We start from the raw sequence: 72,089 nt of genomic DNA, 5'->3' as shown, positions 1-72,089 counted from the left end.
TTATAGTTTAAAATCAGTCTAAAACCTGTAATCAGAGGTAAATATTTTAATGAATATTTCATTGATTGAAAAAATTCCGCTGGACTAAAACTCTGCTTTATTTCGTCATGATGCAACATGGATTCCTTGAAAGATTAACGATGTCTAACTTCAAAAGGAGTAAATCTTCTTAGGAGAACCGTGACATACCTTTTTATAGTTAACATCAATGGGCTTTGAACTGAACGTTAAGGGAATGTATAGCTGACATAAATGTTAACTGTTAGAAAGGGCATTTTTCCCAATCTGAAGTGTTGTCAGTCAGTCTTTTTGACCACTCCAGCACAGTCATAGTCATTCATCACTCTGACACTGTCATCACAGTCATTTACCATTCTGACACACTTAACAGTTAGGCTTAAACTTGTTTCTTTAACAACGATTGTTATTACAACATTATAATTATTAATTACGCGACTGGGTGGTCTTGTGTTGAAATGGAAAATGGAGTACATGGAGGAAATGTACTTGTCCTGGCTTGGTGACCACTGAACAAACTAACAGTCACATTCATAACACTCATACACAACCACATCCATTCACCATTCACTAACACAGTTATGTTGATGTTCAAAGCAGTAGTTCACAGGTCGCGATTGCAGTGATATTCTAATCAGACGGCTTGTCCAATTACATGATAATAATTGGGCCAACGAGCCTTAAATTGGAGGGATGTTGGTCGTCATCTGCAAATGACACATTTGCAGGGGTCTAGGCCCCAATCAATTTGAACACAAAAAACTTTTCTGATCAATATAATAGATAGAATGCATGGAACTATGTTTCTCAAACTTGGCATGCTGGTCACTCGATGACAGTTATGGTTATCAATTTTTTTTAAGAATAAACGTACAATAATAAATAGCTGAAACATTTATTAGTTGCAAGAATTGACCATTGTGGTATTTTTATCAACCTTTTTGTAACCACTTATAAGTACCTTTAGGCAGCTATCTACATATCTTTATAAATTGTATTGCTCATGTTCAAATCTTAATATTATCTAGTTAAATAAATCTCTGCTAAGTTTAACTGGAAACTATTTCTCATCAAATGCTAAAGCAACATAAATAACAGTTCAATTACTATTCCTACTATCTATTCCTACAAAATTTGAAGATATATTACCTCAAACTTCCCCACATATATGCAATACGAAATACTTACTGGCTGCTATTAGAAGGGCTTATATGTTTCACAAATAACCTTTGTTCAATATCAATTTCGTGAAACGTAGATTATCTTAAGATATCACAGTATGATCACATAATCTGTATTACGTGTTATTGTATATTTCTTTGTAGATGACCTAGTTTGTAAATTATGAGGCAATAAAACATAATTTTAAATATTATTTATAACTGAAATGTTTATGGCATTTGGCCATAAATTAGAAGAAACTATTAAAAATGACCTATATAATACCATTTAGAGTAGATTTTGGTTACTACTTTATCAAATGTGCCGCCGACGAGGTCGCCTTAGAATGGCCTCAGATCACCAGTTCTCAAGCTGGGTTCTGAGAATGGTTCATTAGGGAGATTAAGCAGGACGTGATAAATTTATCTTTTTCTTGGTTCTTCGACGGAAAAGCTACGACATCTTTATTTTTTTTTTATTTTTTTTTTTTAAATAAATAAAACACATAGTTGATGTTTCAACATTGTTTTTAACATTTTGATTGTTTTATCTACTCTCGATTATGAATTGCAGCGCTAAATGGACATGCTATATCATATAGATAATATCTGCTTTAAAATTAAATCCTGCGTTGTTGTCCTTTATAACAGGATGGCTCATGTGACGGCAGTTCTGATCTTTTGACATTGGACCAATTGTAGTCTATTTGCTTAGCTCTCAACACCAGTAATGTACATTTACTTACTCTGTTGCATGCAAAGCAGCGTATAAATGATCGCAAAGTAATACGAACAAAAAATGCCTTGTGAAGCCACGATTAAACATGTACTAATGAGGATAGGTGCTCGGTACGACGAGTTTATTCGTTTTATTATGTCGATAAGATTGTATTTATAAATATAAATAATCACGCTTATAATTATGCAGCTTTGGTCTCCTACCTAAATCGAAACTAGACTGTAAGTTATGAGTGTATGCATTGTAAATTTAACTTTAAGTATTGAAGTATAAACCTACATTAGATAAGAAAAATCTTGGCAGCTTGCCATAACTAAGTTAAATACTGATACGCATCGTCTGAAGTGCAAATAATTGGGTCATATATTTTGTTGAAATGGAGTGATCATATTAGTAAAACAAATTGGATTAGGAAAGACAGTAGGTAATATTTTGTTTTTCTTCATTGCTCATTCAAAAAACATAATCTAAAATTAAAACAAAAAAATCAAATATTATGTAAATATAATTGATTAAGAGGAGAACAAAAGAAGTTAACGCTAAAAACATATTTCAATCTCACAACATCTCTCATGTTGAAACAATGTCCATGAATGTCCATGAATGTCAAAATTAGCATACACTCAAATAAAACATGCACGTACTAATATAACATACTGTTGACTTAACAAATAAAAACAAATCATCAAACGTGAAGTTATGCTTTCAGACCCGAAAAACCTATCATGCTTTTTATAATAATAATAATTAAATAACCATTGTTCAACATTTGTATATTATGCGGTAAAGTACAACATTTTTACTGAACTCCCAAACAAAGGATACAGAGCTCATTTGGATTACTCACAAAATGAACATGATTACAAGAATAAAGAACTGGATGGTAATATTCGGTTGACTATTCCGGGGTGTATTTCAGAGACGGTCGTTAAGGCGATTAACTGATTTAGGTAGTACGACCAAAATCTCCGATAGGCACCGTTTCAGAGACCCAACGTGCACCTGCTTTATGGTACATTCTGATCGTTAACCTTCCACGGGTAAGGGGCAATCGTTACTTTAACAATGAAGATGGCCGCCATTGACCTTTTTTTATTTCCACCGAAGAAGAAATCCAGTATTTAAATTATTTCGAGACAGATTTACCTTATGTAGCCTAAGAATGTTGATATTGTGAGAAGGTATCGTTTCGATCGACACGAGCGTTTTTTTTGTTGAGACTGATATAAGGTGACGACGAAGAAGACCGAAAAAGGCAGAAGCATCGATACCAAAACACAGGTGAATAAATGTTTATAGTCTAAACCAGACCTTATTTGTAAAACCATACATACCTCTAACAATTATTTATGAATGCAAAGGAATGACAATATTGATATTCGAAAATTCGATAATTTTTTCGAACGAATATTTGATTACAAAATTACATCTTTCATAAGTTGTAGTAAACTATTATTAGTACTGGTCAAATAGCGTATTCCATCAATGGAGGGTCTATCGTAGTAAGAGCAGCCTCGTGCTGAGATTGACCTCTATAAAATATAACTTTGTAAAGACCTTACCAACTCGGGAACTAGTAAAATAATAAAACCAAAACATATGTGGAATTTGACTCTTCTTTTGTACATCAATAGAGAAAATATATCTTAAAACTTCCATGGTATGTAGTTATATTTTGAAACTCAAACACTATATCGAAACATGGAAAACAGTTTAAAGTGCATTCATGTAACAACATTTTGTAGCATATGTCATTCATATCATCACGGCGATTTGAGCAATAATGCACAGCTTAATTTGCAGCCAAGGCAACACATTGGTGTGAAGGCCTATCCTTAAGACCTTTATTGGGAAAGGCATTTAAAGTTACCGTTTTAAGCCATTTGTCTAATAGCCAGATATTATAAAATTACGGGGACTTATTATAGTACCCAGCGATATGTCCCTAAATGACACAGGGCGCGCGTTAAGTGTATTGTCATCACATTCACACATCCTTGTAAATACATGACGAACGAACTATTTACACAACAACAGAGCTGTTGGTAAAAGGTTTTGAATTCTATTTATTCAACTTTTCTGTCTTATATTCGAATAACGATTTTTACATTCGAATAGGAAATGTTTGATCGAATATTCGTTTGAATCCCGATTTTTGCGTTCATCTTTTAACGGTGTATTTATTGTTGATACTGTTATCTCATTATGTAGGTATTAGTAACACTTCCATACCTAGCAAAATGAGATTTCTACTCAGAGACTGGCGATCTCTATGGGGGTCTCCCGAAATAGTATGTGTAAAATCATTCACAATGTTGAGACAAGCATAAACATAAACCGGTTACACAATATAAGGTAAAATATTATTCACTTGATTATCTTGTGTTTTCAACCTTGTGATGGATGCACTTTACCTATTAATTCCAAAAGAATTGCGATATAAATACATGACTAATGAAAGTTCATTGTTCGGATAACTATCCTTTCAGATTGTTTTAAAGCGTGATTATTGTGTTCTAAATTAAAGCTCAATTTAGTGCAAGATTTCAAAATGTGTCGCTTTAAAAGCTTTCTAACGAGACTTTATATCCACTTCTCCATTTCAGTATTCTAACGCTGTGTATTTTGGTGAATTATATGCATACATGGTATACCATAATGTAAAAATTGTTTTCTTTCTCTATTTAAGGGAGGGGGGGTCGTGGTGCGTTTTCAAGTTGTTACGCACTTCAATGTATATCGTGTTCCTGATAACGAGAACTGCTTAATTATCATAAAACTATCATAACTATATTAATATCGAAACACCCTTTATTAATCAATGAAGTTTTCTACTATTTTTCAGATTTTAAGAACCAATGAGTAACTCCTTCGTACAAAGGTGATGTTTCTGCCCAGCTGCATATTGCCCTTCTGCCTTTAGGTAGTTAGTTCTATGTCAGTCATCGCCCCAAAACGAAACAAAGAGGCTTTTGTTACTAGGAAGGGTCATCATACGTTTAATATCCAAGTTGTTGCACATGTTCATAAGCGGTTTGAAAATTTGTTGTTATTACATTAAATAAAAGGCAAAGCATGTATGTAGTATTATACTAATGTAAGTTTTAATTTGTACATATATTCAATGTGTCACTACCAAATGACTATGATTCAATTCGGTTAAATGATTCACCCCCAGAACACGCCTCTTAGTCTTTCTTTGCTATCTCAGCATTATGTGGAGTGTAATAGGGCATGTGTGTATCCCAAACACTCATGTTTATTTGTTTTATATTGATTTAAAATAGTTTGTTAAAATATTCAAATAGTGTATTTCATAAACTTGTTATATACTTTTTGTTAAAAAGCATGAGTCAGCCCTTTCACTGAAACAACGTGTTCCGTCAGAAACCTAGGGTCGAACCGCCTTAGGGTTTTAAGTTAAAACATCGACAAATCGAACAATCCAGAATATTGGTCCTTCACACGAAAGGCAGATTATTATCATTTTTCTTAATTACACTTAAATTTGTAAAACTTGCAACAAATACTTTTTTTATTTATCAGTCTTATGCTGCTATGTTTATTACAGGTGGTAGTGTTGGACTGGACATGTGTTATGAAAAATTACATAATGTTTTCCATGTCTCCTTGATTTTCACTTTGGCATTATTTTGTCTGTGTTAAAGGAGCATTTTAAAGAAATAGACATCGGCCGCCTATTGGGAGACAGTATATATCCTTCAAGACATTTCATGAAAAGGGACGGAGTAATGGTTGACCGCACATTTGTTGTACTAGGATAGATTTCGGCGATTTTATCCCGGTATTGTTTATGAATTATGAAGTTTTCAAAACATTCAAATTGTTTTGGCTGTAGAAAAATTGTCAGGTTTGGTGACCAACTCCCATACTGATGTACACGCTAGCCAGGAATCAAAATCATTATGTCTTGATGATATATGATTGTGCTTACCATTGTAAAAACAAGACAGCATAACTAACTCTTGTTTGGGTGTAACAATTGGACATAATACCTAAATTTCAAAGTCTTTTTTGCTTCTTTTACATTGATTGTTTTATTGTTATGTCAAATAATACGTGCTCGCCACAGATAACATGTCCTTATGAATACAGTTCCAGGTAAAAACCTCTAACCTATGCTATTTCAGTTGCCACAGCAAGAGCAGTGAATGTCTACCATTTTACCAGAGAAATATGCAAATGTGATATTCTGCTGCTTCAACATTCACCATTTGTGCTTGGAAAGAGAGCATCCTTTTGCAGACACATCACTGGATGATGACGACGGTCGGACTGCTGCTGTAGAGGAACAGGCAGTAGAAAGAGGAGGAACCCAAAGGCGGACTGAAATCACTTAATTTTTTGTGTGTTTTTCAACATGTCTTTCACAATTGCGTATAACTAATAGCTGTTATTTTTCTTGATTTGTCTTGAAAAAGCAATATCTCTCACATATCTCAGTGTATGCTTATTTTCTATGTTGTTGCACATACTTTAATGACATAAGTACTGTACGGCTTAATATTTGTGTCCACGTTTTTGAACATTTTTTTAACTTGAACAAGTAATTTGTTTAAAAAATACTGCTTATTACAAGTGTGCACAACAAGAGCTGTCGCAGGACAGCGCCCTCGACTATACGCCGCTTTGTCTTAGAAATATAAACAATAATGATGTAATATGTGCGTTTCAAAAGCAATAAAATGTCAAAGGGATGTGCGATAATATCGATAAACCGATTTATTGCTATACGAAGTTAGGGCGATACGCCGAGCCGAAATATAGATATTTTAATAGAAATCCACACAAAAAAAAAAAACGTTTTGCTTTGTTCATTGTTATCGTCAAAAATGAATCGGGAAACGCAGAACTTTGAAACAAAATGACTAATAAACAGTGAGCCATCATTCTACGGTTACACCACACTATGACGGGGGCTTTTGACTATTGATCTATCGAAGCATAAATATAAATGTTGAAATCTGTTTGCAAAAACATGCAATGGAAACTAACTCGACGATACAATAAATAATTTGTATTTGCAATTACTAGTTTAGTATTTCTATCAAACCGGTATAACACAAGACGTTTTAATTAATTCTAATCGATAAAAAAATATACATTACCTCACTCAACTAAGTAACTAAATTGTTGTTATTTTTTAATGTTAAGTATGAACTTTGTTAATGTTTTATCTTTAATTCGTATGAGAGTCAAATAATCTTAGTAACAGTGATCTTAACCTTAACCCAAGGGACCCCTATCTCAATCCCAAGAAAGGTCTCCATCAACTCTTCCTAAATACGAAAATTAGTCAGGATATGTCAACCCTAACTAAATTTACTCAGTTTCGACATGTTTTCCTATTTTAAGTACCACTGACCTTGATGTAAATACCAGGGGCGCAAAACGCAATTTCATGAAAGGTATCTTTAATCTCTTCCATTGATAAAGTTTAGTTAAAATATATCAATCCTAAACCAAGTTACTAAGTTTCAAAGGCAAGCTTGACGCCGCCCACCTGACCGGCCGTCCGCACAACTAATAACGTCATTTTAATGACCAAGTTTTACTATGTCAGACCCTCGTTAAAGCAAACGAAATAAAACAAAAATAAAACAAAATAAAAAAGTCCTTTAAGGACCATACATGTATTTTCGGTTAAAATGGAATTATATAATCTTATTGTAAGATGGTCGTCCATAATAGTGTGATGTATTTATCCAATTGAATAAAGAGAATAAAAGTTAGTAATACAGCTCCTAACTTTAAATTACCTTACAACTTTAACCTAAGTATCTAAGTCAATCCGCGGCCATAACTTGTATTTAACAAACAAACGCTGAATGAACGACCAAAAGAATGTCAAACAAACACATTTTAGGTTACGCCCATTTGATTTAAATGCGTGTTTGTGAATTAAACTAATACATTTTAATCACAAATATATACTTATAACACAACAACGTTCTATTACACTTTAACACGCACATATTCGGAAGACATCTTGCTATGTTTATCAAACTTCATGTAAACAAGTGCGCGTACCATCCATCACGTAGTTAAAACAGACTGTCACAATCGGATTCAGGGTGGACGAAAAAACCGGGAGGTTTACGAGACGTTTCTGAAACATTTGATTTTCGTTAATTTGGTCGTTATCATGATCGTACATTTACAATATCGGCAGATCGTAAAATATATCTGAAACGCACCCCTGGTTTGTAACCACTGATTATAAGGGTATATCTGAAACGCATCACCGGTTTGTAACCACTGATTATAAGAGTATCTTAAACGTTTAAATACTCGACTACTTGTGACATTCTGCCTTTAAGATACATTTTGTATTAGTTTAATTATTATTTTTATAATTATAGGTGATTTAACATTGTTTCGTACAATACGAAGATATATTCGGACGCGTGCACAGTTGGGAAAACCATATTTGACGAGCCTTTAGGCTAGTAAGGTTAGTAACATCTGATACTTTAATTAAAATTGACACTTTGAATGCTTTTTGTTGAACTTTAGTGTATATAGAAATTAAATAAGATATGTTTGTTAAACACTTTGCCCCCTGAGTGCCGCTTTGTCAGACACATGAAGCAGTTTTGATAAAATAATGCATTATCAATCATTTGACCTGATTACCCGAAAGATATATGGTTCACAAAACATAGGGATCATCTACTACTACATGTATGGTGTACGTTCATGATTGCGGGCTACTTAATACTAACAAGACTATAGTAAGACAATAGACTTAATAAACATTATAAAGGAGAAGTTATTTTTATTCGTGGAGATTTGGATAAAATACTTTAATGTCCTTATAAGGAAGTTTAGCTATACAATACCTTGTTTGGATAACAAACGCGTACATCAAACTTCCGCATGCAATAAAATTAGTCATCGTCGGTATTTCCCGACGTATATAAACTGGGTGAAAATGACTAAATTAACTAAAGTTCTAACTTTAAACAAAGTTAACACTTCTTTCTGTTTGTTTTTATCATTTGGAAGTAGACCCTTGTCATAGGGAAAACATTGGTTCTGTGAGTGTACATAGTAGTATAATATGCAATTTCAAATAAGGAATATTAAAGTGAGCAAGTAATAATATCAGATAATTAGATACTAAATTCTGAATATTATTATAAGAAGGACTAGATACAAACACTACGTAAGAATGTGAAAAACTTTAATTATCCAATCTTATTCGGGATTTGTTCTTATGGAGAGTGTGTAAACAATAGTAAAGGTCAGTGCTTATTATATATTAGAGCTTACTTTTTTGTTAATGCAAATACTCATCACCATGTCTATCTTGTTTAAATAAATGATCATATTTAAAATACTCAGCCTCATTGTCAGTACAGAAACTGACATATAAAACGTGTCAGTCATTATAGACTTTCGACAGGATTAGATTGACTACAACGTCCCAATGTTTTGACATATTAGCCATCAATTGATAACATCACGTGATGATGTCAATCAACCAATTACGAATTCGCTTGAATATGAAAATTGTGGTGTTAAAAAACTATATTTGAGCAAATACCAACATTTGCTGAAGGGTTCTAGCTATTGGTATATTCGTTTTAAAACTCCTAATGATTTAGCACTACTTTGATATTAGTTTTTAAATTAAAAGCTAAGTTGCCACAACTTTTCCAGTAAAATAGCGCCTAAATATCGCTAATTATGTCTGAATCTGTACACAAATCCTTTGCTTTTGTTTTTTACTCTGCGCACCGGGCGCCCCGCCCCCTCTAAAATCGTTTAAATTAAAATTTTATTTGAAACAATAAATGAAAAAAAGTAAAATATACACCCAAACTTCATCTTAACGGTCTAGAAAGTGTTAAAGTTTTCTTCAGGGAGAATCCCTAAAAACCCCTGCCAACACTTTATACCAAATATATTTCGGTTCTGATGGAGGGCGCAAGACAAAAGGTAACGCCCCTTTGTTACGCTCTCTCTAAAGTCATATCCTGGACCCGCCCCTGACATTCAATGCGCGCCTATAAATCTCCTTCAAATTGTTGCGTATAGGCCGTTAAAGATAAATAAATAGAGCCGAACTAAATGTTCGCCTTAAATTTAGGTTTCTAATATGAATGCGTCAACCGAAACCGAAATATATCCGCAATACTATAAATGAATACACTATCAAATATACCGTGTCACGCTTTCACTATATGAACTATGTTGACGTAGGATAATTAAAGGAGAAAATTAACCAGTAACAATTGCTTATGTACAAGGGTTAATGTAATCCTTAAGTTTTTTAGTTTTGTTATGATGTTTGGTTTTGATATACAACTTTCCAAAATAAAGGTTTACATATTTAAGATTGACTGGATTATTTGACACTACAAGTAAGAACTTTCTTTTTAAATTTGTTTCATTGTTAATACTCTACAAACAGTCTTTAATTAATTTGCGTTTATGCTTCTTTTATCTGTTTAAATTTAAAATTATGATGGAAGAATACTTTTGTTTCTTATACAGTACTATACATGTAAAAAAACACCAGAAAAACACAAGTCTATACACTGATAAATAAATAGTATCAGAAAATTGTATCGTATTAAGGGCAAGAAAAAATCTTTGTTTCCACTAACATTTGAAAAACAGTGTAGGTAAACAGGCACAACTATTTTCTATTTTTTGAGATATATCACTTTTGTAGCAAATTCTAAATATAAGAATGTCAATTTTAATATGTTCACACAAATGTACGAGAATTAATCCACACTACGACGAAACAGTCTGGAGGGAAATTTAGGGTTGTTCGGGTTAGTGGAAACAAACATTTCTGCTACGTCTTCTCATTAAACAAATCAATACAAACATGTATACTTCCTAACGGAGTATAATCCATGAGTTAAGGCACTCCACAAAACAATTTTAACGGACCGTTTATCTTGTTCATGTATAATTTTATAGCGATTGTTTTTATGTAACATTTTAGGGAACGGAAAATTGAAATACGCATCACTTATGCTAGTATCAGAAGATTAGGATATTGCCTTTCAAAATGATACCTTTAATTGGGCCTCCCCTTTTATGCTCATTCCATATATTTTTCATCAATTAAAATCGAATTGTTGATAGCTAATGGTTTAAAAAATGCATCTATATTTTGTTGTGTGTAGAATAAGAACATCAACATATTGTCGTCTGTACTACGCCATCATGTTGTATTCGTTGACTGCTTGTACTGTAAATTGTATGCAAATCATGAGTAATTCCCGGCGACTAAAAAAACATATTAATTACGGTTGAATGTCGGCATATTATTGTAAGCTTTGTAAAGAAAGCAACATTTTGATAAACTTGGTTTCTTCCAATTAAATGCAGGTTAATCTTACAAAATTCAAGCAATTTCAGTTGTCACCAAGTCTGTTTAAGAAATAAAACAATTCAAAATACTAATTCACACTATTGTTTGTGAAGAGCAAGATGAACTCTCAGGCGGCGAGGTAGATAGTTTATTAAATTTTGATGCAACGATTTCTAAATTGTGTAAAAAGCAGCTAAGAAACTGAATGTCCTTCAAAGACTACGCAAGAGTTTGACAACCAGTACCGAGCTTACTACTTTATTTCATATAATATTTTTCATATGTTTCATTTTGTTCAGAACGTAATGCTAGTATGCTTATTTGGATATTTTATTGCACGAAGTGGCTTACTAAAAGACTTTGTTGATTTTATTAAGGTAATTTAAGAGAATTTGGAGTTAAATTATTTAAATGAGTTGAATCAAAATAATTCGGAAACAGCGGGGTGGGGGTCCAAAAGTGGCGATCTGCATATTGTTACAATACATTTGTTTTTCTGACTCATAAATCATCGTCAGATTGCCGTTGTAGTCGCATAGACAGACACGGAAGGTTTGAATGTCTTTAGCTTTTTGATTAACATGAAGATCCGATATATCTTAAAAAGCAAGTTTCATTTGTCACTGTCATCTACGTAACCATTATGCAGTTGCTTGAATAACATTCTACTAAGTTAAACTCGTCTGTTGAAAGAATGTTTGTATTCTGCCATGAAATGTCTGTTACAGCAACATATAAATGAAAATTGTAGCTATCTTGTTTTCTGGAATGAACTCTTGAATTTTTCGGTCTACTGAAATGTCAATACGGTTCCAAATTAAAGCCGTTAAAATCTATTTAAAGAGTTGAATTGGTACAACAACATCGAATTATAAAGCAGCAACTTCCTGTTAAGGAAACATCCTGTTAACACATTTTTATTAATTCGAAGAACAACTTCAGATGAATGCATCAAGAAACTTAAAACTATGACTAAAGTGAAACCAAATATTATAGTAAAACTACTTCCAGATAATTAGACTATGTGCGTAAAACATGTGCGTGCATCTCTTTTATTTAACCATCCATCCATTACCAAAGAGTGCTTACTTTAAACATAAAAGGTGTTATATTGTTATATTGTGCAGTAAACGGTCATGATTATATATTTGCATGTCTTTATAATCCAAGTGAGCCTCTGCCTTTGGCTTATCGGCTTCGGACAATATATCACTGATCCTTTCAAAACCGAGGGCAACTAGTTTTGACTTTTAGCCGACAAGTCTATAAGTTAGTGTATACTATTAAAGAGTTGCAGTAAATATCCTTTAATTAAACCACACGGGCTAGCAATACCTTTTCATCTGTATGTGATCGGCAATCCTGCAAAGAAGTCCACACTCTGTCATGCAGTATTATAACTTTGCAAAATCAGACTCTGAATAAAAGGAATATTTGAATAGTCAAAATAAAGAAAAGATGGTAGAAAATAACTGGTTTGTATGAAGTAACTCAGTAATGGCAACTGTCGCAAGCGTTATCTGGTTAACATAAATATTTCAATTAATTGCATAAAGGTAAGACAAATGACATGAATTAAATCACTACCGTCGTTTTTGGTTTTGTACGCGCAGTCGTATTTAATTGATCTCTTTCATTTGACGGGGCAAAACAAAACTTGGTCTTTGTTTAAACAAATGCATAAATTGTACATTCTTGATATTTTGAGGAAAAATTAGGAGATGTGCAGCACGAAATGAGGACATAACAGTAAAACATAATAGATAATTTAAGGACTAATCACATTTGTTATGTGTTAATATCCTGTTTGAGCGCAGGTCACTCGAGCAATTTCCCTGAGTCTTACTATTTATCCTTCGTTTGAAATTTTAAATATTTTGCCCACACAATGAAAAATGAAAACAAACTTTGCTCCGAAGTATCTATTGTCAAAGAATGTTATCGCTATATATTAACATCAATAATGACGACATAACTGCTAGCGGATGGATTATACAATATTTTGCCCAGCTAGCATGGATGTGTTGGCCCAATATCACATTAATTTTGTAATGCCATTAATATCGGTCAGCCATCGGTAAAAAAGTTGGCATGAATCGGTTAAAGATATTGGCACCATATCGCTGTACGATTATGAATGTAGTGTATGGTGATTTAAGCTACAATTTCCACTCTGTGTTATATTTAAATAACAACTACAACGTATATTGTTGCGTCCAGTACAGTCCTACCGCTCATTGAGCTCCTTTTTTGTCCAATACTGAACCATTATTAGCATCTTTGAAACTTCACATTGTCCTATACAAATTCTGGACATACTGCATTTTTGTCACCAAATACCTCATTTAAAATCAAAAATGAAACATAAAAGGAGTTGCAATCGGTTAAAATCGTCCAGTGAAGGCTAAGTTAGAAGCAACTCAATTTATTTCCTATATTATATCGATCGACTTGCACGCAAACTAGCAGAGATTATTAGCGTTTCTCGTATTTTGATATTAATACTCTTCACAATATTAGGCCTAAAAATACATATGGTTCAGTTTACCCGACACTACCTACGATATAGGCGCCGACCCTGGAGTTTTTATTGTTAGTTGTTATATAAAAAGTTATTTTAAGTGTGTGTATCAATATGAAGTTTAAGACTTTCAAAGCGACTTGACACCGGATGATACCGTTGCAAGAAGAATAAAAGAAAATGTAAAAAAGATGAGTACAACGCAATGAATCTCATAAACTGATGTATCACATCGCTTATGACAAATGTATCTTTCGCAGTTTTTACATATTTTACCAATAAAAAAAATAGCTGGGCTTGTCAACCACGTCGGTATATGTTTGAATCATGTGACCTTCACATTCTAAGGTCACAAACTATAAACTGGGAATCCATTATACTTTTTTGAACGGGTAAACTCAGTTGGGACAGTGACGAAATATAATTTTAATTATGTAAAATTAAGTATCACTGGCCTCATACTAGTTTGTTTTTATATATACGTATAGGCATGTTTTGAGGAAATACTGTATTTGCCAATTAAGGCACCATCTGATGTCAAGTCCCTTTAAACCTTTATACAGATGATTACTCTACCACAATTCTTCAATGATGACAATAACGTTCTTACATAAAGCCTTATAAAAAGCCTACCTACACAACCTGTTTTTGAAAAGGATGTAACCCTAACCAAACCAGTTTTGTTTGGCCTAAGAAGAAACTATTTTGTTCCTTGTATAACAGAACAACATAATTGGTTGAACGTGCGGATTCGAGACAGTAACCAAAAATTACCAAAATGCGATGAAAATGGTTTGAAATTGTATTAAGCACTTTGCTACATAATGTTATGTGTAATGGAAATAAAAGCACAAGTAACATTTAGTTGTCACTTCCGAAACGGTGATTTGAATACATTTATGAACATTTTGTCACTTTGTACATACTTTATAATTATAGTCAATATCATTTGAATGAGGTTCTAAGTGATTGCTTTACGACGTTACGCTTAAGTATGCGTACATACACTGGTAGAGGTACAATCATTACTGTAAAAAATAATAAAATCTAACACATTGGTATGAACAAATAGTGAACGCTTTCAAAAAGTTAGACTCGCTCTGTGTACCCCGATTTCGAGAGTAAATACCCTGTTATTGTTAAAACATTTGTTTTAAAAACTGTTGGTTTCCTTGTTTTGATTAGCAGAAATGACAAAATTTGTTTTAAAGCTGCACCCTCACAGATATACCGTTTTTTAAACTTTTTTTTTATTTTTTTGTCTTGGAAAGAGCAAAGTTTTGCATAAATATCTGCAAACCAATGACAAAAGATTGCTGACAAAAGATCAGATCGCAGATTTTCAGGTTTCCGTTCGAAACTATTTTATGGCTTACTAACGGTTTAAGAAGTGCTTAAACATCAATTTTTGAACTTAGATATAAAAATATGCGATATATTTTTGTCAGCAGTCTAAGATAACTTGTTTCCATGCATTTTGTAAAAATATGTCTCGTTCAAAGACAAAAAGATAAAAAAAAAACGTTCAATCTGTGAGAGTGCAGCTTTAAGGGACAGATCATTGAAATGAAACCCGGAAGTAAAAACAATTATTCTGAAAGGAAATTCATGGACGTGTATCATATACAGGGAAAATTTTACATTAGTTTAAAGTGCTTGTGGTATGTATGTCCAATTGATTTATAAGTCAGACAATGTAAACAATATAATAATCAGACAATTACAAAACAATCATTAATTCGTCGTTCGATATACATATATATGCATTGTAAATTAGGACATGGTGTTTTGGGAAAATGATGTCAGTTGACGATATTATTTAATGGAGATTAATGATCAATGAGTTGATTTATATCTCGATGAAATAATGAAAAGTTAAACCAATCTAATAACCCTCCAAAAAACAATTATGATTTAACATCGTAAATGTTAAAAATAATAGTTCTACTGCATCTTATATTATAGACTTCAGCATACGCACACTATTTATAGCACACTTCTTATACACAGCGTTAAACACATTTAAAGGGACTAACCACCAGATCAAGCCATTGCAAAAAGAAAATAGAATTGTTATGAAATAATATAAAATTGACATCGTTGTGTACAACGTATTGAATCTAATTTTGGAATGACATTTGCTAAAACTTAAATATATTAACCAAAGTTTTCTTAGAAATATTAGGTAGTTTTAACCTGTAAGACTATGTATAAATAAGCATTATTACCAACTAGTGTTGCAATATATAAGCCTTTGTAAAAGCAATAATTTAGTTCATAAATGTGATACAAATATATAGATGGAATAGGATGACAATCGACAATAACTAGAGTTACATACTCTTTGCGTTGTTGGCATCGCTTGCATTTGCGTCTTGTAGACTTAAGTATAAGGGTACACAACATTTTGCAATTTACAAATGTATACCACTAAACGGACTAAACACAAGATGGTCCAAACATCTGCAAATACTGTATTTCCTTAAAACAAGCCTAGACAATAAATGTTATTTATAAAACCTCATATTGGCCGAGTTATTTGTCCGAGGTTATCAGTATTATACATATATATGTTCCTTGTCAAGTCCAGCAGTACTTATATATTCGTGATAATTACTTTTAAAAACAGTGAAAGCAATAACACAGAAAGGAATCAAGCTTCAAATGACTATAATATATTTGAATAATCATGCGTGATATGTGTTGTCTTGTGGCGTAATGCTTCTGTTTCTCTTATTTAATGTTGTTTGGCATTGGTCTTGATACATTTTTCTAGCACACCGGATAGGCATATCCGGTGAATTCAGCCGTGCTGAAAAACTCCATCTGGCATCCCCCCCATGTCAGATGAGTCACGCGCTGTGACGTAATACTTTTCATTTATTTTATTTTACACTCTTTGTAACCATAATTATGAGATTTCAATAGATGAGTTCCATAAACATTAACTTTACAAAAATATACCTCTAAAACAAAACAAAATAACCCTCAAAAGACGTGATACTGAAGGAACTTCTTGACGTGTGCAGTGAATAAAAATTAGTGCGCGTCATGACGTCAGTAAACATCAACGCACGCGCGCTTTGGTGAAAATACAAAAATGTGTTTTTCTACGTATTTTTTCACAAAAAATGTAATCTAAGGTGTGCTAGAAAAAATATCAATCATGTATTTCCGTCCCGGATAAAAAAAATCCGACCCTCGGGCACAATGCGTGGCCGGTAACTCGTCAAGCCTCGTTACCTGGCAACGCAGGTGCCCTCGGGTCGGATTTTTCTATCCGGAACGGAAACACATGACAGATATTATTAATTCTGGATCTTGGTTGAGCTTTAGGATTCTTAGTTTGTCGTTGTCGTTGCCGTTTAATTATTAAAAATGCAGCCGTATAATGCTTTGATAAATTGTCCACAGGTTATATTAATCTTTCTTAAAATTATTTGATTGAATATAAGTAATTATAACATAAGTTACGGCGCAGGAGTGATATAATCCCATCCAATAATTTTCATATATAACTAGTGTAATAACTATGCAAATTAGGTAACCGCATTACAGAAAAATGTATTCATACGCGCTGTCAAAAATGTTAACACATATTAGAAACGATGTTTCAACAGAAATCATGTCAGTGTCAACAAACTCAATTCCACGATGAAACGAATGGAGAAGAAGGTTGGTCTTAATCCAAACAAACACCTCCCTGATCACAGCGCCAGAAAATACCACGTCCAGAAATTGAATGATAACAATGATCCTGCGAACCAGATTATTTATGCAAACATCGGTACACAAAAACATTGCATCTATAAACAATTATAATCACATAAATCCAAATCAACAGGAGAAAATGTCAAGCATCCTGTACTCCAGTGAAAATACCCCGTTTACTTCCTTGCAAAATGCTCATTCTAGGCAGTTCGCCAGCAATGCTCAAGTTCACACACTGTCACAGTCACTGATTCAACATCAACTCCCACTTTTTCTGGTGGATTTTACAACATTCATGGTGCTCCAAGTCACGGAGGTAATGTCCTTGTGCGAATCCATCTAAATCCATGCTGTAATCCACCAGCTACAAAGCAAATTCGCACTATTGAGAGCGACTGTGACGTTGACTTAAAACATTTTAAACTTCAACCGCAAAATGATATGTACACACTCGCGTGATTACTAATGACGTCACACACTTATAACATTGCTCTTTTTATTGATTTGCTTGATTTAAATGGAAATATGTATTTTTGTTGCTTTTAAGTAAATCCTTTGAAAATCAGTTGATAATTGAGACATGATTTATGGTTTTTTCTGTCGGGATATTTTCTTTTCTGCGGATGAAGCATCCTAATAATACACAATGTAAATACTTTGCACTATGACAAGAGAAGTGTATTGAAGAAACTTTGACCTAGATTTCGACCGTAAATGAGAACTATGTTATAAATAGAATCTTAAATTTGTGTTTATTTTGTATCAAATGTATTAAACTTGTCATTTAAAAACGATAAAAACTCGGTAGAGCCTCGTTTTTATCGCTTTTAAAAAAACGCGATTAATAATTTCCATACAAAATAAACATTCATTTGAGATCCTCTATTTATTGGAAAAATGCAGTCAACATTAATCAAGTGATATGATCACAAACTATTGAAATGTTTTGCGCTTTAAACATACATCGCAAAGATAACATAAAGGTATACAATTGAATTAGGAAATAAATATAACTTAATCCATGAAAACAGTTATTATAATAGACAAATTTCGATACTATAAATATAGATTATATCACACAAACAAAAGATCTAAACAAGCTTGTCTAGTTATACGGCTTCGATTTCTTATATATACGTGCCAAACCAAGACAATGAGCGATCACCTGTTTCTATAAATAACTACTTGGCGCTCAGAGCTACAAATAATTGGTCTCCCAATACATTTCAGCTCAAACGTAAAAGAAAAAGACAATAATATAACATAATAACGATAACAATAAGTATGGAGTTATGGTATTGTAAACCTTTTCATTTTAACTGTAAGTATAAATAAAAACGATTTTATTACTTTATGTAATTATGTGCAGACATATTGGAATTTGTTTTGACAGTATTGTCTTATGATATGTTTTGTTTTACTAAATCTCTCATTGAAGTATTACATTAGAATATAGTTTCTTAATTTGATATGAATCATAACTAGTAAGTACATTGTTATTAGCCATTTGTCTATACTTTTACATTTATACAAATTAATTTAATTCCTGTTCTAGATATTTGTGACGCGCCAAACACATGCTGTATTTGTTATTGGAATTTGTATATTGATTTATATATTTGACTTAACCATTTTATATCACAGACCCTGGGAGTGCCAAAATCAACATGAGGAGATAAGGTAATGATTACTTTAAGACCATTAAGAAAATGTTGCTGAAAATAACAAACGAGTTGGTTTAGCCTTCATAGATTGTAAATAAGGAAGTCAATTAAAATCTTAACTTAAAATGAGGAAAATATACAAACAGTCACAACCTAATGTCTGATGTACTTTCATAATGCATTGTACACATTTGTGTCATGGTATCCAAAAAAGCGTATATCGTTTGCATTGCTTGAACGTAAATGTTCTTAATAACTGTTTTAAAATCTATCAATTTGAATCAAAAGAGAAAGTGTATAGTTTTTAATAAATCAAGGTTGAGATGTTAAGTCGCGAGCTCAATACTTGTGTGAAAAGCCTATGATTTATTGACTTTCCGATCTATTTAAACAAAGGCAGGTAACAGGAATATACAAACGTTATGAACTTGTACTAGTTTATAGAAGATGTTCAATGGGGCTTTTACCCATTTGTGCACTAAACTACATTTAGTGCTGATTAGCTGAATGGTCCCTGTAAATTTAAGTCGAGGTAATGACAGATATAATCCGACTTATATGGGAAATTAACAGTTCTTGAGTTACATAAATATCTTGCAAAGTCAAAATTAGTTCATGGTTTTCGATAATTATGGTTCAATGATTAAAGTAAGTGAGGTAATTGAAGGTCAACAGGGTTGATTTCAGATATTTGCATTCCGATTAGTTATTGTGAATTAATTTGATTTCTTTTAAGATCATTGGTAGAAATTAAAGGATGCATATCATAGTGTTAGATATATTGCGAACATCGTCTGCTTTGCTTAAACGTTAATTTCAATATATTGTAAAAAAAAATCCGCATACACGTTCTCACGTTTGTCTCGATTATTTAGGCAAACCTGAATCCGGATAACGTCGAATCACCTGAGAAGCTGACAATCAGATCAAACGATTTGTTCGCTGTAACATTGAATCTAACTCACCTGACTTTAAATACATGTCTAGTCATTAACTCAGATGCCCTCTAAACAAACAGGATGGATAGTATTATTCCCTGGATACCAATTCGGTAACTTATATAGAAAACAACAAATCAGGAACACTACAAGTTTATTATTTGGATTTCTCACAGAGAAGCAATTGGAAATCGATAGACGCAAACAGCATGAACTTGCAACATGAGCAAAGTATCTCTAGTTAACGGTATACTTGACAGAAACATGGAAATTACATTTGTGGTCGAATGGCCAGGGAAAAACGTAGATAAAAACCCTCTTCTGGATAGAACTCAAAAACCTCTGCCCGTTTGTCATCCAGAATTACATGCTCTGTCTTACCACTAGATGTCGGGCCTCATCACTAGTAATCTCATTAACAATAATGTATAGCAAACGTCAATTTATATGATAAATGTTTATGTGGGATATCGAGTTGTCAATTGTATATTATCATATCGCTATTTATTTATAGGTGAAAACAACTTTTATAATTAATATGATGAACTTACATAATAAAGCAAACGTCCACCATGAACATTATCGTGTACAATTTAACAATCACTTTAATCAATGTGAACGTATCGGTTCCCCAAAGCTGATAGTCTTTAAATTTCATGTGCGCACGAATAATTAATAATGCTTATTTACGACCGATGGTGGATATTACGTTATAAACAAGGGGGAATATTTTTCTTCATATTTGTTTTATTCAAACGTAGAAAACTGTTGTGGAAAGAACGAGTTCAATTATCAAAATAATAACATAAATTAAGACTCAAAATTTTAAAATATCAGCTTCGGAATAGTCATTTACAAAAAAGCAACACACAAATTCTGATATTTAACTTTTCAGCTCTACGTAGGAAATTTGTGTTTTTGCTCAATTTACAGAATGCAAAAAAAATCCACTTTAAGTACATGATGATTTACACAGACAATAAATAAAATGGGATAACTAGGGTTTAAATGGAATCATAATCGTAATAAAACTTAATCATAACCTGCCCCTTTTCTTTGGGTTATTTCGTCTTCGAATGCCTACCTTTTTACTTTCTGTTTTTAATATTTATTATTCCAAAATTGTAAATAACATTTATTTAAAATAACATCTTAGTGTTGTGCCTGTTAAAGTGACACTTAGATAAAATGCCATAAGATCAAATACCATTATGAAAGATTGAAATGCCGACAATGTCCATAATGTCAGAGAAAGGACAGTCCGTCCAAGGCCGGTGCCGAGGCTGTTTTGTTCTTCTCTAGTGTAGTGTGGTTTGCCTTCTGCATTGTTACATATATAATAAATTTCAATGACAAACGTCTTTCGGGTATGATGTTTTACTTCTTTGTCAACATGAAATGATTTCATGTGTGCGGCACTTGATACATTTTATTACGAAAAAGTAACTGACTAAACTTTGCAGAATATTAAAGGTCTCGGATGCGTTTAATCGGCCGCTGTAGTTTATATATGTGTAAACTGCGATAATACGATATACTCCTTCTCTGCAAAGCAGTACCCATGTATATTCGCTTGCAGATGTGCCGAAAATATTGATACTGCTGGCAAGACGTGTGCTGACTTGTACACATATTTCAGCAATGACTCTAAAACTGATGACTAATTTCTTGAATGGGCATTATAATGAGAAAATGAGATTGAGATTATGAGTGACTGTTAACATTACTTAGCTGTAAATATAACTTGTATATTAAATAAGCCAGTTAGTATAATTACGTTAAAGTATGTTCATACCTTTAAATGAGATAAAAAATGTTTAATGGCGAACTATTATTGTTTTATGATCGTAATGTATTCGGTTAAGTTCAAAATGTTACAACTTAAAGTGTACATTTATTGCATCTGTCACGAGCTGTCATATAATACATAATTTTATTCAACGAGCTCATGAAATTTGTTATTGAGCGAGCCTATGTCTTGTACTTTTATATACGTGTTATATTGGAACGAATGAAAACTCAAGCACAGCTTATAATGTTTCTCTAAATTTATTTTAGACACTGTATTTGAAAATTTCTAAAACATTATGCTATTTATGCCATCTGCTGTTGTTGTGGGAAGGTTATTTTGTTTGAAGTATTACTTAAACAAATGAAAATAGTAAACATGACGTTAAGTCCGTTTGTGTGTACACATGTATAAGTAAACACACACGCCTCACAGAGAACCAACTAGGGAAACAACTGGCTGCTTTCTACAAGTATTAAGTTTTGTTTTATCGATTTTTGTAATGCTAGTATTATATCAAAAACCTTAAAAAGAAATGGATGGTATCTGCTTTCATTTTTTACAGAAGCTATCCATGTTGGAATAGGTGGAAACAGCAAAACTACGTCGCTGATGTTCACATTCGTATCAGATCGGATACGCAGCACCGGGCCATATGACAACTTCATCATCTATAAGTTATTTAATGATAACACCTACTTAGGAAGTTTAAGAAAGAGATATGAACATTGCTCTTGTTGATGTTTACCTTTAAACACTGATCTGATACACGTTTATTATCATTTCAGAGTACACTCAGATACGATATGATAGCCACAAGTGATGGCAATATCTGATTACATTACGATTATCAAAAATTTACTCATTTAATTAAATTTAAAAAATGGATATTGATAAAGATGTAATCCGAAGAAATAAGGGATCCCTCAAAGCCAAGGTTTGTGTCAGCTACTTAGGTAGCGCTTTGAAACCCCCGGTGGAAACACACATAAAGGCGTTGCATAATGGGTGCATTAAACAGACGAGAACAATTGGGATATTACCATGGGATTTATGCAAAAATTGCAAATCAGGAAATATGTGTTGGCGAGAAGAATTTGTTAAAGGCAACATGACCTTTGAAATATTGTTAAACATGCGCGAATGGTATTGTCCGAATCTACTATATATACCTTTGTTGGATAAATTACAAGTGCATCATAGAACGTTGAAACTTGTAGATGTGCCGGATGGACACATACCAAAGAAGAGACAAACAGTAACGCCATTCGAAACCCTTTTTATGGACAAAGAAAAACGATATACAGACGAAACTAATGAACAACGGCGATTAGAGTTCCGAGTGGTATTTGATACCAACAAAGGTTTAGAAAATTGGTTTTCAAACCCGATAGTCATTTTAAAATGTTTCCTACCCGAAAACTGTAACGACGTGCGGTCTTTGAACGACATCCAACCATGCGGATTGATTTCAGGGATTTTGAATTGTGATTTGTTCGACGAAGTCTTCTCGTTTAGTCTCTATGACAATGATAACTTGCTATCTGAGGTAAACCTTACTGTAGTTCCCAGTGTAAAATGTAAAAATAAAATTAGCCCACTTTATTCGTTCATTTTTTAAAGTTTGTAGGCGCTTGAAACTATGCATATAAGCGTAACTAACATGAATATTTTCACATGACCGTATGGAAACATCTAATAATTGAGCTAAGTCACCTTCTTACTGCTTTCTTGTGTTTGAAATTATAAGCGTATTGTACAAAAAATAATTTGAAAACGCATTTTGTGAGATAAGGCTTTAAACGAGTATTTAAAAAGTTTATTTAGTATTTGTATCTTGTTTATTTCTTTAGATTCACTCTTTTGCGAAAGAAGCATTACTTTTATCCGACCTACTCCCTGGTTACTACAGCATATGGGAAAGAAATGCGTTGCCTTTATTTTTGACATTGCTTCAAGATCCGAAGTATTTTTTGGAAAACAAATATGCTCAAGAAGTTATTTCAAAGATATTAAAGGTGAGTTTAAACCCCAAAACAGTCTTAAATAGCTTAAGTCAATTAGCAAAATACATACATAAATTTGATTTTGATGAATGAATAAATGGTTTATTTTAATAATTATAAAGATAGTTCCTATTTAAAGTATCAAATCTCACAAAGAAATCAATATAAGGCAAATTAGACAAAAAACAAAAATAGTGATTTTAGCTTAATGGTGTTATTGACGACGTGTGGAAACGTGACGGCAGTTTGGAACATGTTTCGTTGTTATAGCATCGAAATAAACAAAACCAGCTTTATTTGTTTTAAATTAAACTATAAAATTAGTTTGATAAAAAACAACCATTCTGAATTAGCAATTGCATAAACTGATTAAAGAGAAAAGAAACATCAGGATACAAAAACGTATGTCTTATACCATTGTTACAAACCTTTGGACACATTCAATGGGTATTACATAACTTGTCCACAAACTTAGAGGTAACGGGTTTTTATAGCTTGGTTTACGAACGCTAGACTCCGATTCATCATAACTCGGATTTTGTCTTATTACCTCCCTTGTCTTTGAATAAATATAATAGAGCTTTTTATTTCATTTCTAATACATTTAATTCTATGTTACTTATTATTTTCATGATTTGACCATGAACGCTTTAAGAAAATCGACTTTACTTAGGAAATGACTTAAAGAATTCTGTTCTATGAATACCAGCTCATTTTTTATTATCATATTGCTTATAAACTGGAAGAGTATAGGATTTCCCTGATGTATCCACAGGTTGTGCCACACTTAACTCATATTTTTTTTATAGTTATTGCTAGTGAACAGGACCTGAGAACTTTATGCCAAAGAAAGTGGCATATAGTTATTTATCTGGACGTATCTCTGTCCATCTGTCCGTTCCAACGGTTTCCGATCAATATCTCATGAATGTTTAGGCCCAGGTTCTTAAACTTTGTCAGTTGATCAAAGGTGAATGTCGTGCCGACATTAAGATTACTTCCAGCTAAAAACCGGTTTCCGATCAATATGTGAAGAACATCTAGGATCAGAGATCTTAAATGTTTTAGGTAGGTAGGTCAGTATTTGAAATCTATTGATTTGAAGGTCAGTGTGTCAAATGCCAAGCTCGTTGTGACATTCAGTTGAAAACGATTTACACTCAATATCTGAAGACCGCTCTGGCTGAGTGACCACTTGATAGTACGATTGTTCATGACCAGCTGATGAACCATAATTATCAATTTTGAGGTCAGTGAATCTAAGATGAAGTTGGTTGTGACCTTAAGCTCGATTTCGGGTTACGTTGAATATATGAAGAACGCTACTGCCCAAGAACTTCAAACTTTGTAGGCATGACCAGCAGATGAACCCTACTGCTTTTTGGGTCAGTGGGTCGAAGCTTAAGCTCTTTTTGACCGTAAGCTGAAAATGCGCAGATTCCTAACAATTATTGAAAAATGCTTAAACATAGAAATTTCGATTCGGTAGTGGTCCCTTATATATGACAATAACCCTAACCATTTTTATGTCAGTAAGCCAAAAGTCAAAGTCGTGGTGAACTTGAGCTGAAAATCCGATTTCGTTCGATAATTGCTGAATGCTTGTATTAGAGTGTTTCAAATTTGGTATACTGATGATCAGTCTCTGCTTCATTAAAGTTCTGTTTGAAAAACATTCGCGGTGATTTTGCATCAAAATGTATTTTGTAAGGGACTTGTAAGTTAAAAAAGTGGGGCAAAGTCTTATCCACTGAAGTCACAGAACAGCAGGATTCACATAATTGATACAAATTATTGTGTCCTGAGTATATCGTCATTCATTTATATGTAAAACACTACCCGTATATAGTATTTGTATTCTTGATAAGAATGGAATCAACAACAAACTATAAATGAAATGAAATGAACTTTAAATTCACTGATGTATCTTTATTCTAAATATGATGTCAAGGTTTAATGTTAAAAGTAATAAAGATCATCAGATAAGTTTAATAAACTATTGGCATTGATTGTTTAGTGCCAGTGATAATTTAAAATTGTATATTAGATTGCATTATTAAATTGCATTCACGTTTTTCGTACAAATACATGAAGGTTTTGTAGAGATATCGTATTGATGTACTTGAGTGTGCATACTCATTAAAGAAATGCTTATTTCACTTTAATGCTGCTAACTATCAGTTATAAACGTCCTAACTTATTCATAAGCAGTTACCTTTCTTGAATTGTTTATCAAGTTTGTCCTAGCCATAATATCAAGTCAGTTAGCGCAAGAGAATTGACTGTACATGGAAATTGCACTTACAATTGTTCACGAGATTGAATCAAGATTATAATTTGTTTAAGATGTTATCATGTTATCATCAACAATGGCTTGTGACTTTGTCATTAATAGCTTCTTTTGTAAGAAATATATATTACATATTGGTATTTAAAACAGGAATCGAAGTTAAAACACTATTTTCCACTTTCCCCTCTATTTTATATTGTTATTCTTTGAAACTTTATCACCTTGAAGCCAAAAGACATCGTCGAATTGATTGCCGTAAGCGTTTTGACAAAAACACATTTTCAAATTTTTCTAAATCAATATTGACTGTAACGGAGTTGCAACTAATCTATGATAGAACCTTAGAAAAAAAAATCATGCTCAATTCCGTGTATGTGCACTTTTTTGCTATATTATGCTTCCTTATATCGACTATCATGCTAATTTTGTGACTATCTGTATAATATTATATGTGTACTTAATTTATCATATTATTAAAAACCAAATTTCTGAAATTTAAATGTATAGACGTATAAAATAAACCCTCAAAAATAAATGCCGAATATTTAGAATTTATTTATATTAGATATCCTAAATATGAAGACAATGGGGGTTACTATATAATGTTAAGTTTAGGAAATTCGGCCTTATAAACCTCAAAGACAACCCTTGCTTTCAAAAAAGGTTTCTTATAGTATGCTTTTGATTGTACGAATGCTGTTCGCTTTTTGTATCCCCTATCAATATTAGTCAGAATTATTTTGTTTGTATTGAAAAAAACATAGATACTGGTATGATACATTTTGACATGAACATGGGACATACATTTAAGGTTATGAAAGATCAAGTGACAGATGAAGAAATAGGAACAGTGCTCGGAATATCGTCCATAACTGAAAAGAATGGTAATTTAAACTAAACCACTTATTCAAATTAAATGATATGTGTATACAAGCCAGATTCGGACAAAATGTTCTTGTGTTTTAACATCAGGAGGTACACATACAGAACAAAAAACGTAATTAGAACGGTAGCGATTCTATTGTTATAAAGGTACATAAGGTCTGTATTTTGTGCACTATGTCATCCAGGTTTGTGTATTGTGTACAAGTGTGGTATTGCACAATGAAAGCAATATATGAAATAATATAAATTCAATTTATTAGTTAAATTTTACAAACAACTTTCAAACTAAACTGAATCTTCTCAGTGTACATGTAAGTTATCTTGCGCAACCCCAAATATTTATAATTGTGACAGATGTTTTGCCCCTAATTTCAGAGTTAACCCTTCATACTAAGTGGGGTGATAACGGAGATTGCAGCTTGATTAAATTCAGCAAAACCTGGCCAGAGATAATCCAAAATAAACTACTGCACAAGTTGCTGAATAACATTATGGCGACCGACGATGCTTGTTTGTATTGTAATGCAGACAATGTCTACCTAATTGTAGAAAATTCGGTGCAACTTAAAGCTGCAATCGATATGAGTTGTCTTCAGTTATTTTCATCAGAAGTTGGTTTTGAGAAAGGTATCGACTTTGTTTTGTTTGGTGGAGCTTTTCAAAAATACTCTGTTAAAAGCCCATGTACAGAACCTTTTTTCAATTATATAGAAAACATAGTGTTAAAAATATCATTGAAACACAACATTCTTGCAATGCGTTTCGATGTAAATGAGCAAAGTAAACAAAGATCCATCGCAGAGAAAATAATACCTTCAAACGTCGTTGAGTTAAAGAAAATCAGAACCAATCGTAAATGTATACTCCCACGTGGGAATGAATGTGGCGAACTCGAAGAATATTTGCAAAACGAGCATTTAACAATTACAATAAATCCTGGTTCAGAGCACTCACAGGTTTCGCATACTCATGTGAATGCGTCAACAGAAGACGAGCATAGGCGCATACACATGCAAGATAGCGAAGAGATTTATGTTAGAAATGAGCACGATAATCCAAGATCGTCTAATGCGCGAGGTCCACAGATTTGGTCAGCAGCTGATCAGACACTTCCATCTCCAGTACTACAATCTATGGTTTCATATGACAATATTCGTAGTATCAATCGACCATCTTATCAAGTTAGGCGATATACAGAGACAGAATCGGACCGTTCTATCAATAGATATACACAGCCATCTAGAGCAGTTGGTGTTCAGGAGAGTCAACAATACAACCATCAACGTAACGAGATTGCAGAACATGATGATCGAAGTTATGCTAATCATAGCCATCTCACAAGGAATGAGGACAACACCTTGCAGAACATACATACAGTAAACAAGGAGCCAATAGTAGTCAAGGTAAAATATTCTAAAGAAAATATAACATTTACAAAAGGCTTTTATTCATCACACGTAAGATAGCGTTAGATTGTATTTAATTTTATTTTAATTGCACCGCTCAGTATTCGAATATTTTTTTCAGAAGCAGCCTAAATACCCTGCATATGTTGACGAAAATGAAAGATTCAGGTCGTTTAGCAGATGGTGTCATATGATTCCTAGTCCAACGATGCTTTGTAAAGCAGGATTCTTTTTCACAAGTTCGTTTTCCGTTTTCTCCATATCGAGATATAATCGAAACTTATCTTTTTGTTTAATTAGTTAAATTTAATTTTGGTTTTAAATGGGCACTGTTGAGTTGCATTGGACATGAACAACAAGAACACTATTTTATAAATGTATGGCTATTTTGGTTGCCGATTTTTTCAGAAATATTACGAAGTTTAAAAGTAAGCTAATTTCATTTGCAACTTGGGCCATTAATAATCAATTAACATTTCAAAAATAATATTGCATTTGCAAAAGTTTACAAGTCATTGACATGTTTAAATCATGGTTATTTTAGACACTGCTGACTTGGTGAGATGTTATCAATGCGGTATTGGCCTGAAGGACTTCAGTAGCACGGACGACCCATTGAAAGAACATGTTAAACACTCTTCACAGTGCGAACATTTGCTCCTATACTTCGAAACTGAGAGTGCTCTTGAAACCTACAAGGTATAACTTTGAAATATTGTATATGTAAAACCCAGAAAACTGGTTTTATTAATAAGTTTTAACACTAATCTACTGTTTTCGTTTTACAGAAGTCAATGAGAGATCTCGAACCCGGCGCAATCAGACAAAGACAGTTAGCAGAATTCAGGGAAAGATCGCTACAAGGTGAGCCCAACCGCTAAGGCCGTACGTATAAAACATGTATTTAATATTATCTTATGATGAAAAAATAATATGTTATCATGTGTGCTCCGCAATCTGGTTTTCATGTATACTCTGCGTTTAGGACCACCACCACGGCAATACCGAATAAGAAATGAAGCATATAACACATACGATCTAAGACTGTCATCATTTGTGAAATGGTCAGAACACATCGCACAAAGACCGCCGAGACTCGCGGAGGCTGGATTGTATTATACAGGTAAGCTACTTTTTACATATCTTTTCATTGGAAATTCTCGGGCGGGGGGTCTATTTCTGACGTTCTAATAAAGTCATATTAATAAACCTAGCTCATGTGTTCTAGAATGTAAGATCGTATACGTTATAATTGCTGTAAATTAGTTGTGTAAATGTATGAACGTATTACATTTGATGACTATAAGATCAAGGGTTAACTGAAAAAAGTGAAAGGTTGTCTTCTACTAAATAACAGGAGCATTACATTATCTTGATCTATTGTTAGTGAGCTGGGTATGCGAAGCAACAGTATTGAAATATTTCGCGCACCATTTGTTTTTAAACAAATACGTTCATTCATTGAATAGTACTTGATGAAGAACAGGCACGTTTTATAACACCTATATTTGCGATGATAAGGAAACTGTGCTATTTAAAAGAGCATGCTAATATGTGCTGTTTCATTATCAGGCATAGATGACCACGTTCGTTGTTTTGCCTGCGATGGGGGACTAAGGCACTGGGATCCAGAAGACGATCCGTGGATAGAACACTGCAGATGGTTCCCGGCCTGTCCTTTTGCGCGGGAACAGAAAGGAGACGAGTTTATTGCCCTTGTGCAAGCGTCTGCAGACCAAAATATAGATGTAAGAAAGAAAATAATGTACCCATTTACAACTCATGATACAAAAAGTTAAAAAAAACAATCTGACTGAATCTTTCCTATTATTGTTATACAGGATACGCGACTGGACTGAACAAACGATAATGCTGTTTATCGAAAAAACTATTTATGTGACATACTCGCTCATTGTACTACAAGGAACTTACAACCCTTTTCATTACCATCATAGACTATTAAACGCCAAGAAATATTAATAATAATTGAATATTTTAAACCTGGTCGATGTATGCCCAAGAGTGCGTATATATTTCTGTATACCATGTAAAATGCTGATGCATAAATGCTTGTTATTGAAAAATGAAGATTTTAATCATTAACCTAGTCCCCATTGGCGTTACAAAATAAATACTAAATCACCATTTGGTAACATTTACAAGGGTACACGTATATTGCCTTACTGCTTAATAGGAACTTGGTGCCACAGGCGGAAATTCGACCAACGACCTAGCTGGTGGAGTAAATAACCTCCATATTACTGATCCCGATATTAAACGATTGATCGAAGAACAGAGGAAAATATGTACTGTAGACATGGGATTCAGTAATGAGATGTTTTCTTCCGCAGTAAACGAACTAAGACTTCAAGGTAAAGTGGTAAATCGTCACCTTAGTGCAAGTTGAGTTATTGCACTAGGGTGACAATTAGGTTGGTTCGGAAAAAACAATTATAATAATTTTATTCCAATCAAAGCACAAATTTTGACTCTTAAGCGATGGTTTACGTTTGACTCTGAATACAGTACAATGTGAATAATAATAGCAAAAAGTTAAAAAGTTGCAGGTTTTTAGGACAGCAAATCAATTGAAGCGACAAACGCTTTTTCATCACTAAAATTTAAACATTAACGTTTGGTATTATGTCATACAATGAACTCGGCGGGTACTTTCAACTTTGGTATTAAGTGTCTTTTTGTGTCCACTTTCTATAGCCTTTTAAAACTTTTAACGCGTTAACAGGCACTCTGAAACCAAGTGTAGAAGACATTGTGATTGCAATTGAGGTTATAAACGACCGAAATCAACATTCTACGGAGATCCGGGGTAACGGGAACAAGGACACAAGTCCAGGTAAAATATGATTCCAAACATATGTTGTCAGTTCCCGTTTGAGCTACGAATTGTAAATAGTATTCAACATTTCTACTGTTCAAATTGGAAGTTAAAGAGCTAAAACACCCAAATTAACTTGGAAACCGTCAAATATATCTTTCAAATACTGTTTCTTTATACTGTTAATTTCCGTTATTTCAGAGGAATTACTTCAGGAAAATAAAAGGTTGAAAGACATGCTCACCTGTTTCATATGCCAGAACAACCCGGTAAACGCTTTGTTTTTACCTTGTACACATCATCGATTGTGCCTGGATTGTTCTTATGACCTGAAAGAGTGCCCTGTTTGCTTGAGGGCAATCAAAGAGAAAATCAAAACATTCATGGGATAGTGTTGAAAGTGTTTATTATTCAGAATATAAAAAGTGTACAAATTAAGTAAAATTATTTTATCGTTTAAATATCGGCCGATATTTAAGCATGTCATATGAACACAATACTAAGCGATAGCACATGGTTGCTGTGGTCGGATATTTATTGCTTATTCGCTACACTTGATTTATGCTAAGTTGTATGCACATAACGATTAATATTTGCGGAAATAATTTCGATAGCAGTATTTTTCATAAAATTTCCACATAATCAACACTTTTATTTTTTATTGTCTTTTTTACAATTTATCATATTTTAAAGTGATCATTAACTTGAATGAAAAACTGTACAAATAAAAGCAAATAAAACAAGAGATGATTGTCAAACATTATGTCCCCCCACCTGAGCGCCATGTTGTCAGGGTTATATGGACAATTGAATGAAATATGTATGGACCGAAATGACAGCTGATTTGTCACTAACATTGGATGTCGTTGAGTCAGTTTTAAGATTATGACCAATCCATGTGTGAGGATAAAGTTGGTTATGACCATGACCTTTGACTCAATACCTCAAAATCCAGCTCAAAATCCAGGAGTCATCAGCTGGTCACAAAAAATCTAAATGTTAAGTTTGAGGGCCATGGGTGCAGGCATTATCACACATACAAGCTTTTTCGTTCAAGGTCACTGTGACCTTGACCTTTGACCCGATGACCTCTACAATCATAAGGGGTCATCTACTGATCAGACGCAACTCCAAGTCAAGTTTAAAGGCCATGGGTGTAGGCATTGTCGAGTTATCACTCAAAACATTTTCGCATTAAAGGTCACTGTAAACTTGACCTTTGACCCGATGGCTCCTGAAATCAAAACGGGTCATCTACTGGGCAGGCCCAACTTCCATGTCAAGTTTGATGATCATAGGTTCAGGCATAGTTGAGATATTACTGGGGGTAAATTTGTTAACATTTTTTGCGTTAAAGGTTACTGTGACCTTGACTTTTGACTCCTAAAATCAATAAGGGTCATTTACTGGTCAGGCCCAACCTCCAAGTCAAATGTGAGGGTCATATGTGCAGGCATTGTTGAGTTATCACTCGGACAACCTTTTATCATTTAAGGTCACTGTGTTCTTGACCACTGGCCCAATGACCACTTAAACCAATAGGGGCCATCTACTTGTCAGACCCAACCTCCAAATCAAGCTTGAGGGTCATTGGTGCAGATATTGTCGAATTATCTATTGGACAACTCTTTACCATCCAAGATCACTGTGACCTTGCCCTTTGGCCCAATGACCCCCTAAACAATAAGGGGCATCTACTGGTCAAGCCCAACCTCCAAGTCAAGTTTGAGGGCCATGGATGCAGGCATTGTCGAGTTATCACACAGACAACCTTTTACCATTCAAAGTCACTTTGACCTTGACCTTTGACCCGATGACCCCAAAAAACAATAGGGATCATATACTGGTCAGGCCCAACTTCCAAGTCAAGTATTAGGTCCATGGGTGCAGGCATGTTGTGTTATCACTTGGACAACCTTTTACAATTCAAGGTCACTGTGACCATGACCTTTAGCCCGATTACCCCCCCCCAAAAAAAAAAATAGGGGTCAGTTACTTGTCAGGCCCAACCTCCAAGTCAAGTATTAGGGCCATGGGTGCAGGCATTGTTGAGTTATCACTCAGACAACCTTTTACCGTTCAAGGTCACTGTGACCTTGTCCTTTGGCCCGATGACCCTAAAAACAATAGGGGTCATCTACTGGTCAGGTCCAACTTCAAGTTTGATGACCATAGGTCTAGTAATTGTTGAGTTATCACTCGGACAAGCTTTAAAATTATTCTACCAATAAAGGTCACTGTGACCCTGACCTTTGACCGGATGAGCCCTAGAATCAATAGGGTTCATCTACTGGTCAGGCCCAACATTCATGTCAAGTTTGATGACCATACGTCTAGGAATCGTTGAGTTATCACGCGGACAAGCGTTAGTCTACCGACGGACCGACCGACATGTGCAATTCTTCAAAGGGGGGCATAATAATCGATTTAAATATCGATCCATATTTCAGCAAAGCGTCTAAATACGATTTTCATCGCTATTAAATGGTAAATGGAAACGATTTGTATTTACCGAATATCTTGAAGCTGTCGTAAAAAGAAAAAAAAGAAATTTTCTGAGTTGTTCTGCAAAGCTTACACAAAAAAACCTGAAATTCACTTGTGTGTACTTGAAAAGGGATAGGTGCACTGCTGCAGAATTTGTTACGGACCCCTCAAGTGTGTCAGAACAATTGTTGCTCATATTAGTTTTATATGAGTTTTCTTCTCCAAACAATATATGGAGGATTTCTGTTTTGTCTTCATGGAGGGGCGATATATTTTCGATGAAACACTCCTGTCCTATGAATAAAATCACTTTTCCGAAATAAACGATTAATTATCTTTACATTACAAGACAAAACACAGCTGACTTAAACACAGCTTGTGTACCAAATATGTTTTTAAATGGCAAAACTAATAAGTGATTGACATTTGGTACTACAATAATGGCATACATGTTATGTATTGTCTCCTTATACCAAAATTCCACTAAACTATCGAAAATAAGCGGAAGGCCCCGCATTTCCACCACATATTTCAATTCTTTAAAATGTATAACACTCAACTAAATAAGAAACGATACAAGAATATACAAAGTATTTCTTTGAAAATTATAATTAATAACATATATTTCTACGTCAAGTTTGCTATCGATTTGAATGCACGGAAATCAAGTGGTGACATGGAAAACGTCTAACTAAAGTACATTGCTAACATGAAGAGCAAGTTTGTATAAATAAAAGTTGTAATAAATTATTCGGCGTATAATAATTCGTGCAGAATCCTTCCGTGTTACTGGCCTGAGAACTTTTACTGAGAACTTTTTTTATTTTGAATATTACTCATTATCTATTTGTTATATTGCATAAAATGTTTCATTCGTGTAAAAAATAACTATAAAAACGCCCCTTTTTACTTTACACCAAATAACGCGTACGATTTTGTTGACTGACTTCATGACGCCTAGTAATTTTAATTCAATATGGTCGTAAAAAGGTAATCTAAGTGTTAACCAGTAATGTATGGTCTTATTAGACTGATTTACCTGCGCTGAAAAAAGTTTATTTTTTGGTGTTAAATTCTTATTTATAGTGATCTATATTCTGGGAAAAAAAGGATTTCGAATGTCTTTAGAGTGTCTTTAAAAAGAGTTGCATTTATAAATTATCTAAACTGGAGAAAATGGATTTAACAGCCCAAAATCGGTTTGAGATTTTATCTTCGCGGGAAAATAAATCAAACAAAGAAACTTCACATCTTTAAAGAGATGACTTTATGCAATGGAACATGGATAATAAACTGTTGTGTATGTTTGAAAAATTACGATTCATACGTAATGAACAAGTAAATTCAAGACTTTCAATGAGTGGATTTCAACCAAACATGATGGGCATAAACGACAAGTTGAACCAAGTGATGAAAGTGGCGAACTCACAAACAGACCCTATGAAATACTTTACCACAGGCAGTCCCTAGCGTGTCTCCGATGACATTCGACCCACAGCCAGTGTCCGCTATCCATGTAAGCTCTAACATTGGTAACCCTAGCAGGCGGGTCACGTCCTCATGGAAACCCAGAGTGCGGCTTTTTCGAACCACGTCGAGGTCCGTTCCGAGTCGATCATCATACCGGCTAAGTTCGTGATGCCAAAGCCGGTTTTACAGAGAACATGTGCCACCGTCACGTGTCCGGATTCACAGACGTCAGACATTGATAAGACAATGTTAAAAACTGTTTCCAACGTCGCTACTCGTGGTAGACCTCGCTCCGTCGCCAGATCTGAGAAAAAGTCACAATCCGCAAACCGTGCAAGAAACAAAGTCTTAGCAAAACTCGGACTGAAAATGGCCCGGTTTTCCCCATCGCCCAAAATAGTAACAGTGATACAGGTCATATTGACAACGGTGGTCATCGGGCGGAACGTTACAGCATAGAACACTGATGAGAATATCACGCCGAGATGTACGGTGTTAAATGTTCAAGGACTTATCAGTAAACGACTTATACATCCATGGAAAGTCTGTGTTGTGACCCCATCTTCTTACACTTTTTAATAAGTTGTTTGAAGTTGGGTATTTCCCAAAGACATGGTATGAGGGTTTTATAATACCATTACATAAAAAGGGTAAAGTTAATGATGAAAAAAATTAAAGGGAGATAACATTGTTGAGTACCATTGGTAAATTATTTACGCGAATATTAAAGAATAAGTTGACTGATTGGGCAGAACTATACAATGTGCATATTGAAACACAGGCGGATTTCAGGTCAAATATGGGAACTGTTGACAACATTTTTGTCTTACATGGTATTATTAGTCATAATTTATGTTAAACCAAGGTAAACGTTAATATTGTGCTTTTATAGACTACACAAACCTTTTGATTATATTGTTAGAGAGATTCTTTGGTACAAACTAATTAAAGTTGGAATTAGATGTAAGATATTAAATATAGTTAAATCAATGTATGATACTGTCAAATCGTAAGTTAAACATAATAATTTACTAGGAGAAGGGTTTGACTGTATTTTAGGTGTACGGCAAGGCGAAAGTTTGTCGCCCTTCCTATTTTCCATGTTTTTAAATAATTTAGAACATGTTTTTATACACAAAGGCCTAGATGGCATAGATGTTGAACTATTTAAATATTTCTTATTTTATTTGCTGATGATATAGTAATATTTGCAAATTCTGAAAATAAACTACAATTAAGCTAATATGCTTTATTTGAATATTGTAATAGATGAAAACTCGTAGTAAATATTATTTTTTAAACTTAAATTGTGATATTTTATAAAAGTAGACGATCAATGAGGGATATGAAGTTTTATTACAACAGTGTTAAAATAAACATTACAAATAAGTTTCCGTACCTTTGCATTGTTTTTAGCAATGGAGGGTCGTTTTCTGATGCCCAAACAGCATTAGCCGGTCAAGCACTAAAAGCTATATTTCAAATGAATAAATATCTTTTCAAATTTACTAGCATATCAGTTAAACATAGACTTTATTTATTTGACAAACTTATTGCGCCTATTATAAATTATGCTGGGGAAGTCTGGGTATTGCAAAAGGCAATCGAGTTGAACGAATTCATTTACAATTCTGTAAACGTCTTCTCGGTGTAAAATAGACGACACAAATTGACTTCATTTATGCAGAGTTAGTGAGGCTTAGTTTAAAGACAATAAGATACATTAGTATAATTAAATACTGGGTGAAACTGTTGCATAGTTATGAAAGTAACTATTATAAAAAGGTTTATAACATGCTGAAAACATATATTAAGCATTAAAACGGGCCGATGTCAAAGACCGCCATCGACGCCCTTAAATGATCGTTAATGCACTGTTTGTTCTTTATTAGAACATGAATACCATTTTCTTCGAGAGTGCACATACTAGTTTAATGAACTAAGAATAAGATTTATACCTAGGTATTATATACAACATCCTAGTATGTATACATTGATTGCGTTGATCAATACAGTAAATGAAACTTTTTAAAAACAAATCTGAGTTTGTTTATATACAAGGCTTTCGATCTTAGAAATATTGCATTTTATCAAACATAACGTATGTGCGTGCGTGCGTGCGTGCGTGCGTGCGTGCGTGCGTGCGTGTGTGTGTACTTGTCGTCATTGTTGATGATATTCGGCCACACTAGTCTATGATCTTCTGGTAAATAAATAATCTGTTTTGTTCTATTATTAGCAGACCCAATAAATTGATGAATAGAAAAAAACCAAAACAAAATGACGTGTATTATACATGTATCCGTTGATCATCTATACATGTTTCAATGTTCTGAATTTTTTAGCTGAGATCTTTGCTTGTGCATAGTACTTCCTTGAAAGCTTTATCAATTTTGATATTCGATGCGTAGAAGGTGTATTGTTTAAATATTGTGAATATGGACAGGAAAGACAATTGTTTATACATTCATGTGAAGATCGGCTGATATGGATTTCTTATCATCGTATGCTATGTTAAAACGACTTTAGAATAATAAAAAATAGCCTTACATATTTTATATACGCTGCTTTCTGTGTGTCGTATTATGGACTGGAAGCCTTTTGTAAGTAAGTAGTTTCACTTGAATTGCTTAAGCTATAAATGTTTTTACTGATTTTAAAATACAGTATTGCTGTAGTATGGGACAAGGAAGCAAGACTAATCATTATTAAGACTAGGGCGAAAGAAAAGCAATAAAAATAATTGTAAGGTTTGTCTTACAATTTAACTAACTTACAAAGCTAAAACCGCTGAATATGTTCCTACTGTATTACAATTTCCTTCGTTGCCGTCGGAAAGTGTATTCTGCATTCATGTAGGAAAAAAAACATTATTAATCTTATCTCATACTAGAGGAAGATTGTGCCTGGATCGTGCAATCCGGATACTGGTATGATGACAGTTGCGAAGAAAACCACCATTACATATGTGAGAAAGCAAACAGGTACATTCATACATACAAAGGATATACGTTTTTTTCTAAGTACTTACACTTACAATCTATAGTGAATCAATTGGTCAAGCATTTACCAATGATCGCTGTATACAAGGACAAATGCCACGCAGCGGTTACTTCCCTTGTCGTAGAGTAACACATTTATTACGTGATTAGTTCAAAGTCACGTGGCGGCATTCAAAAGGATCTAATAATTGGTCTATATTTCTTTTAAAATAGCGTAATTTAATGGAACTTTATTAAGATATGGCATAATTAAGAATTAAAATATAAGTTTCAAAACGAATATCAATGAAATCAAACTATCTGCGAACTCTGCTGTGCTCGTCAAGTGAGACCACTTCGTAGGAGATTGACAATATCGTCATACACCGGCAAAGGCGGTCAGATGTCTTGTTTTATGCCAAAAACATGTAAAACAGCCCTGACTTCAGTTATAGCTAACTAATGGTGTTGGCAGTTATTATTTTCGAATTAATTCCCTGCTTGCAGTGTATGCACTGCAATGCAACAGGGATACACAACTAAACTGATTGCTCACCTTAGCGACCGTTAGTGAAGAATGTAATAAGAGTTTTATTATTGACGTCATTGTTTAATATGGCAACGTGCATCTACTACGCATTATTAACTGTTCAATTATTCAAAGAACGATTGTTGAGTTTCATAGATTTGACAATTTAAGTAATTCATCATTTGAACCCTTAACCAATAATCGACTTATGTACACATAAAACCACCTTTGTATATACAATGTCGCAACGTCACACGGCCGTTTCTTCCATTGTCGAGCATGCCATCACGCAAATTAATTGATGGTTTTTAAAATCACGTGACGTCATTTAAAAGTTTGCTTTCATTTAAAACATTTTTTATTGTTTGCTTTTAAATCAAATTATTTGACGGAACTTATTTAAACATCGCATGTTTAATAATATCTCAGCTAACGCTAATCGTTTGCGATTTGGGTCCCCGCTCGCTTCAACATGTTTTTGACCGATCATTGATATATTTCCATTGATATTCATAATAATTTCGAATGTGCTTTTTATTGACAGTGACGCAGTTGTCATTGGATAATACATCTACCATTGGATTTTAACTCGCCTTTTTGAAGTACTTAAACAGAAATAAAATACAATTCGTTAATCAGTTGCTTGTCATTTTCAATATTACCCCACAACTAGGTTGGATATGAAAAGAATCTTTATCATTCATTTTGTCTGTCAGTCCGTTTGAATAACGATCCATATATCGACATCCAGAATAAAATGTCCTTTTCTTATCACTTTGAAGGACAAGAAACACCCACTCGAAAGTGACTGCACATACTGCAGATCATATAATTTACACCAATGTTTCTCTTCTGAAAGCCACGTCATTCATTTTCCACTCTAGCTCAGCAAACAGGCATTTAACGCTCTAACACAGCCAACACAGTCTTTTACCTATCAGACACAGTCAAAGTCATTCACCAATATGACATAGCCACTCCGAAACAGACATAACTATTTACTTCTCCGACACTGATATTCAACAGTCGGACACATCCCCCACAATCATTCATAATTCAGGCACATCTAAATTGATCAACACTCAGACACAGCCTCAATCATTTGGGTAATTATAACTAAATGCAAAGTACCTGTAGGTTTTCAAAGATGTACTTTCTATATTTAAGATTGAGATTGCTACTTTAGACTGATAAATGTTTAAATATGATTAAGGTAAATGATTTGTAGTTTTTATAATTTGAATTTAGCCAAAAAAATGTAATCAGAGATAATTATTTTATGTTGAAAATCTGCTTGACTAGAACTTTGTTTTATTCCGTCATGACGTAACATGGATTTCTTTGAAGTTTAACGATGTCTAACTTCAAAGTGAGTTAATTTTCTTAAGATACACGTGACATTCCTTTTTATTCTTAACAACAATGGGCTTTGAACTGAATTTTGAGGAAATGTATAATTGTCATATACTTGAAACGCTAGACATGGCAATTTTCTCAATCTGAAGTGTTGCCTGCTTACATGGAAATATTTAGGAAATATACTGAGTGATGACTAAAACTGTTTGACAAAGCCACCGCAGTCATTCACCACTCAGACACAGTCACAGAAATTCACCTCTCTGATACAGTCATAATCTTTTTGACCACTCCACCACTGTCACAGTTAATCATCATTCCGAAGCAGCCATCACAGTCATTTACCATTCTGACAGGTAAGCATAAACCTGTTTCTTTAACAACGATTGTTATTACAACATTATATTATTCATGCGACCGGGTGGTCTTGTGTTGAATGGGAAAAAGGGAGAACAACGAACTTGTCATGCTTGGTGACCACAAAACAAAACTAACAACCACATTCATAACACCCATACACAACCACATGCATTCACCATTTGATCTCTTACACAGACAACGTAAAAAACTGAAATTGAACAGTTCAAGACATGCTTGAATAAACAAACAACTTTGCAAAAATGATCAAACTGTGGAAGTGAAATCTGAAAGAGGAAAAATGCAACCATTTGTCCATTAAGACAAGAATGTAACTGGTAGAAAGAGAAAATGTATAGGTTAAACTCCTTCATTGGCAGTGTCAGAGGACAATCACCAATTCAGTAAGTAATTCAATTTGGAATGTGATATTCATTACTAGTCAAAGTTTTGGATTTCAACATGCTGGGAAAAATGGACAGTACTAAAATGAGATGTACAAAGTCGACTTCTCAGGCACTTATATTGTAGAACGTACTTAAAAATTAAAAGCATGAGCTTCTAATTTGACCAGATAAAAGTCTACTCTTAATGAACTTTGAATATTCCAACATTTGTGGTATTGGGCTTGCCACACTGAAAGTAATGAAAACGATGAACTGCAGACAAAATATAGAGGCAGCCAGTAGACATCAAGTCAAGCTCCTGCGATCCTCTTTAACTCTGGAACAGCGAAAACATCCTACAAATACGGAGTCTATAATGCACATGTGTTGAACAGTAAGAAACATCTGAAAAATGTAGAATGCTATGCAAACCGTGAACGAAGCTGCAGTTCTGTGCACGTAATAACTTTCTCTGTCGAAAAAAGGTCATTATACCACTACAAGACGTGGAATACCTGATTAGCAAAGACATTCAATTCCGTGGCCAATGTATTGGATACGGAAATATGTTGCGGCGTCTGAAAATAAGCATATCAGTTCTGTACAACCTTATCCACCAACCTTGGACGACTAACCTCAATGGCTTGAATAACAGTTTCATGTATGGGAAAAAATAGAAACCTGGTGACGATACCTAAGACGTCAATGTGTCCATTAGTGGATAAGTGGTGGCAGATTCAATTCAAACAATGTTTAAGATTTTGACTTGTGGATTTTCTGCAAGCGGAATTGGACCAAAAAGCATAACATAGGAATTTATATAACATACGTAAACAGTGGATTAATAACAAACTTCTTTGCTGTTAACCCGATGCTCGTATTACGTTCTTAAACTGTACCTTGGACATTACCTTGGGAACAAAATTGGTGTTGATGATATACAACTTTGCGAAGAAACGTATGCTGCTCGTTAACAGAGCCGTTGTGCAGAAGTCATTGAACCCAGGCTTTTTGTCTGAAACCGTTCATTAAGGTACCATCTAACGCAGACGATGGTTTCAAATTAAACGAGTAATTATTTTTTCTGTATTAGCAGGAATTATAAAATAGTCTGAAACGTGCTTAAAACAGCTATTAAATGTTCTTCATGTGTAATTAAGGTCAATCGCATGTTACTGAACCATATGTACAATCATGTCAAAAAACATTAGCTGATATAGACATTAGCAAAATGACATGCCATGTAAAATTTTGAAAAATATCCATCACTTATCAAGATATCAAAGCATATTGTCAAAACGCATCGAAATGTTATTTATCGCATTGTTTGGGAAGGAAAAAAATCAAGAATTTTAATAGTTACTTGATTCATAAACTGGCGTATATGATCATGAAATAATTCTCTTCTCGAATACCAATAATTCGTAGGGTACGTGTAGCTTGAAATAAAAATTCAAAGAAAACTGGGTTGTTAGGGTCCAACTTTGGGTTATGTTTTACCCTAACATAATATAAGACTGATGAGTATTTAGGATAATTGTCGTGTAAGTACTTAGAGCTGGGTCGTCTTATCGGGGATGGGATAATGGCACTGTCTCTGAAAATAGAAAAACGGTTTTTGCTTAATTCAATGTAGCATGAATTAAAACTAAAAGTATATTTCAATGGACTTAATGTCTCTGAACGCCACCCAGACATTAGATGGCGGTGGTTTTTTTGAAAGCACACCTATAATAGTCCAGCCTTTAGGGCCGAAAACCGTTTTTATTTTTATTTTAGTTTTTAAAGTAAGAAAATGAAGTATTTAATGTCTCTTAAAATATTAGAAATGCTTATTACGATATGTCTGATGGGCTAATGCATGACATATAAACTCATAGGTAATTCATACCAATAGCTTAAATGTGATGATTTATATAAACACATTTAGGAAACGACGTACAATTGGACATTACCATATCTCAATTTGTTAAGTTGCATCTCATTCCTACCAGTCATTTTAAAGTTGTCCCATAGTGCCTTACCATTGTATAAAGTTTCATTAAATTCCATCAAGTAGTTTTCAAGCTATCCTCAAGACAAGTGGAAAATAACAAAAGGCAATAACTATGTAAGTTAAGTAGAATATATCAACAGAGCAACAAAAAGCGTAGCAATGCATTTGCTATAAGGCAGTGACCAATGTTTATACCAAGTTTCAGGGCTAAAGGTCAAGGCATGCTATTAATTAGATAGTTCAGATAAAGCAAACGAAATAGCATTTGACCTTGTGATATATAAACTAAAACAAAGCAAAGCTTTCACAAAGAACACAAACTGCTTCCTATTAATTCTTGAGTGCGTTTCTTTGCTCATCATGTTCCTGAAAAGAACGCTTAGTCGTGTCATGAAGTGTATGATGACCACTATATTTAGAGGTTAATTAACGGGGCCGACTTAAGCCCTCGGGCCATTACGGACCAGATGTGTCATTATGGACAGACGGCACATAGGCACCGTTTTTAAACCTTTTTATTGCATACGTGTTTTTATATTTCTTTTTATAAGAAAAAAGCAACATTTCGGCCTTACACAATAAGTATTCATTGATTGTTTCATTGAACATTTATCAAATATTGCACTGATTGACCTATGACGCAGCTATTGTATTCGTGACGTCATCATAGTCATTGTTTCTAGGTCAAAATAGTGTGGTATGGAATGATAATTACTGGATAAATTTAAGATATTGCCTAAGGTAAGGTCATTTAAAACATAGATATATAGTATGGTTAAGCAACATCAAAATCACACCACCACGTGTTTGTGTTTTAATGAATACTATTTTGAATTGTATTATTTAGCGGTTCTTAAACAAATAAAATGGATGACTAAAATATGTCGAGGACATATTCTTGACAACAGTCAATGCAGAGCTTGGAGTAATACAAATGCAAGGTACGGTCATGTGATGCCAAACGCCACTGCTTGGTTTATGTATCATTTGGTCGTGGATTACACCAGACATCGTTTACTTATTTTGAAAATGGTAGTGGAAATGATGGTACAAAACACAGGCGCTAGTCACATAATGAAATATTTTACAAAATCGGCCTTTATATGTATATTAAGATAATAAGCCCCCAATGGAACAAACACATCATGCTGAACAACAAGGACATTGCTGCAAGAAACGACCAGATCACGGTTATCTCTTTAAAATACAATACAATCATGAAATTGTGCATAACTATTTGATACAAATCTTGTCTTCTTCATTGTATGTGTATCTGTACTGATGAGATTATGTACTCGGTACGATGGAGTTATTCGCTTAAATCAGTCGGGAAGATTGTATAAAGCATTATGATAAAGCACACTTCTGCAGCGTTGGTCTTCATAATTAAATCGAAACTAAACTGCGATTTAAGAATGCAATGACAAACGTAATGGCCGGGTGCAAAATTTTCTGAAACTAAAATATCACATCATTCACCTGTTACAAAATTATCCTAAACTAGAAATACACATCCTTCCCATCGCAGCGCTAAGGTGTTTTGAGGTATAAACCTACTTTATGCATGTATATATCAGCTTGATAGCAAGCGATCAAATCGTTAACTGATACGCACAATCTGTACAGCAGTCAATTGCGTTCTAGATTTTGTTGAAGTTGAATGATCTTATTGCCCAAAAAGGTTGGATTGGGAAAGACAAAAGGTAATATTTTTCTCATAGATTATTTATTTATTTATGAATTTTTTTTTAAAACTTATCAGCACAGGAATAAAATATTATGTTTTAATCTGTACTTCTGAACATGAAAGTATTAACACAAATGTTTCATGTATAAATACATATGACTGATGATAAAGACAAACAAAAGAAGCTAAGGCTTAAAAAATATTTTAATCTCCCAACATGCTGCTGAAACAATGTCCATGAACGTACAACAAAAACAGACACTCAAATGAAACATGCATGTACTTACATAACATACTAAATACAACCGCCAAGTTATTCATCCAATGCCAACCTCAGGCTGTTATTGAAACCAAATCATGTCGAAACTGTAATTTCCTTTCACAATGAAAAACCTATTTTAGATTTATAGAAAAAGTACATGAAACTTGACATTATTGTTTTCTGATCCTAACAATACAAAGATACTACTTACGACAATATTTTATATTCATTGTTCAACATTTGTAGTATACGCGGTATAGTACAGGCTATATTTTAAACATTCTAACAAATGTAACAGAGTTCATTCGGATCATTCACAAAAGGAACTTTATGAAAATACAAAGAACTGGTTGGTAATATTTGGTTAACTATTCACGTTTGAAACCACTGATTTAGAGTCTCTTGTGCGTGTGAAAACGTAACTGCATGTGAAACTTTGACTTTTAGTTTCACATTTTCCTACAACAATAATCTTTCCTGTTGACTTTGACATATTGTTTTATTATTATCATTTATACATGTTTCGTATATAAATTTACTAAATCACACTTGATGGAATTTGGGTATATGAAATAATTTGCAAAATATTATAATACCATTTAAACATACGTTATGTATATTTACATTCTACCTAAACTTTAACACACTGTACCAGACACGTCCTATTTTAAACTTATTTAAAAGATAAACTATAATATGCGTAAAAGATAGGCCTGTAGGCCGCGTCTATTGGGATACATGTTTGCAAATGTCAATGGGGAAGTGTATACGGATAAATTTTAGTTATGAAAAAAAGATTTGTAAATGATATCAACTCTTTTTCAACATTACTTATAATTCGTCGTCAAAAACCGTTTTGATACGTGTGAAACTTCCAAAACGTCATATAAAACGAATAAGCCTAATGTTTAAAACAGGAAATTAAAAAAAGTTATTCTCCCTGTTTTTGCATTGACTGGTCGCCGGTCATACGAGTTCGTTATTTTAGAAATTTACTTTCTGTGTAAACGATTTATGTACATGCTGTTGTAGTAAATAAGCATGTGAGAATTTACGGGCATATTGGGAATAATAGCTTAAATTATGCATTTGATAACAAATATAAGTGCCTTAACACGACATTAATTGACTATTTAAATTTAAGTGATATAAAATGGAAGTACAAAGCTTAATTCACACGATTTTGCTAACAAATATAAGTCACAATAACGAAATTAATACAATTGAAATTTAACTGATATATAACGAAAGTTCAAAGCGTAATTCACACGATTTAAAACAATCATTAATGAATAAAAGTAGGCCGGAAAGGATCAGGCCGAAATGATATCTCGGCCGAATCGACCCGACACCAATAATTTTATCGGTGATAATGCAATGATAATCGGCTATGTCCGTGTTTATTCGGAATGTTAACAAGTGTATATATTGTCACATGACTTTATTGAGCCAATTTGGTACCGATATTTTTACGTGGGTCAAAAACTAGGTCACTAGGTCCAATCTGGAACACACAAAAGGCATTTTGTTTGGTCTAATATTCAAGAAACCAAATCAGAATGTTTCATGAACATCAATAGATATATATTAATATTCAATAAAACCCATTCAGCCGCGTCTTTGATGCCTAACATCAACATTCGTCTTGCAGTATATGATATACACTATTATATTGGTTATATAACACAATGGAGCAAAACAAAACGTCTTGATGTTATCATATTAAACAGATAGGAGAGATTACATACGAGCCATTATAACATGCACTTTATTCACCTAGTTTGTACACAATTAGTTTGTGTGGCATAATGGTTAATTGTCCCTGTTTCTTGACCTTCACTGTCACGAACAGTCAACGTTTTATAGAAAGTGGGTATATATGAGCGTCAGAGCAAGGTTTGCTTTTGAGTGGATAAAACAATGGAACATAATAGGCGCGACAAAAACATTATTTCATTAATCAAAAGGTGCAGCCATTTCGGAGAGCCTGATAACTTTCATCAAAGGGTGTGGCAAAAAGTTGTTGAATCGTGTCCTGAAAATGGAACAAATGGTCATTTTGCATTATATTTTAAGGAGCTACCGATCAAGTGATTTAATTGCTTATTTATAATTGAAATTAAATCAATTTATACATACCTAAATTCGACTTATATTTTATCTTATATATACTTAGAGTAACTAAATTCCAAAATAAGATCACAGGTTTATGATAAATACCCGCCTCAACAATTGTATTTGCATAATTGTTTTTGGTGCGGACTATTTTGATTAAAACAATGTTAACAAATAGTAAAGGTTATTTCGATGAATAAAACATCAGTTTGGTGAGGTTAAAGTACACATATAATGCATGCTTTTTACGATCTAAATTTTTACCTGATATCTCCATGTGTGGCACAAATCTGAATCTTCTTTCATAATTATCAGTATTTTTAGCCTGACTTATCCTTTGCATTACATATGCACAGAACACAGTAAGGCTAATGGTATCGGTATGCTGATGCTTTTAAACAAAGCAAAATGATAATTGCATACATAAACCATATAAATAAAAGCTATGCATAACAAATTGTAACTCAACACGGATCATGATAAGAACTTTTACCATGTATAGAAACCTCTTTGAAACAAGATATTGATCTTGTTGAACTAATTGAAAGTTCTTTTGTTTTGTTTCAGGGTCCGTGTTCACAGTGTTCTCAATAAATTACTTTCGTAAGACAGGATAATCGTATTGCTGGAAGTGGCTACCGCTAAGACAAGTTTCTAAACCTTAGCCGCTTACTTACATCACCGACATTGGACTCTTACCACTCATAAAACACAGGCAGATTGCCGTGATAGTCGCATGAACACAGACATGGTACGTACGAACACATCTTTACTTCGTTTTGGTTATATTATAATCTGATATAAGCGTCCTGGAAGGGTGTACTAGTAAACACATTACATAGCAAGATCGTCATCTGCGTTACCCTTATGGATTGAACCGTTTGTAGCAAATGTTGGAATAGGAGCACATAAAACTGATCAACATGGTACAGCCAGAAAAACAACAGGGCTTTCGTTTGTTTAGAAAACAGCAACATTTTTCTTCAAACCGTTGATTAAATAACAGTCTACTAAGACAAACTAGTCTGTAATTATATATAAAAATGTATATTTTGTCTTATGGCGTTATGCTTATGTGTAATGCTTTAGTGACATATTGCGTTATGTTTAATTTTGTTTTGCCTTGGTCTTGGTTCATTTGAACTTGATTTTGGTTGAACTTTAGGTTCCTTAGTTTGTCCTTGTAGTTTCCATCAAACTTGCAGCCAATTGTATAACGCTTTGACAAACTGTCCGCACATAACTTCTGGCAAGTATATTTTGATTTGATTGAATATTAGGATTTTTTGGATGAATTGATTCAACACATTTATCAAGCACATTGTGAATCGAACACATAAGTACTTCAGATTTAATTCAGATTATATAAGTTGTTATACAATATGAATATAAAGTGCACACATAATACGATAGGTATGAAATTGAAACTAGAAATAATTGTAACATAACCGATCAAAACGGGAATTCTAGAAGTCTCATTTAGAATGGACCAGCTTACAGACAAACATGTGTAGGATACCTTAAAACTTTGTCATGCAGAGAGAGAATGTTTTTATGACACCATGATGTAAGTAACATACTTTGATTAAGTTTATTACCAATATTTGACCACGTATAAATGCTTCTCAAATGAACATTCTCAATTTAAGTTGAACTGTATACTTCTTGTCTTGCGTGAAACAATCAATTCCAAAGCCAAATTTAAAGAGTATTCGGAAAAGATTGAGAAAGTGTATAATTTCATAAAACTTTGCTTTTATATATATCATTATTATTATACCATATTTATATAGCACTCTTTCCGTATGTCATATATGTTAAAAAAGTAACATTTCTATATTTAAATATACAGGCATACAACTGAAAAACAGCATCAAGTGTAATACGTAAGTTAAACATAAAACAATAATTTAAAAACAATAAAAATATATATTCATAGACATAAGATTAACTGATTTAAAAAAAATCACAAACCAAGTGAAATCTCCATATGAAAATAAAACAAAGGCAAGCTTGGGCAAAGATGTATGAGATGTATGACGAAATAATCAGTTATCATGTATTTTAAAAAAGAAATGAGTTTTCAGAGATCTTTTAAAAGAGTCCAGAGTGTTTGAGTTCCGTATTCCTAGTGGAAGCGCATTGCACAACGTTGAAGCAGCATTTGCATAGCAACGATCACCATATGTAACACACGGGATCTTGATATCACAAGAGTGAGAGTGTCACTTTGGGATCTTTAAACACTTTAATATGTTTTTGATGTAGCAAGGCGATTGATCTTATAGGTATGTGTCAATATTTTAAGATCAATCCGGTATCGCACCGGAAGCCAGTGAATTTCCTTTAACACTGGTGTGATGTGGTTGAAACGAGGAGTCATATTAATGATACGAGCTGCCGTGGACGATTTGAATTTCGTTCAATGTTGTTTTATGTAGGCCATGGAGCAGGGAGTTGCAGTGGTCAATTTTGGATGTTACAAGATAGTTCACAAGGTTTTTGATTTCATCACTAGTTAGATATTGTCTCATGAGGCCTACTTGTCGTAAATAAGCAAAGCAAGATCTACAAACAACATTCACGTGTTGTACCATGTCCTTTTTTGGAATCCAGGAAAGCCCCTTAGTTTCTTACGCAAGTTTTTGGTTTTATCTCGGAATCGCCCATTTTTATAATCAAGTCAAGTTTGCATTTGATTTAAGCATATTGTGGTGCATCCAGGAGACAATATCGTTAAGATAGGCCTCTTACTTGCCGCAAGGCTTCAACTTGTGTAATTTCGTCTGCAGATTTAAGTGATAAGTATATCTGAGAGTCATCAGCATAGAAATGATGACCTAATCCATGATTTCTGCAAATACCACCAACTGGTTTAGTAAACATAATGTAATTTTAGGGTCCTAACACAGATCATTGCGGCACACTGTAATTCATAAGCACTGGAGTGGAAAATTCCCCATCGATGCAAACGATATTAACGATCCTTTAGATTAGATATTATCCATGCAAGTTGCTTACTGGATATCCAAAAGTCATGTTCTAGACGATAGAGCAGCTGTTATGATCAATGATGCCGAAAGCTGCAGAGAGATCCAGTAACACTGGGATTGCAACTTTGTTCTGGTGTAGAGACTGAAACAATGTCGCTCTGGACCTTGAGTAAAGCTCTTTCATTCGATCAAAACTTTCTATATGCTGATTGATGTTCATCGTGAAGATTATTCAGTGTCGCACGGCTGTCGACTACTCTCTCTAGAACCTTCGAAATAAACGGGAAACTGGAGACAGGTCCGTAGTTGGTTAAAGTCTAATTCACAAGATTTATTTGGAGATGGTCCGTTTCACTTCCTCGGATGTAGCTAGAGAAAACTCTGTCAGATGCCTATCTAACCTTACCTGAACATATTCAATGTTTATGGCACTAGAGTCGGACAGATTAAGTGCAGATGTATCACATCTTATAGTGTCTATATTGTTGACGAAAAAATCCTGTGCTAGTTCCGTAGATAATTTGTTGGCAGGTAATATGACATCTTATGAATCATATAACTGATGCTTGGTTAGTTTTAAAAGACTTTTCTGGTTGTTGTTACAGAATACTACTTTTTTAAGAGTAGTAGTTGACCTTGCTTGTTTAAGAAGTGTATTGGCATTGCCACATTGGTTCCTATATATTTCATGATGAATTGTTAATTTGCTGTTACGCCATGTTGTTCGAGCTTTCGTTTCAAATATTTTGCATCATGTAGCTCATGCAGAATATGGAAGAGATATTTATCTTAACATGGATTAACTATTATGTTTGTTTCTAAAGCATTAGGAAACACTCCTAGAACTCATTAAAGCCTCCTTATCACACTTTCCTGTCTCATGTTTTTCTCCATTCTTCATTCTGGTCACTCCCTCCTGCCCCTGTTCATTCATTCATCAGAAATATTGATGCTAGGTTGGGTTTGTATATTAATTGAGATACTTAATAAATGGGAATCAAACGGAAACAATACAGTCAACCCAGTATCTTAGTCTGTACAGTCCAACTGTAAATCTGACAAGCCTGACAGGACACACATGTATAGCTGTTAAAATATTGATCCTGTGTTCATAAGTTAATGAATATTTTGTTACTTAAACTGAAACAGAAAATTGTTAATTTAACATGCCTGCGTTTCCAACTCCCTATATTTTTTTGTTACACAAAACATAGCATATCTATACTCCATGAACGTGTTAAATCATTCAAGCACTGTGTTGTTAATGTTTACAGCTAATAAACATCTGAAAGAAGGAACTTAGAGCGGTGACTTTAATGTCTCTGTATTGTGACTATTAAAACGCGTCTTACAGGGAAAGGTATACAAAAATATAATAATAAGTAACAAATGTCCTAAGACTCTGAAAAGGTGGATCCCATATTTTTTTTTCACTAAATGTTATAATAATGGTTATCACACTAACATTTATAAATTATTAAATGTTTTCAGCGATATACCCGAATTAACACCATTCATTCAATAAAACTCTAGATCGTCTTAAATATGAGAACAATATCAGGGATATCAGGGATATTTGCGAAACGTCTAAACACATTCACTCCCCTTGCTTGAAGTCAATCGCACATTAAAAAATCAAAACAAACTACAGTTTATTTGATAGCATGTTCAAGTTAGGATTCCCTTCAGTCGTAAACTCTCTCTTTGCACCCCCTAATGCAATCCAATGTGCATTAACCCTGTCGTCAAGGTAACCATTAGATAAAGTATCTTATTCCTACAAACATTGTTTGTGTATATCTTAAGTTTACTGATCAAAGACATTAAATTGCTTGTTCATGTGATTCATTTTATGTTCGATTTTCTGCAGTAAGTAATTGATGGCTTCCGTCTGGCGATACCTTGTAAATGGTAACTTCCGGCGGCGGGCCGTTGACTCCGTATCGAGTTGGGGGGTCTCGAAAATGGAATCGAATATTTATTATATTAGCCAATGAATAAGCATTTGCCAAGCTTTGACCGACCCAAAACAGTAAATAAGTTTTATGTAAAAAGTTGCGGAATGTGATTCGGAACGCAATGAAGGAGCTGTCAGCTTGAGCTCTCAAGGACCCCCTCTTGTTGTACGGTCCAACGCATTGTTAATCCCTAGCACAATGATCATGAATTTCAAATGATGATGCAACCTACGCGTGTAAAGATTTGAGTAAGAACAAGAAACAAAGGGTCACACCCTGATCGTTGAAGAGTTTCTATGGTAAGGTACTAAAAAATACCAAACTTAGTGCCTAACGCGGATTCATGCTTTACAATCAACCGTTCTCAATTCCCAAGTAAACAAAACAGGTTAATCAATGGTTGGCCATTGACATTCATTTTTAAAGCTTTACATATTTATATTTTATTGGCCCGAGGATCTTGGATTGGACCAAATCCTTCTGGTAATCATTTGATTCTGCTTTATCAGCTAGTGTTGTTTTATAATTGACGACACTACTTTATTGTGATGGATGTTGCATTCTTCCAAGGGAACATTGCATTACGTTATAGTCTCTAATTGTAATTGTAAAACCTTTCATTGCAAACCTACATGTTCCTACAAATCATTGATTTTTTCAAATACAAGTAAGCTAAGACTAACAAGACAAGGACAAATATGTAACATAACAATGATTACAATATGTATGTTGTATAGTATTTTAACCTTTTCATTTTAACTGTAAGTATATATAAATATGATTTAACTAATTGATATGATGACTATGTTTTTGTATTCCTTCGTCTGCAGATAGAATTGGGATCTCTAATCATAGAAGTACTTGGGTTTACCTATAAGTGCATTATTATTCGTTTTATTGTTAAGTTTCCTCAAGTTAATGCATACTTTGATGGGATTTACCTTTTGCCCTTTTGCGCTTTATCTTTATTTAGGATTGTTGGGATAAGAGTGAGGTTTGTTTACTTAAACTGGTTAAAACCCCTAGTAAATTTACATTTTACTGACCGTTCCAAGGCGGTACTTAACAATCCTTTATAAACATACCTAGTTTTTTATATATAGAATGTATATACTGTACTGCTTGTGGAGTTTTGTGCTGTTCTTCCATGTTTCTTGCTTGTGATTTTATGTTCTATATCTCTGGCGTTTACCCAGTGCCATTAAACCGGGTTTATGTTTAAATTACCTTTTGCTACTGAGCTTGTTTCTGTAATATTAAAATATCCTTGACCTATTTTGACATTTTTTTTCTTTTGTTATTTTGTTTTTCGAAGACTTTCATTGAAATAGTACAAAAGAATATAGTTTCTTTATTTGACATGAATCATTTCTAGCATGTAAGAGACCATCGTACCCGGAGATTGTTACTTATCATTGTTATACACTTTTAAACGTTAACAAATTATTTAACTTCTTGTTTCAGATATTTGTGAAACGTCTAACACATGATCTCTTAGTTTTTGCAATTTTATATATAATGCATTAATAAACAATCTATATAAACTGTAATAACTCAATGTATGATACATATTTGTGTCACGATGTCAAATATTTCTTATATCTTTTGCATTGCTTAAATATCATTCTCGAGCTTTTGCTTGCATAAAGCCTTCCAAGTTGAATCAAAGAAGCGAGTCTCAAGTATTTTATAAATCTGAGTTGATTTGTTAAGTCGCGAGCTAATGCCATGCCTATACGTTTATGACTGCCCGTTTTAGCGCCCCAGTTCTTATGTAAAATAAGGGTGATAACTGGAAGGAATTTGTACTAGCTTAACTCGTGCTTGTCAGTGACTTATATTATCCATGTTAATATAGTTCACCTCAGATAATAACATAAATATTTCAACAATTGGGAATAAAAAAGATCTTCAGTGTCAAAGAAAACTTGCGAAATATTAATTGGTGTATGGTTTTCCAGATTAGTGGTTCAATGATTCAGTTTAGTGAGTTAATTTGTTTTAAGATCAATGGTTGATGAAAAATGCGAAATTGCGATGATCATTTTAGCTCACCTGAGCATGAATTGCTCGAGATGAGCTATTGTGATCGCCTTATACCTGGCGTCCGTAGTTCGTCGTCTGACATGCATATTTTAAACAATAGCCTCATGTTGTGGTCCTTTATCAAGATTGATAAAATCATGATCACTGGGTTCAAAATTGGCCCCATCCCAGGGGTCACAATATACTTATATAGTAAACAGGTTTTTTTAATCTCTGAAACCGTAATGCAAGGTCCATTGTAGCCTCATGTAGTGGTCATTCAAATTATGTTCCTAGGGTCAAACATGGCTCCGATAACCGTTGCTAATTCCTCCCTTTCACCTTTTTTAATTATTTTATTATTTCCAAACTGGTAATAAAAACTTATTTAAAAGTACTTCTGACTTGTATATGTGAGTGTGACAATGAACAATATTATGATAAATGAAATTCCAAAACTTGTTAATTATGTTAGAGAAAGAAAAGTCCGGGGCAAGCGGTGCCGAGGTTGTTTTTTTTTTCTCTGACACAATGGACAGTGTTAAATTTCACTTACTTTAAACATGAAAATTACTTCTCGTACTGTAGCATCTATATTTAAACAGCAAACACAATGTAAAACGGATTTATTTAAAACAAATCGAACATTAAAAACAAAAGTTTACTTCAAACATCATTATATATAAATATCTCAAACACCAGCAGCTTAAATGTTATTCACGCTGTCAGAAGACTGACGTTAAAACCTCTGACACAGTAAATACATGTTGTTCGTGCAGAGACGCCCAATATCGCCCTTCAAAGTTATTATCATAATTACTTTTGACGTATAAAACACGACTGCCTCTTTCTGCTTACGTTAAATAGCGCTGTATTACATAATATTTTAAATAGATATTTCACACCTAGAAATAATACTGACTGTTCATTCACAATACATGTTTGTTATCACTGAAAAGGAAATAATACATTAATCAGTTTCATATTATTAACATCAGAAGAAATGTGGTGGAGGACGTAACATTTTGATTTGAATTTCGAATAATAATAATAATAATAATAATAATAATAATAATAATAATAATAATAACAATAATAATAATAATAATAATTTCTTTATTTAGAGAAGGTATATACACATTATAACATAATTACAGGTTCAGCCATAACAACATCATATTAACAATTTGGCCTACTATAAATAAAAAAGCAATAAGTATATCATAAAACATCTGCATCGCACTTATACATTTGTATACTAGAAACATTCTGAACTATTGATTCTTTTTATATAATTATACTATATAAATCATGTTTATAGATAATATACCTTTTGGTAATTAATGATATGCACATTTCAAGAGGTGCACTTTGTTCTTATAGTTAAATGTGTTTAACCTTTTCGCATTCAATAATAATAATAATAATAATAATAATAATAATAATAATAATAATAATAATAATAATAATAATAATAATAATAATAATTTTACTTGTATTTGTGAAATTGATTCATGAACAATTTTAATGAGGACACTTCATTTTTGCAATATTTTGGTCAGCTCCATATATGATCTTACTTAATATTTCGGATGGACGCCGCTTCATTTATTTAAATATGATTTCCAAATGTCCACTGTGGGTAATGTTTCGGTTTAAACTTATTTAATTGTGTTTGCCTGTTGGAAATTTCCTTAACACGCCACTACTAGTCTGGGAGTAAACCTTAAACATGTGTAAAATTTAAAAAAAGCATATTATCTGTTATTTAATAACTTCATTTAAGAAATACATCAGAAAACAACTACTTGGCAGTTACCTTATTCCAAAAATGTATTAAAAAAAATAAATCTGATAAAAAGTATCTATTGCCCTTTGTGTATTTTCAATACGTTTTTTTCTTCTCTCAATAACTCCATCAGTACATGTATTTGAGGTATTGACTTGAAACTTCATACACATATTGACTGTATTGATGAGTGGTGCTTTGCAAATTAATCATTATTTTGTGCGCGGTATTTTTAAAGTTATTTCTCTTTGATTTTTTCTAGACCTATATTTTACTTCTCTCCATAACTTTACATGACTTTGAGATATTGATTTTAACTGTGCAAACGCCACATTATTTTGTATTTGGCAATTTAAGAATTATCGCTCTATTGTTTATGTCCTTAAAATGATTGCCCTTTTATTATTTGTCACATAGCAATGCTTTATTTATATTTTCGTTCACACTCCTTACACTGATTGAACAAATACAATTGAAGGTTATACTAAATAGACAATACATGACCCCTAGTTATCTTGCTATTGATACAGTCATGGTCACCTTAACAATCTACTCTACATATGATTTTATAAACTAAAATGACATGCCTTATTGCACTTATGTGATAATCCCTACTTAGAACCATTAGCTTAATCAATGCCTTTCTCACCGACAAAGCATATCACTCTCAGTGGGTGGTGTGGTGAGTGTATTACTCACATCATGTGTTAGCTCTAGTTTGTTTAGTTAATTTTGCAACGATTTAGTGCACAACTTAAAGTGTACATATATAGGATCTGTCGCGATTCGTCATAAATACATAATTTATTAAACGAGTTCAGGAACATCTTTAATAAGCGAGTCTTTGGCTTATTTTGTTATAGTCATGCTCCATGCATCGAAACGAATCAAAAACGAATAGTCTGCTTTGGAACGATTTTTCTGTTTGAACGAATAACTAAATTTAACACAACAAAATAAAATGTCTAAGACGCTTCACATTTGTAATTCAACAGCAGTGTAAAGAAAAAAAAAACCCTGCCTACTTATGCTAATTATGTAAAGAAGTTACATGTCACCAAGGAACGAAAACGATATCGATACCGTACGGGAGTAATCTCTTCCTTAAAAATTTCTTGGCTCCCATGCTACACGAATCCATTTCCGGTTCCTGTACTTTGACGTCGTTTTAAATAAAAATCTGCCCATAAACATATTTTGAAACCTTTCCGTTTGTAGGAAAATGCCTGAAAGTTAACCAAAACCTAACCGTTTCTTTACACCTTACCGTGTGTAGGGCTCTGCCCGTTTGTTTATAAATCGCATGCATACTAAGCGAACAGGAGCATGGAGAACAGAGAACGGACTGGATACAATTCCTGTTGTCGATCTTTTTTTACGAAAGACACACGTAAACTTTAAAAACAAAGAAGTTAATGAATGGTATCGTTTATAAATAGTATTTCATTTCTTTTACAGAAGGTATCCATGTTGGCACTTTGTTGAAACAGCTAAACTACGGCCCGGGTCTTCACATTCGTATGAGGTGACATCTTTCTCGATGCTACTTAATTGTACACCCACTTTGCACGTTCGCAAAAGCGACTGGAATATTGTTTTTTTACAAAAGAAATTGGGACATTGCTTTTTTATTTTTCCCCATTTAATTTACCGTTGATACATATCGTTTATTACAAAGTTCGCTCAGATTCGATATCAGAGCCACATGTGTTGAATCTATCTGCAAACGTTTCTTGTATAAAAATTTAATCAAAACTAAAATCATGGAAAGTGATGGTTACAAAGATATGACAAGTGATACCTACAAATGTTTAGAAAAGGAGGTTTGTTCTATGAACGACACCCAACCATGTGAATTGCTTTCAGATATTTTGAGTTGTGATTTGTCTGACGAAGTATACTCGTTTAGTCTCTATAAGAATGAAAACCTGCTATCTGAGGTAAACCATACTGTTAGTTCATGTGTGTTTATAACACTTAATTTAATTGTCTTAAATCGTTCGTTGATTTAAGTTTGTAGAATTATAAGAATGTGTTTATAATGGTAAATCACATAATTACTGGTACATGTGACAATGTAAAATATTAACAATTGTGCTTAGCTACTTAATTGCTGTTTTTTCTGGTGTGTGGAAATAATCGCTATTTGTAAGAAAATGTTATTTAATATCGCATTTTGCAAGACAACCCAATTTTAAATTGTTGATAATATCTTGTATTTTAACTTCAGATTCATCAATTTGCAAAAATGGCATTACTTTAATCGGATCAGCCCCGTGATGACTACAGAAAGTGGGAAAGCAATTATTTGCCTCTATTTGTGACATTACTACAGCACCAAAAGTATTTTATGAAGAACAAAAATGCTCAAGAGGTTATTTTAAAGGTATCGAAGGTGAGTCTTAATACAAAAACAGGTGTTTTTTTATATTTGAAAACAGGATACAAAATTGAATGTAAAGATTGCAAATCGTAATAACAAAGTAATCGTTTGGCCGGTCATGTCGAGATCTGACATGTTAGGTGTTATTGAAATAAGTCACAGAACAGACAGATTCAAATAATTAACTATTGAACTGACAATATTATTTCACCAGTATATCGCCTTTTATAAACCTCGCGAAAAACCTGCCCGCATATTAGTATTATAATTAATAATGGAGTCTTAAGCAAGTTACTAATATATAGAATAGGACTTCTAACAACTATTTCTTAATCTTATGTATCGTTATATCATGGTAAGGATTATTTTTTGCATGTCGTCAACTTCAAATGACTATAAAACTAGGTTCATGATACTAGTGTTGATTTCCATTCTACAAGTTATTACATATATACATATCATATGAGGTTTAATGTTAAAAGTAATAAAGATTATCACACATATTGAATACATTATTGTCATTTTTTTATTGCCGCAAGTGAGACTAACATGATTTCTTTGAAGTTTGTACTGATAAAAACAAACCAATAATTCACTCCATGCCGACCAAGTATAGTAATATAAAAAAAATTATGTATAAATTTTATATATATAAAAATAATAAACTTCTTAATACAACAGGGCGTGTTGCAACTTGTAAATGGAGATTTATTTTTCGATTTTTTAACAATCCTTAACAGGCGGACACATGTATTGAATGTGTTTTTTTTAATTAAGATACATATATGTTATGTAATTTTATTTTTACTTGTACATTTTAGGTCATTAATGATCAAGTGACAGATGAAGAAATAAGTACAACGCTGGGATTTTCGTCTATAACTGAAAATGGTAATATAAACTAAACAACTAAATCAATTTTATTTCTATGTGTATATTAGCTAATTTTGGACAAATTACACTTTTAACATCAATACTCGCACGTATAGAACAACCTTATAAATATAATGGAGCAAAACGTACGTCTTGGGTGTTTTTCATGCACTACGTTACCACTGCATGTGGATATTGTACATGCTTGGAATGGGATGTTCAATATCACAACGAGTGACTGATTAAAGTATAATTTAATATCTATCAAACGACGTTAAAACTTAACTGGAAGTACTTTGTGTACATGTAGGTACATGTTGCGCAACCTCTGATAAATATGATTATGACACATGATTTGCACCTCATTTCAGATTTTCTCTTTCATATGGAGTGGGGTAAATATGGAGATTGCAGCTTGATAAAACTCGACAAAGCATTGTCAAACATGATCCATAATGAGTAACTACATTCGCTGAATAGCATCGTAGAAACCGAGGATACTTGCCTGTATTGTTATGCAGACACTATCTACCTTATTGTTGAAAATTCGGTGCAACTAAAAGCTGCAATTGATATTAGTTGTCCTCACTTATTTTCATCAGAAATTGTCTTTGAAAAAGGTATCGACTTTGTTTTGTTTGGCGGGGCTTGTCAAAGATATTCGGTAAAATTACCTCGTACAGAAGCTTTTTTCAGTTATCTCGAAAACTTAATGAACAAAACATCATCGAAGTTCAAAATTCTCATAATGAATTTCGGTGATAATGGACAAAGAAAACAGAAATCCACCGCAGAGCAAAGACAACTTAGAAACGACTTTAAGTTAAACACAATCGGGGCCGAGTGTAAGAATATGATGCCTTGGGAGAATAATAAAGATGGTGAGGTCGAAGAATATTTACAAAGCGAGCAAATAACAATAACGGTTGCTCCTGGTTTAGAGCACTCAAGGGTTTTGCCATTGTTTCCTGTGGAAACAAGAACAGAAGAACAACAAAGGCATATACACATGCAAGCCACCGAAGAATTTCATGTAAGAAATGAACAAACTATTTCGATAGCGTCTAATAGGGGAAGTCTACAGATTCGGTCAACAGCCGATCAAACACTTCCATCTCCAGTTCTACCATCTTTGGTTTCACCTGTCAATGTCCGAAGTATGACTGGACATTTAGATCAAGCAAGGCAGTATACAGGTCCAGAAACAGACAGTTTTATCGATATATATATTCAGCCATCTAGAGCGGAGGGGATTCAAGAAAGTCAACATTTAAACTCTGAATTTGATGAGATTGGAGAGCATGATGAACGAAGTAATTCAATAAATGAGAACAACACTTTGCTAAACATACCTACACCAAACAGGAAAGAAATACTACGCAGGGTGAGATATTCTAAAGAAAAATTTAGTTTATAATACTCATTATGTGACAGTATATTATCTTACCGAATGTGTTTTTATTGAAACGACGAATACGTGACTAATCAAACGATAAAAGGAAGAGTATTGTTTTTCGGCGGCAATTCAATTGCGTCTGATTAAATTATCGTTGTTAATATATAATACTTTTTGAGCGAAGTACACATTCAGTGTTATACATATATCTCTAGGTACTTACAGCCCAATTCCATCATAATGGATTATTACAAGAAATAAATTATATTGAATATTTTTTTATTTTTAAACCAGGACAATAGATGATTTACATCCTAAATTAAGTATTCTTCTAGGATATATGTAAAACACTGATGCGTTATTTCTTATTGATTTGTTTAAACATTTACCTGGTACCTATTGGCTTAAAATCAACTCCTAAATCAGCAATAAGAATGCATGTATACATGTACACGCATATTGCCTTACTTCTTAATAGGAACTTGGTGCTACAGCCGAAAATTCGACCAACGACTTAGCTGGTGGAGTGAATAACCTCCATATTACTAATCCTGATATCAAACGATCGATCGAAGAGCAGAGGAGAATATGTACTGTAGACATGGGGTTCAGTAATGAGATGTTTTCCTTCGCAGTGAACGAACTAAGACAACAAGGTAAAGTGAATAATTTTGTTCTGAGTATGTTGGAAAATATAAAAATAAATTTGTTCAACTCATGAAACCATCGAAGTACATCGAAACATTAACAAAATTGCCATTAAATTTGAGAAAGCGAATCTTTTCATTTGACTTTTCTACGTAACGGATCATTTCACAACGTTTCACGTATTAACAGGTTATCAGAGACCAAGTATAGAAGCCATTGTGGCTACAATTGAGACAATACACAACAGAAGTCAACATGATACGGACATCCGAAGTAACGGGAACAGGAAGAAAACAAGTCAAGGTAAAACATCATTTGACATTTACAATATAGTCTGCCGTAAGTTATATAACATCATTATTTCAACCTAATACATCTGTAAGATTTTATCAAATTTGTAACGCAGTCTGATTTTGATGTATTTTGCTTCCAGAACCCACACCATTGCAGAACAGAATAAAAAATAAAGCATATAACACATACAATCTAAGACTGACATCATTTGCGAAATGGCCAGAACACATAGCACAAAGACCGCCGAAACTCGCTGAGGCTGGATTGTATTATACGGGTAAATCGTTTTTGGGGAGAAAGAACTGACTGTAACGTAGCCACTCTTTTGTTTATGTAGTAATTGCTGTCATTTGATTGCGTTTATATATTAATGTTTTCCTTTTATTGATTTATCAGATATATGGGATCAGTGAAAAAAGTGAAAGGTTTTCTAGTATCACAAAACACAAGCAAAATATTGTCTTGAAATTATGAATAGATGGCTTGTTAGGAAATGCAACTGTTTCAAATAATTAAGTGCACCATTATTTCTCAAATACTAATGCGTTGAATAATAATATTTGGTAAAGTAATTGACAGTGAAATTCAATGATCTGATTTTTTACTTGTCTATAATAAAGATATATACACGTGTTATAACACTTAAAGCCGGGTTTATATAGGGCTTTGTATTGTTAAAGAGGGCATACCAAGCCGGTTCCAAGGCGGTACCTTACACTCATTGATAAACACACACGTATTATATGGTTTATATGTACTGTGTTGTTTGTGGAGTTTTGTGTTGTTGTTCCATGTTTTGTTTGTTTGTGGTTGTTTGTGTTTGTTTTCTATGTCTTTGGCGCTTATGTTTAAAATTTTGGCTTCAGGGCTTGTTTCTGTAGTCTTTTATATGAATATACAATTGGCAATTTGCAGGCAAAGACGACCACGTTCGTTGCTTTGCCTGCGACGGAGGACTGAGGCAGTGGGATCCAGAAGACGATCCGTAGAGAGAGCACTGCAAATGGTTCCCAACCTGTCCCTTTGCGCGGGAACAGAAAGGAGACGAGTTTATCGCTCGTGTGCAAGCGCCTGAAGGCCAGAACGTCGAGGTAAGGAATGCAGTTAAAGTAATTTACCGATTAATATCTTATAATAAAGATAGTCAACAAAAAAGTATCTTACTGAAGCTGTTTTTTTATTGTATCAAAGGATACGTGACTGCACAAACGATTAAAGGTAAATATTGTTTCGGCGACAATTTCATCGCGTCTATTTAAACTATTGCTGTTAACATCAAATAGTTTTTTAAGTTACATACACGCTTAAGGTAAGACATACTTTAAGGTACTCACAACCCTTACAATACCATCATTGATTGTTACAAAATCAAATAATATTGCATATTTATGATTTGTAAACCTGGACAATCGAAGATTTACATCCCAAATTAAGTATTCTTCTATGATTTAAGTAAAACGATTATGCCTAATTTGTTATTGATTAATTAATATTTTTAACAACATTTACCTGGTCCCCATGGGCTTGAAAAATAAATGCTAAATCAGCATTTAAAATACAATCATGTATACATGCAAAATCAAATTGCCTTACTGATTCATAGGAAGTTGGTGCTGCTGCCGGAAATTCAACCAACGACTTAGTTGGTGAAGTATATAATCACCATATTACTGAAGAACAGAGGAAGATATGTATTGAGGACATGGGGTTCAGTAGTGAGATGTTAATGTTCGCATCGAGCGAACTCAAACAACAAGGTAAAATGGTTAATTTTGTTCGAAGAATGTTGGAAAACAATAACAATAAATTAGTTCAACTCATGAAACCATCAGAGTACATAGAAACTAATACTATTAACATTAACTAACAAAATTAACATTAAAAATTGAGAAAGCGATTCTTTACATTTAAATACGAGTACAGTACAATGATATATAATAATGATATATAATAATAATAATAATAATAATAATAATAATAATAATAATAATAATAATAATAATAATACATAGTGATATATTTGAAGTTTTTTTTAATGGAAATAAAAAATGAACAACATTTTTCTTCTTTACATACACATTACGTTCAATGAATTTGTCGAGTTACTTTTTACCTTTGGTATATATATTTCGTTTTTATCTACGTTAGAAAGCTTTTCACAAATTTTAACGTATTAACAGGTAATCAGAAACCAAGTATAGAAGACATTGTTGATGCAATTGAGGTTATAAACGACAGTAATCAACATTCTACAGAGATCCGGAGTAACATAAACAGGAATTAACACGTCAAGGTAAAACAACATTTGATATTTACAATTTAGTATTTTATTTTTGCTATGACATGTAATAGGTTTTGAATTCCCCTTATGTTAAAATTGTAATATTGAATGCTAGTAAAAGAACTCATTTGTCCAAATGTCCTGGAATACAGTCAAACATTCTTTTTATATGTTGGTATCAAATATTGTTATATTCCGTTATTTCAGAGTTACTTCAGGAAAATAAAAGGATGAAACAGATGCGCACCTGTTTCATATGCCAGGACAACCAAGTCAACGCTTTGTTTTTACCTTGTACACATCATCGATTCTGCATGGATTGTTCAGATGGCCTGAGAGAGTGCCCTGTTTGCTCGAAGCCAATTAGAAGAACAATTAAAACATAGAAGGGATGATTATCTAAGTGGTTCAGGACATAAAACAAATGTAGAAATAAAGTCAAATAATATAATCGTTTTTAAGCTTGACTGATATTTAAGCCTGCCTTCTGAATAAGATGGTCATCGCTCTCATATATGGCCGCTGTAAAAAGATATTTTCTACTCATCGGTTTGACGTTGTTTTTGCAGCTTTTGAAGCATTTTATTATGAAATATTATGCTATTTTAAAGTAAGTACGTATCATAAACTTAACCTTTATTTATTTCATCAATGATTGTGAAGAAAGTTAAATTAACTGATACAAAGTCACTCTCGCTGTCATTATGTTAGGCGAGAGTTTTGTCTTGTGCTTTGGTGAAATCGGAGAACCAGGAAATAAACCCCCACTACTCCGGCTTTGTGAGCACCAACCAAAATGGCATGCGCTAAGGTCGGTATCAGAATCTGGGTCGCCTTTGGAAGAAACGAGTTCGCTTTTCTGTGCGCTAACTGGACAACATAGAGTACGTTTCAGTGATGAATTGCATTTTGATATTTGCTTTAATAATATTGATTGATTAGTTTGTTCATGACGCTTTTATTTCTAAATGTTTGCTGTGCTTTTAATTTCTTTCATGTATGAACAATATTAGTCAGAGAAAACAAAAAAAAATATTTATTTGTTTTCAAATTTCTGATTATTTTCCAGGTGAAAATTAATTATCGTTATTGATTTTTCCATCAAAAATATTTGCTATGAATGTTTCAAACGAATGAGATCAATCAGCTATTATAACAGTCGAAAAACACGTGCCAATGTAAAGTTCACCCAACTCTTCTTAGCATTGTATAGGTGGTCTTGAGTAATCAGTGCCTTCCATGTAATGTAATTCATAAGTGGCCCATTGAAAAGGATCGACATTTATTAATTTAATCGACACGAGCGTGAGTGTGACCTATTTATTTTCATCAAATTTGTAATGCAGTTAATTATTTATATCAATAGCCCTATGTTAAATTGATATGCGTAAAAACATACACCGCATATTGTATTTTGTATACTGTACTCATGGGCTTATACCTAATGTTTATGTTTTCCACAATAAACAAACAAACATACATTTACAGGCGCCCTTATGTGTATGAATTTGATGAATTATTTTCAACTTCAGATAAAAATGTTCTTACAAAAATAGTTTTTTTTTTTTTTTTCTGTTCAAACAATAATGCTAGAAATTGTAGTTTTATAAATAGGTACACCTTTGTCAACCATGTTTTTTTTTGTTCATAATTTATTTTTTTCACGATCGAAATACAATCATGTTGTAAAGGTAGAGTTGTGTACTTCTTAGCAAAACAGTTGACTATATGTGTCATATATATACCTTTACTGACTTACTTAAGTCATACGTAACATCGTATGTTCTATTATTGTTGAATTGTCTTCCAGTCAATAGCTTTTTTACTTTTTTATAATTTGTTCATAAGTAACATACAAACGCTGGAATGCTAAGGTCAACTTACTTAGTAAAGAATTATAAATGTTTTTGTTAAAGTTTGATTTATAATAATCATATTCGTGTATAATTGTATATCGTGCACCTGTTGTTGTTTTTATTGATTTGTATTATATTATGTTAATGTATATGCTCATCTATCTGTCTTGAAAATATAATATTAGGAAGTAAAGTGTTATTTATATGAGTGTGATATATAGCCTTTATCATTTTTAACCGAACATATCAGTATCTCAGGTATCCAATCCTGAATGTATAAGCAATGTTTTCTGCAACATATTGCTGATATTTTATGAAAGTTTAATTTAAATCATTAGATAGTTGGTAAATTTAAAATGATAACACTATAACCAGAACATAATTTGATTTGAATTTCATCATCCTACTGGACCGGATACAATTTTTTTAAAGGTAAGGTGCGGAAGTCGGTAAGAAACCTTCCGTGTTATCAACCTGATAGCATTTGTTTTTATATTGAGCATTACAAATTATCTATCAGTTAGCTTGCATAAAAAGTTAACTTCTAAAACGTCCTTTTTTATACTTTGCAGCAAATAGTGCGTATGATTTTATTTACTGACTTCATGATGCATAGTAATTTTAATTCAATATGGTACCTATTGCAACCGTAACGATATAGAACACGAGTACCATTTCGTTTTAAGATGTCCACTATATGCTGATATTCGTAGAAGGTATTTGCCAAATTACTATTCAAGACATCCTAGTATGGAAAAATTTATTACTCTGCTGCAAACAGATGATAAATCTCTTTCGGTTAAACTAGCGATGTATTATTTAAAAGTTTTCAAAGAAAGAAATGATTATGTTTGAATACATTTATGCTTTTTCTAGAAATATTTATATCCTTGTACTGGATGTTATTCCATGTGTTTCATATATGTCTTAAGATTAGTTGTATTGGTACAGCTATCTTTGCACTTATAACTATTTAGCACCGTTATTAACCACTGTATTCCTTTAAAGTACCATTGCCTAACATTTGCCGAAACGTTCCTCTATGGAAAGTAGAGAGTGAACACTCTCACAGGTATCTATAGGCGAGATGAAAGCTGTTGTTGTTGGTGTGTTTTTTTCTCGTTCACTATATAAAGAAATTAAATAATGATGCATGCATTTATTCATCTATTCATTGTTTTTCTGTATGTGTATGCATATTGTGTATGTTGTGTAATGTGACGATAAGCTGTTTATATGCTTAAGTCAAAATATTTTTTCTGTTCTGTTCCGTTCTGTTCTCTCAAAAAGTAATCTCAGTATTAAACAGTTATGTTTTGGTCTAATAATTAGCAGATGCAATAAACTTTTGAATAGAAAAAACAACAACAAGGAAACAAAACAAAATGACGTGTAATATACATGTATCAGTTGATAATTTATACGTTTCAGTGTTCTGAAATTTAAGCTGAGATCTTTGCTTGGGCATAATACTCCCAAGAAAGTTTTATCAATTTTGATATTCGATGTGTAAAAGAAGTATTGTTTAAATATTATGAATGCGGACAGGAAGGACAAGTGTTTATAAGTTCATTTGACGATCGGATGACATGGATTTCTAAACATCGTATGCAATTTTTAAACGACTTTAAAAATACAGCATTTTATGAAACAAATTATAAAGAAACTTTTTAGATTTTAGTTTTAGTACAATGATGCTTTTAATTATGAACTATGTGATCACACAGTTTTAAACCTTTTATTTTATAAGGTAGACTGTGTGTGATGCTCATAGTTTCAAACAATGATTGCATCGTATCTTTGAAAAGTTTTTGCATTAGGTGCTCTGAATTGTATTCCTCCGTCTGCAGAGAGAGTTGGGATCTCTAATCATTGAAGTACTTGGGGTTTACCTATAGGTTTATGATTGTTTGTTTTATTATTAAGATTCCTCAAGTTAATGCGTACTTTGATAAGATTTACCTTTTAGGTTTTTTCTTTATTTAGGATTGTTGGGATAAGAGTGAGGTTTGTGCACGTAAACTGGATAAAAACCCCAGTAAATTTACATTTTACTGACCGTTCCAAGGCGGTACCTAACAATCATTGATAAACATACTAGTTTTTTTTTTGTATATAGCATGTATGCACTGTGCTGTTTGTGGAGTTTTGTGCTCTTCTTCCATGTTTCTTGTTTGTGATTATTTGTTTTTGTGTTCTATGTCTTTGGCGTTTACCCAGTGCCATTAAACCGGGTTTATGTTTAATATATATAGTATTTGTATGTATGCTGTTTTCTGTGTGTCGTATTAAAGACTGGATGTTTATAAATAAATAATTTGACTTGAATTGACTTTGTTTGTATATAGCTTAAATAAGTTATTGCCACTTTAAGAAAATAAGTAAATCAAATTTTGCCAGTGAGCAAAGTAATTTGCAGTTTAAGCGTATGTGATTAACTAGTTCGTAAATATTGTTTTAAATCAAATGGAGCTAATTTGAAATTTAGAAATTTAGTCCAGCTCTGACGAAGCAAATATTTATGTTGATTTTGCTGATATTATTATATGTGAATAACAAAATTAGTCATAATAGTACACTGAAAACGTGTACACACGAAAACAAACAGTCTATCTACGTGCGAATTAAGGGAGGTGTTTCAAAATTCTTAAAGAAGCTGCGTAGAGAATCCTTTTTCAAGTCTGCGTATGTGATATTTAGCCAAAGGTCAAAGTGTTGTATTTGATTGAGATGAATACTTTAGAAACAAACTACCATGTTATCGATTCGTGTTGCTTTCAGGAAGTACGGTAATGTTCGAGCGTTTAAAATGCCTTGTGTTGTTTTTTTCTCTTATTTAATCCTGTCATTAACGATAAATATGTTATGATATTAAAACAACTTTACTATTTACAAAAGCCTACAACAAAGATAAGAAAAACATTTGACAGTAGGCGGAGTCTAATTATTAGCAGATCCGTGTATTCATAGAACTATAATTTATGAAAGGAAAAACAAACAATTCCTTCACGACAGTGCCATCACTAAAGCAACAGCGCCACCATTTCTATAACGTGAATATTTCCTTTTTAAGAAGAGTCACAAATCTTCACAAATGTTCACAAAGTCACGAATGTTTACAAAGTACACAACCGATCACAAAGTCACAAACGTATTGAAACTTAGAATCACCGTCCGCAGCTGACCCTGGTAATCAGCGGTATCGGACTGCGAAAATCTGAGACTAGAATGGTTAGACAAAAATGTTAAATACTAGCCATCAGATTCCAATAAGATTTGCAGCATACTATTCACCCTTATGCGGACGGATTACATGGCTTTCACGTCGGACGAAAATCGCCAAACTTTACGCGGTAGCATTTAAGACCAAATGAATTTAGTTCTGGGCAGCTGCTGTTTCTTGAATTCCAACAGATTATCAACTCGGACATAATATCGAAAGTTTGCTCCCGACCTATATCATTAGCCCCGCAATGTACAAGAAGGGCGAACCCGTTTGTTTAGCAAAAAAGACCAAACATATTTGACTTGATTAAGGGACATTCCCCCGTATGCCTGCCAGACGATTTCAACGTTTTTGGGGCCGAGATTAGACCTGCCTGCCCGCAAACTTTACCTTGGTATAAGTGTTAGTATGATCGATAGACCGATACACCAGACTGAAATAAAGAGTAATAAGGGAGCCCATATAGGACAAAATAATGCTATAGCTGATCATTTGACGATTTGCGATACACAAAAACTTAAATTTTAATGCTGACTATAATAAAATTGGTCAAACCTTAGTCTGCTATGGCCAAATCCTGATAGTTCATCGTAATGAATTGATAACAGATCGGGGACATTAACCAGATTGGAGCGAACGTATCTGCGGACGGCCTGTGGGCGCCATCGGCCGGCACTCTGTATCTGCTCAGTAGACATACCCTTAATAGATGCTGCATTGGCCGCACCAATCCTAAACATATGAGAACTGAACCGCGTATGTGACTGGGAAACACTGACTAGCTTGGATTGTAGAGCACTATTTATCTGGGACAGAGTAGAACTACCTAGCTTGGACGGCTAAGCACTGTCTTACTCGGACTGAAGAGCACTGCCTAGCAGTGACTGAGTAGAACTACCTAGCTTGGGCTGCATAGCACTGTCTTACTTGGACTAAAGAACACTGCCTAGCTGGGACTGAGTAGAACTACCTAGCCTTGGCTTTAGAGCACAGTCTTACTCTGACTGAAGAGCACTGCCTAGCTGGGACGGAGAAGAACTACCTAGCTTGGAATATAGAGCACCGTCTTACTCTGACTGAAGAGCACTGCCTAGCTGGGACGGAGTAGAGCTACCTAGCTTGGGCTATAGAGCACCATCTTACTCTGACTGTAGAGCACTGCCTAGCTGGGACGGAGTAGATCTACCTAGCTTTGGCTGTAGAGCACTGTCTCACTTGGACTGAAGAGCACTGCCTAGCTGGAACGGAGAAGAACTACCTAGCTTGGACTGCATAGCACTGTCTTACTTGGACTGAAGAGCACTGTCCAGCTGGGACTGAGTAGAACTACCTAGCTTTGGCTATAGAGCACTGTCTTACCTGGACTGAAGAGCACTGCCTTGCTGGGACGGAGAAGAACTACCTAGCTTGGGCTGTAGAGCACCGTCTTACTTGGACTGTAAGGACAGCCTAGCTGGGACGGAGTAGAACTACCTAGCCTTGGGCTATAGAGCACCGTCTTACTCTGACTGTAGAGCACTGCCTAGCTGGAACGGAGTAGAACTACCTAACTTGGGCTATAGAGCACCGTTTTACTCTGACTGTAGAGCACTGTCTAGCTGGGACAGAGTAGAACTACCCAAGTTGGGCTATAGAGCACCGTCTTACTCTGACTGTAGAGCACTGCCTATCTGGGACGGAGTAGAACTACCTAGCTTTGTCTATAGAGCACTGTCTTACATAGACTGTATAGAGCACCGCCTAGCTGGAACTGAAGAATCGGGAGCATTAACTAGATTGACCTATGCTACAGAACATTCCCATGGCAACTGTTACTGAACTTTGACAGGCTTGGTAAATGCTACAGAACGTTATTGTTGTGGTGCAGTGTCATGTATTTAATCTCGTCCATATACAATAAGAAAGTCATGTTTTACACCATCAATTGTTTCAGGAACTATATAATAATATGTATCAATTGTTTCAGGAAATATGTAATTACGTTCAATGTCAACCAAGAATTACATGTTACATCTAAAATATCTGGCAGTATGTAGCACTTGCTGAAGTAAAATATACTGACGGATTCACTTTGCCATAAACAAGACCAATAATTCCAGCATGCTGGTCATTTACAAAAGACTTCTCTTACTTCTTTGTTTGTAACATTGAATCTTCAGAGATGTCAGCTGTACTGATGGGATAAATACATTCCGTATAATTTCAAATAGTTATTGTATGAAAACTGGTTGCTGATTATCATTAAGTTTTGAAATGTTTCCCCCGATGCGTTAACATGACTAACTGACATCGTTTCTGAATTCCCAAAATAGATTTTTGCCGTCTTTAAAGCAGAATTGTTTTGCCTCTTCAATTAAAGATTTAACAACCGTTATGTCACCATATGTTAAACAGGTCATCATTCTTCTACCACCACACTTGGCAATGGTAAGCAATTGGAAAGCAGTTCTTTTTATAACGTAGTTAACATATGATAACAAGGGGCTCGGACGCAACACCCCCCACCCCTTCAACTGCCACCTTCTGTTGTATGGTCCAGTGTTCACCTGAAAAATAAATGCCAAAAATGTTAGCTTTTGGTGTCGTGCTTGTGGATCATAAGGTTGAGAAGTAAAGTACATTTTAGAGTTCGCACTTTTGTTCATCAATATTACACACGGTCAAGAACAGAACCATATGCAACACTAATGTGGGCACAAACATCTATTTTACATGAGAATGATCAAGTTCAAACATTATATTATACAACTCATTCTAATTAAAGGTGAGGTTATTAGTTATTTAAGCTGCACTTACTCTTATTATGTTTTTATGATCTACCATTGTATGAAGTATTAAAATTCATTCATTAAATGTAAAGTTTTTCTTTGGAGAAGGAAAAATGCAACCGACTGACCGACTACAAGGTGACTCCAATGTACCAACTTCAAACATAGATTGTCGGTGATATAAAAAATACAATGAATCAAAAAGTTGAAGTATTCATCCTTTATGTAGCTTTTTTCAGTGTGTTGTCTTTTGTGGCATTGTAATTAATCACGTATAACTTATAAACTATAATTTACAATTTGTTATTGATAACTTAATACCGAGAATTTAATTTTGACAATGCATTTATAACTATTACTTTCAACGCATTATCTGACACTAATGCAAATACCTTTTAACATATGATTAAATGCCTTTGTTATTTTATTTTCCAACATCAATTTTCAAAAAAGATATCTGAAAAAAAACAGAACTTAGTTTCGACATTTGGTCACATTCAGAAGTTTTTCTATTGTTTACTGTAAGAGTGTGTATATATGTAAGTTAAGTAGAATATATCAACAGTGCGTAGCAATGTATTTGCTATATGGCAGTGACCAATGTTTATACCAAGTTTCAGGGCTATAGGTCAAGGCATGTTATTCATTAGAT

The 72,089-nt window shown here is 33.5% G+C and overlaps 2 protein-coding genes across 10 annotated transcripts; both read left to right on the top strand.

The window, feature by feature from the left end:
* Positions 1-8,232: 8,232 nt before the first annotated feature.
* LOC128238207 (baculoviral IAP repeat-containing protein 2-like) lies at positions 8,233-32,064 on the top strand. 9 transcript variants are annotated; one of them, XM_052953864.1, is made up of 15 exons: positions 8,837-9,184; positions 19,152-19,187; positions 22,464-23,447; positions 23,752-23,916; positions 27,006-27,078; positions 27,455-27,706; positions 28,025-28,482; positions 28,607-28,724; positions 29,030-29,184; positions 29,274-29,349; positions 29,471-29,608; positions 30,058-30,233; positions 30,680-30,857; positions 31,229-31,339; positions 31,523-32,064. In XM_052953864.1, the coding sequence occupies exons 3-15, from the start codon at positions 22,782-22,784 to the stop codon at positions 31,711-31,713; spliced, it is 2,757 nt and encodes a 918-aa protein (XP_052809824.1). In that variant the 5' UTR covers positions 8,837-9,184; positions 19,152-19,187; positions 22,464-22,781; the 3' UTR covers positions 31,714-32,064. The 9 variants fall into 9 exon arrangements, with proteins under 9 accessions (XP_052809822.1, XP_052809819.1, XP_052809820.1 ...); XM_052953862.1 differs by lacking the exon at positions 8,837-9,184 and adding an exon at positions 8,233-8,392 and having other exon boundaries at positions 22,687-23,447; positions 27,455-28,482; XM_052953859.1 differs by lacking the exon at positions 8,837-9,184 and adding an exon at positions 8,233-8,392 and having other exon boundaries at positions 27,455-28,482.
* Positions 32,065-47,572: 15,508 nt separating this feature from the next.
* LOC128238206 (uncharacterized) lies at positions 47,573-64,134 on the top strand. Its single transcript, XM_052953856.1, has 12 exons — positions 47,573-47,698; positions 57,171-57,652; positions 57,943-58,107; positions 58,917-58,986; positions 59,340-60,352; positions 60,843-61,020; positions 61,202-61,315; positions 61,446-61,583; positions 62,222-62,397; positions 62,910-63,063; positions 63,487-63,599; positions 63,795-64,134. Exons 5-9 carry the CDS (start codon positions 59,681-59,683, stop codon positions 62,293-62,295), a joined length of 1,176 nt encoding a protein of 391 aa, XP_052809816.1. The 5' UTR covers positions 47,573-47,698; positions 57,171-57,652; positions 57,943-58,107; positions 58,917-58,986; positions 59,340-59,680; the 3' UTR covers positions 62,296-62,397; positions 62,910-63,063; positions 63,487-63,599; positions 63,795-64,134.
* The last annotated feature ends 7,955 nt before the right edge of the window (positions 64,135-72,089 follow it).

This window comes from Mya arenaria, chromosome 6 (assembly GCF_026914265.1).
Source record: "Mya arenaria isolate MELC-2E11 chromosome 6, ASM2691426v1".
NCBI classification, from domain to species: domain Eukaryota; kingdom Metazoa; phylum Mollusca; class Bivalvia; order Myida; family Myidae; genus Mya; species Mya arenaria.
The sequence above is the reverse complement of the archived record's forward strand: the minus strand, read 5'-3'. Positions and strand labels throughout refer to the sequence as shown.

Excerpts from the sequence above, each read along its gene's own strand:
- LOC128238207 (XM_052953862.1), top strand. The coding sequence starts at position 22,782 with ATGGATATTGATAAAGATGTAATCCGAAGAAATAAGGGATCCCTCAAA. Across the intron at positions 27,079-27,454 it reads GTCCATAACTGAAAAGAATG|AGTTAACCCTTCATACTAAG; the intron begins GTAATTTAAACT and ends CCCTAATTTCAG. Across the intron at positions 28,483-28,606 it reads AGGAGCCAATAGTAGTCAAG|AAGCAGCCTAAATACCCTGC; the intron begins GTAAAATATTCT and ends TATTTTTTTCAG.
- LOC128238206 (XM_052953856.1), top strand. The coding sequence starts at position 59,681 with ATGAACAAAACATCATCGAAGTTCAAAATTCTCATAATGAATTTCGGT. Across the intron at positions 60,353-60,842 it reads GGAAAGAAATACTACGCAGG|GAACTTGGTGCTACAGCCGA; the intron begins GTGAGATATTCT and ends ACTTCTTAATAG. Across the intron at positions 61,021-61,201 it reads GAACGAACTAAGACAACAAG|GTTATCAGAGACCAAGTATA; the intron begins GTAAAGTGAATA and ends ACGTATTAACAG.